Genomic DNA, 62,815 nt, shown 5'->3' on the forward strand with positions numbered 1-62,815 from the left:
ATCTTATGGTTGACACCTTGTAAAAACTGATGTCTTTGAATTTATACCTATTTGCTTTATTTAAACTCAGTCAGATATCAAAATATATACAATAAAGGCTCTAGCAATCAAGACAATAAAATCTAAAAACGGAAGTTTGATCAATATTATTTCTGCTTAGGACAGTTTTTTAATTTTTGCTGTAGAAAAAAAATCCATTGGATCAACGTTTGAAATGTCGCTCTAGACATAAAAAAACCCCAAAAAACAATACAATGCTTTCAGAGACTGTCCATCCATCTAGTAACTGGGCAATTTTATATGGGTGACACAGAGTAAATTTTATTCCATCCATTTTTTTGGTCCAATGGAAAGTTAAACTCATTTTGATGTCAGAAAGAACATGGATTTTTCTGTATCAAAAGTGGATGACTCATATTTTATGTGCAAAATTTAAATATACAAAACATTTATTTCTCTTTATTCTATTTGGAAGTTTCCAGTGCTTTCTATGCAATTCATTTATTCATTTCATCAATAGATATATTGTAAGCTAACAAAACACGTGTTTATGATCTCTAATAAATGAACCCATTACTTGGGTTTTCTATGGTATGAATTGGGCAAGTTTTAAGCATATTTACGTTGAAATTGAGCTCATTAGCAAGTTAAAGTCACATAATTTAGGGCATATTATGGTTTTGTAAAAAAAATAAATAAAAAGTACAGCTAAAAGCCATTCTTTCAAACTTATGGACACTGGCCACTGCGTAAAAAAATAAACTGAGGTATACATTTCTATATATTGTTTACGTATCACCAGCCCCGTGCAGGTCCTGGTGTCAAAAGAATAGGACTACAGCAGCGCTAAGGTTGTCGTAAAAGGCGACTAAATAGTGCTCAGAAACCTAGCCGGGGGCTAGGCGCTCTGCCCACAGATCAACTGGGATGTGTGCCCCAGGTGATGGAATGGGGTACCCCTGGCGTGTTACATGCTGGGGTTGTCAGGCTATAATACGGAAAACCTGACCGTAAACCATAGTGGTGCACCGTGTTGGTAAAGATGCCACGTTCCTCGCACGTTAAAGAACCCTGCTGTGGTATTCGATAGGAGTAGAAACATAGGATAGGAGTTGCGCTCCGCCACAGGAGGCTGAATTGCCCGACCCTACCCATCCCCCTTTTTCTAGTGGCAACCAAAATTTGTCGACCCTATTGTCCTTGTGTCCTATCCTTTGTTTCATCATCATCCATTTCATGTTCACCGTCTGAATATAGCTGAAATATTGCTGCTCGGGCTTTAAACCCCAACAATCAATCAATCAATCAATCAATCAAACGGACCAATCCAAATCCAATATACTCGCACTCTGTTGGAAAGGGGATATAAATAGACAGAATTTTTTTATGGAATTTATATCACTTAACGTCAATAAAAAGCATAATAGGGGTTGCATGAAATATAACAAGATTCTGTAAAATACTACAGAATATAATCAATAAAGTTGAGTAGTTTACGAATGTTATGTCACAATGATAGAGATAATTCAATTTACTATCATTTACAAAAGCTATCACTATCAATATTAATTGAGATACAAAGTGACAAGAATTTGTTAGAGAAACAACCCTTTATATACTCTTTTTAGTATTGCTCATATTCTCAATTTAGAAAAGTTGACGGTAATGAGAAACTATAAAAATAAATGTTTAAAAAAACACAAGACCTTAAAAACTGTTTAATTGTTTGAATATAAAGCAGTTACCCATCACTTAGCTTTTCAACATCTACTGTTGTTGTCACTATTTATTCCCTTTCTATTCCACATCACTCTGTGTTAAGTATTACATAATTATTATTGTTTCTATTTTAATAAAATGTTTGGTAAGGTAGATGAAAACAATTGTTTTAACTCATTTTTACAAGTCACAAAGTCGCATTTACAAATATGAAGATTTTTTTTAAAAAAAGCTTGATTATGCCTTTATGCATTTTTTCTAACCCAACAATGCGAATGCAAAATCTATTTTTAATGCTCCGTGACGAATATGCTAATATTATAAACTTAGTAGATAGTAGAACATTGAAATATATAGACTTATATGCATGAACGGTATCAACAAATTAGTAACAATAATTTTGATAGAGCAGTTTACTTTTAAAATTGTAGTGTAAAAATATGCTTGTGTTTTGATCTTCAGTGAGAACCTCCGACTTTTAATAAATACTGCAAGAATGGTTGTCACAGTTGTGTAAATATCTATAGAAGATCATTTCATACTAACAGATCATACTAAATAATGTTTTACATTTCGTAAACATGTTCAATGTCATCATATCAAAATATACAGTGTGATGTTTTAGTATTTTATAACAGTTTGCACATGGCTACGTGTAATGTGCTCAGTTTAAGCATGTATTACTATTTGACAATTAACTTTGCAACCCAACAAATGAACTGAGCTCTATAACTAAGGATGTCACAATTATCGGTCCCGTGTCTGTTTTAATGTCATATTAATCAAAGAATCAATTGTTTGGCTTATAAAAATTCAAGAAACAATATAAATGGCTAATAACGGCCACAGCTCACTGCAAGAGAGGAATTGACAAGATAGGGAAACAGAATGCCCAACGCAGGGGTATACGGACAACTCTGTGCACCATTGGTAAACAATGGATGCTCACATTCCTCAAGGTACCTTGAGAGAACGAGGGACACGATTTTCCAGTACGCCAGCCCATACCATTTGTCACCCCATGGTAGCAACCACTTTTTTCATTTAATATTTATAAAAACATGGGAGTGAGTTTATTATTTATTTTGATTATTTATTTGTATTTAGAATACCCTGGCCAAATTCAATCTGGTGATCAGAAAAGAACCGACCACTCATGGAGGCATGAGATGGTCTAGACCAACTTCCAACGGTAAAGCGTAGGAAAGTTTTATTGATATGACCCGACGTACAATTAAGGAAAGGATAGTGTCCCCTTATCTTGCCAGATTCCGCCAAATGGGCGTGTCTATACACGTTCAAATATCTACCACCCCACCCCCCCCCCGCGGCCCTACCGCTTCAAATAATAAATCATTTATATTCCTTTCAACATTTGATAACATATATTAACGAATGTGACAATCCTAAGGGAATGAACGAACATCGGGTGAGGATAAAAAGGTTTCCAAAGCACCTTCAAAGTTGTTTAGAAGTACGTCATTTCCGAGATCGGTCAAGTGAACCCCATCAAACCGGTAGAGGTCGATCTCAGATGCTCTAATATTCGGGTGTCTTATCTCGGCAAGGCCCTCAGTTAAATAGAAATTTTTATTGCAGTGTTTATGCGTTTTCGGACCTTCTCTAAGCGAGTGCCACTTTTTGTTGCGCTATGCCAGTACCGTCTCATCAGAAGTTCACTCCAAATGACTCTGGTATTAGGAAATAATCATTTAAATCTAAGGGTGTCTGTTTTGATATCATCTATTATATCAGAACAAGGCCGTAAACCAATATCATTAGACCCAAGGTGTATTACGATCATAGCGGGAAGTGGATATTTCTCTCTAGCACGCGAGACTGTGGCCGACAACTCACTCCATTTCATTCCTCTTTCCCCGAACCATCTAACAACATATCCTAGCCTTTGCAGTCCAAGGTGGATCCCCCCAGTGCGAGAGTCAGCTCGTCTACGGGCCCAATAAACAATCGATGAGCCAAAAATCCAAACAGATTTTGAACCTAAAAATTAGGAAATTGTAATAAAAATGAATCAGTCAGAAGTACATGTAAACTCGCAAAACAGATCGAATTTAAAGACGAATATATCTCTCAAAACAACTAGATTTCCAGCGACCCAATTTTTTAATTGCCTCGTCGTCTATGCCCTCTTTAGCTAGATCGGACGCACGGCCTATTCTGAAAGAATGTGAGCGAATGTGTAATGGTATCTCGCAAAACTTTAGAGATTTCTCCAGCATAGCACAAAACTGATATTTTGTCAAAGGCTTGCCGTTAAAATGAACAAAAAGTTTTTCAGAACCATTTTGACCCGAGAAACGGATAGACAAATAACGATGTAACAGAAAAATTGGACAAACTGATACATTTTCTTGCTTTGTTAATATAAGCTTAATTGAGGATCGCTTTTGATCTGTTTTAGAACTGCGAATATTGACATGCAAAACTGTATTTTTATCTAAAAAAGAGATATCTCGAAGATCGAGAGCGTGTCCACTTTCATTGTCAGTTGTTGTTACGGCAAATTCTCCTACCCTTAATAAGGCAAAGTAGGCTAGAGAAAAGGTGGAGGCAAACATGTATGATTCGTAATCGGAGTGACAGATCCATTGTAACGAGGAAATAAGTTTTTTTAGTAGATCAAAAGTAATCGGAATTCTTATGTCGGGTTTTGTTGGATTTTTCCTGCGAAAACCTTGTAACAACTTTGTAACGAGAAAAGATTTAGGGTTGTCAATAACATTATTTAATTTGTGAGCGTAACTCAGAGCTGAAAGGTAAGTAGAGACAGTTGAAAAAGATTTACCCTCACAAGAAAGAAATGCAATGTAATGGGACAATAACTCTACGGGGATTGGCCAAATAACATCAAAATTATAAAGTGAGCAGAAATTTTGAAAAGAAACGACTGCTGTTCTATAAGTCTTCCAGGAACTCGAAGCCATGGAACTATCGAATAAAGAATTCGTTTCGACTTTTAAATTTTCCAAAGATGGGATGGAATGGCGCATGGACGTGGTTCGGCAGTCGGACAAAGAGTCTGGAACTTCTGAAAATCACAACGAGAAAGAGCATCACATACTTTATTCATAACTCCGGGGATGTGTTCACATTTTATTAGTATGTTATATTTTAAACAGTCCAAAACAAGTTTCCTGACTAATGACATAACTCGTGGAGAACGGGATGATTTTTTGTTGACAATTGCAACAACTGCTTGATTGTCGACGTGAAATAAAATTCGTTTATTCCTTAACAATTCTCCCCAGATGTTCAGAGCTACTACAACAGGAATAATTCCAGAAAGGTAATGTCGGTTAAAATGTCAGAGTTAACCCAAGAACTAGGCCAACAGGCCTGAGCCCATCTGTTATCAAAGAAAATACCAAATCCCTTTTCTTTACCTCCTGCACTGTCCGAAAAAAGATTCAAATCAGAATTGGAAGACCAAAATTTATCTAGAATTACTGTAGTCCCATTGTATTCCGACAAGAATTGTAACCAAACCTCTAAATCGTCTTTCATAGCCTTGGTGACTCTTATTCTATAGTAACTTTTTTGTACGTTACAAGTTGCATCAATGAGCCTACGACAAAATGCTCTACCAGGAACAACAACTTGGCAAGCGAAGTTTAGGGACCCTAATAAGGATTGTAATTCTTTTAACGTAATTTTTGAACAACCAAGACAGTACAGAATGTTTTCCCGAAGTTCAGTTATTTTCTCCAAAGGGAGTCTCATAATCATCTTGATAGTGTCAAACTCTACTCCTAAGAAAATTAATATTTCTGTAGGTTCAACTGTCTTTTCATCCGCTAAAGGAACGCCCCACAACTTACAGCAGTCCTGGAAGCAAATTAAAACCTCTTTACATTCTGGAACTGACACTCCCCCAAATAGAAAATCATCTAAATAGTGAAGAATATTCTCAGAGTTTGATTCTTTTTTTACATACCAATGAAGGGCAGTGGAGAAAGATTCGAATAGGGCACAACTTATAGAGGCCCCCATAGGTAAACACTTATCAAAGTAATACAAATTTTCGAACTTAAAACCAAACAAATCAAAATCCTTTGGCGAAATTCTGAGCAGTCGGAAAGCCGATTTTATATCACATTTGGCAAGAAAGGAATTTGGGCCAAGCTTCTGAATCATGTCCACCGCATCGTCGATCGAAGAGTAGGATACGGAACAGAATTCTCTCTCAATAAAATCGTTTACTGAGTTCTGGGAAGGGAATGACAAATTATGTATTAAACGAAATTCTGAACTTGATTTTTTTGGAATTACAGAGATTGGTGAAGTTCGAAATGTAGGGAAAGGGGGGTTAATAAATGGACCGGCTATTCTACCCATTGAAATTTCTTTCTGAATTTTTTGTCTGGCTGCGAGTAAACGTTCCCCAAAAATTTCTTTGCCATTAGCTTCAAAGGGTCTCCGGGGACCTGAGTATTTCATATCAAAGCCATATTGTAATCCATTAATTAAAGCATATGCTTTTTCTTGACATGGGTACTTTTTCAGAGCTTTTTTAACTTCGCTCACTCTGATAGGAGAATTACCTAGTGTATATAAACGGGTCAATCCTGAAATGAAAAAGTTCGATTTATAAATTTGTAATCACAACGTATTTACAATATTACATAATATGACATTGTCATTAATGTCAGACTTGAAATCAAATCGATTTATTGATTCTGTGGACATTTTGTTATTGGGTGATATTTTTTACATTGATGGGTAAAATACATTTTGACCCGAACTTGCAATAACCCTTATTAAACATTCTACATGGGCCTGTTGTTTGACCAGCGCTAGTCTTGTTTTGCCCCCAACTGACCACAGAAACAGACGAAGTTGGTGAGGAATGTCCAGTTCTATGATTTGAAGGGTCTTGAACCGACCCATGACCTACTGACTGAGAAGGGGGTGTATAAGGGGTTGAAACACACATCATCCAAAGTTCCATATCAACTATTCCCCAAGAAGAAGTTGGGGACGCCGCTTTACGCAACCTGTATTGTTCATCATAGTGAACCCAACCTCGAAAATAGCCCCTGGAGGCTGCAAGTCGAATTGTTTGCATATATTTGAAAAGTTCTAACCCTTTTTGGGGCCATTTCTCTAAAATAATGCTTGCATATATCATGAATGCATTAGTCCAAGTTTCAATGTTTTTAAACTGTGTTTTTTGTTGTTTTACAACGGCAAGGGTACCCCCTTTTATAGTGAGCTCTCCATCTAACTCACAGTTATCTGCTAAATCTCGAGCTGATTTGAGATGCAAGTTTAGATCTACAAATTCACCTGCCCATACTTTCTCTTTTATTTTACTTGGGACGTGAGATGATATAGGAGTAAAGACACTAGACACAGAAACGGGCGATTGATTGATGTACGACATATCGCCACACCTTTGTGTATCAGGATCGGAAAGGGGGGGAACAGGAGACCCAGAGTAAAATGGACGTGCTAAGGTTTGTGAAGTATTGATAAACCTACCAAGTCCACTCGAGCTTTGCTGGGGTGGACCTCTTGTGCGGTAATAGGAACAGGCATACGAGACTCATCAGGAATGGGAGGCAATGCTTCATCGGCTATGATATTGACGACCGGACCATGGCTCACAGATAAAGTTGACTTTCTGGTCGAGGGACCTTGAGTAGGGGCATCAGTGGCATCAATTTCGCTGGACGACGTGGAAGCTGTCGAGGGTATTTTTCTGGATTGGCGTGGCGACGATGACGTCTGAGCAGTCTGCAAAGTCTTCTTCTTTTTCTGGTTTTTTGTAGCATCTCCGTCTTGTTGATTCCTTCTAGGGGCTGCTCGTTTTCTTTTGGCAGGTTTCATGCTGCGTTTTAAGGAGGATGGCTTGGATTGATTATCTGTTTTGATGTGGTGTTTCAAAAAATATGGCAGCGTTAGACGTAAATATAAAATCGGGATACATCCGGAACGGATTCCGGTTTAACGTTGTGAAAGAACAGATTAATTTCTCTTTTATTAAATTGGTTTATCTTTTACTTAGATAAACCCGAATATATTACCTTGGTGATGAAGATATGGTTCACCATTTCATTTACTGGGTTCCAAAACTTCACAATTGTCCGAACAAACAGAGGTACATTACTTGATCTGTCAAGTGCGCAACTAAACCGCCTTATATTATTTCTAAAAGTGATGTGAATTAAATGTGAATGCGCAAAATTAAAAAAAGTCGGGTAACCATACTGTTTGTTATAGAACAAATACGTCTGGTTTGTCGTGACTATTACAGAAGAAAAAGAGGAGGCGATTAGCTTAGTCTTTCATATCTAGATTCCGGTGAAATAATGATGCATTGTCCCTGGATAATCCTAATTTCAAGCATATAACGTGCATCTAATCTAGCCAATGAACTTGAAGAAACACTTGATACATCTTCACATGCTTCTTATTGGTTAAGCGTAACCTATGAATAGATTGGACATGACATTTGAACACTTATCTAGTATATAACTGATTTGATTATATCTTGACTTTACAATAGTAAGTTTCCCCTTTCTATGTAGCAATATATTACCGTTACTGTCGTGCATGACATTTTGCATTGTCTTAAAAGAGCAAAAATACTCTTAAATAAACTTCTAAGGGTGTGTATAATGTTTTTGGTCATTAATGGCCTGATTTGAAATTCTCTTTCTCACAAATGATCGAGACAAACTATTTCATTTTTAGTTTTATATTATGTCTTACCGGTTTGACAACCCACCGAACTTGAAAACTGATCGGGGATTCTTAAGTCGCTTGCAAAATAATGGGTTCCGTTTGTGGAGCAGAACATACATACCTTTCTGGATGACCTAATATCTCTCACGGTCTTTTGTGGAAATTCATATTGCATTTTTGAAAATTTTTGTTGTCTTGTTTTTCATATCTTCGGTATTTGTACGTGTATAGTCTTTTTTCACTGTTTTCTTATTTTGTCATATCAGCGGATTTTGATGATCCTCGATTTTTGTTCTGTTTATATATATTTTCCGATATTGGAAACAAACATGAATGTATCAAGCTTACATTTTCCTATCTATGTGGCTTCATTTATTAAAGAAATCTTAATTTTGTTTTTGCAGCATATGCGGATCCCGGGCCCGGGTACGAACTCTTCCGTTATCAGACAAAACAACAGATGAAGTGAAGGACAAATCAAATCCCTGAGGCTGACGGTGTGTGCCCTTCTGTTCTTGTTAACAATAACGGGTAATATTTTTAATATATATTTTCTCTTGTGTTCATATTTTCTTTTTACACCAAGCCCTTCTTATTCCCAACGTATTTCTTAAGGCGTTGTAAAAAATACCAAAACACAAGGCATGATTTCCGGTGTATTAGGATTTTTTTTCATAGATGGTGTTGAAACGTTATTAACGCTTACTTAATTCGAGTCTTTGTGTGGGTAATACACGCGCTAGTTCCTTTCTTCAGTTTTATTAGATTCAAAACGTCTTATAATGGGCTTATTTGTGAATGTAAGATATATAGTAGTGACTTACATGTATATGAATGAAGGTTGAAGATTGCGTCGTCTTGATTGAGAGTAATTGTTCTTGTGATGACACACACACACAAACATACACACACACACGAAACAAAAAAATCAAACAAATAAATATTGCTTCACAAAGACAAATGTACCCAAAATATCTTGACGACCTCTTCATGACATATTTCAAACTGGTTAAATAGTTTTGCTTTCGGTATTTCAATATAAAATGTCATGATGTTTCGAGAAGCTATCTTATTATGATATATTTATCATTTTAACGCGTAACAATTAACAAGGTCATTTGAAAAGACACGGGCCACAGGACTTGCCATGTTGAAAGAGTAATCAAGGGAACCAAGATTATAGCGGTAATCAAAAGAATGTAATCCAGGGACAAAGACCAGACATGGAAAACAGACATACATATAAAGTAACAAAAGTAAATGAGCAACTCGGACTCCACTAAAAACTGGGAGCATGGACCAGATGCACCGGTAGGGTAAGCGTCCTCTGCTTTTCTAGAAACACCCGCCGAGTTGCTCATAAAAAGTCAAGTCCGGGGTAGACAAACGAGGAAAGGAAAACTATGACCCGTTGAATAAATCAGTTTTCATTGTGCTGATGGATACACCATATTTGTCCATAACGATCCACGAGTTCATGATGACGACTATAATGAAAGTGACGCTATAATGAAACAACTACAATTGTGATCATTCGGTACATCTTGTTTGTGGGTACATGCCTATCGGTGAGTCAATTAAATATTATACTAGAATGAACTATTAATGCTTCTTTGTTTTTTATTGTTACGTCTAGTCCCTTTGCATTAAGAAAAAAGCATTACTGGAAATTGTCTCAAGAAATTCGTTCAAAAAAATAATAAAGCTATTAACTGCAGCTAGGAAATTGACATCCAATGTTCCTAAGGGTTGTGTAAAATGTGGTCGAATCTACAGCAACTCATTTTATGGCTGTTTATATTGGAATCGTCAGTTTATAAAGAATTTCGCCGGAAGTATAAAACCGTACATTTCTATCGTTTTGGCTGTAAGAATTAATAAGAACATCGCAGACATTTAAGCATTTCAAGGTTAGGCTTTAATGTTTTATTTGAATTGTGCGGGAAAACTTTCGCGGTAAAGTATGTATAGCCATAAGCTGCATTTTATTTTATATACATATATATCATTATACAACCGTAACAAAAAGATAATCATTTTTTCTTCATTTTAAGAGGAAAATTTCCGCCTTTATTAATTCAACATTTGTAAGTTGCCCATGTCAAGCAAGATATGCCAATCAGGAAGAATTTAACAATATAACCAAGAAGATTGTCACTTCATTATTTTAGAATTATTCGTTAGAAAAAGATACATTAGCATATCAAATTGTGCTTTATAGATAGAAGAAAAATCATTCTGAAACATACACAAAAAGAAAAAAAAACACTAGTATGCAAATCGTTAAATTATACACACAATGTTTAAATGTGCAACCAACTATAAAGTTAATCTAGAAATATATCTGATGCTTTCCGAGCTGTGAATGAGTTATAACTTTTCCCTATTAAACGAATATTATATACGAAACAAGTGAGTGTTTCTTGTGCAAAGGGTTTATAGGTTCAGGTACTGTCGATAGTTGGTCTCCTTCAAAACATCAGCCCGAATTAGTAGTTGACCATGACTGCATGTCATTAAATTTTTAAAATATCTTTATTTTTGGAACAAAAATGCGTCTTGCATACAAAGCTATAAACCAATGTGTAGCTAATTTTTGAATGAACACACATAAGCGAAACCCATTGATTGATCCTAAAGCCGGCCATGGACAAATGAAAGAAATATTAACGACTAAACTTTGACTAAGAGAAAATTGATATTGAATTATTTATGAGATTCCGTACAGACGCTACTGATACAATCAAGAAAATGCAACTGTTAACTTGTCAGTATGGGAATATAAAGTGGATTTAATTTGAGCCTCGTTGTTTTATTAAAATAGTTTTTAACTGACGAGCGTTTAACTTTTAGATTGTATCACTATTAGTTTGGTTTTTGGCATTGTAAATTTAATTTAGCATGAAGTTGGCATAACAGTAAAGTATTTGGTGACAAAACGATTTTCCTTTAAGTGACATGCTAATGATGCTGCACATACGTAAATCAGTGAATTGCAGACTTAAATATTCAATTAAGGGTAGCACTATTTAACAAAACAGAAACTTGTCAAAAGGGACCACCAGGAAGATACCATTTATTATCCTGACTGAAACTCCAGAAATCTAATTAGAATTTCTGTTTTCTAATTTAAAAACGTCATGTTCCATTTTTGTATTTTACTTTCATTATTTATTGCCTGTAATGCCGTTTGAGTGAAAGGCGGGAACTAAGGATTGCTTTTTTGCAATTTTCTATTGTGTTTTTTTTTTTTTTCTGAATTATCTTTTTTACCTTTTTTCTTTCGACTTTCTTATTCAATTTTTACTCTGAGTCTGAGGCATACATGCAGTTTTGTACTGTAACACTATAGTCACCGTATATAGTCTACTACCCATAATTCCTTGTTTGGTCGAAATAGAAAACTGATTTTGGGACCTTTAATCTATTCTTTGTTCTGTTGAAAACTACCATTTGATACAACTGTACCTTTGTGGACTTTGTACTATCACTATCCAAAACCCAATTTAAAATCTGACCCTTTTGTAACTTTTATCTTTAACTGACATATAGGACCGCTCAAAAGTCACATTCTAGCGTGGACCGTGTGTGAATTCCGTGAATCACGCATTAAACATCACAGTCATCTTAAGCCTCATTTGACAAATATAATTTCGCTTTCCCATTCATCCCTTTATAATTAGAAGTTAACACGATTATCGTATTGCATTTGACATACCATACTTGTACTATTACATGCAAACAAATAAAGATTTCGACACAGGAAAAAAATGTATGCACACTTAGTGTCAATACCTCTATCGTTATCGATAAAGATGATTGCATGTTTGGTTTTATGAAATAACGGAAGACATTTATCAAAAATAAAAGGAAACTATATTGTCTCTGGTTAACTCCAAAATTTACCAGGTTCAGGTTTTTACCGTAAAAGTTTCTTTATTGTGGAATACAACAGTTACTATGAAAAATCACTCGATCTCTATTAACCAATAATTACAGAACACTTCCTGTTCATACATCAAATACTCTCTAGACACATAAATCATGGGAACCTTTGAAGTGCAGAGTTATTTTACTCAAATTTCAAAAATGCTGTGCAACAGCGCAATTGATGTAAAATCATCGAATTTTCAGTAATTACGGTCAATTTACTATAACGAATTGTCACTAAAGTGCGGAAAGCACTAAAAGGACATAATTTTCTGAATGAAATATTTAATTGATTGGTGATTGATAAGATGAAGTCGAGCGAAAATCAGCAATGTTATCTTTTATTGATTGTACCTCAAGCTGCAAATAATAGGGATTATTTAATCTATATTTAATAACAGTTGGTTTACTTTTCTCATTAAACCAATACTACAGGCGACATTCAACGAAGAAGGAAAAAGATATACCGAGTCATTTGAATTTCCTGTAATTACTGGTCACTGCAGTCCAAGCTTGAAAGAAATGTTGTCGTCTCTTAAAATTCACTTTATTGGCTCGAAGGGATAAGATTTTCTCGTTAACTTATTTCAATAAGTATTGTGAAAATTCTGATAGAGTTGACATCTTCTTTCATAATGTATGATAACATTGGCCATTCAGTTCGAACTAGATTTGTTCTCTGAGCTGTGTTTTGTACTGTTTAAAGCATTCTTCTCGTATTTGAATTTGATAGAATTACATCCTGAGCTATACTGTGATAAACAGACGCGATTCCGTCGAACAAAGCGCTCTAATCAATAAAATAAACATCAAAGAGAAAAAGATTAAATGTGATGTGCATTATTTGTGATTTTTATCAAGTACTTGTAAACTAACAACTCTTTTTGAAACAACAAATATTTCTATTTATGGACATTTATTCTACTATTGCTTTTTACCAATGTTTGAGGATTTAATTCTAAATTATTGAAAAAAAGAGATTTTATATTGGTCATTAGCTTTCATTTGCATTACACGATAAATCAGAATGAATGAGATCAGGTGTTTGACGACAGTGGCCTTGGTTAGTCATTGTCAATCATTCTCACATTTAATACTATGTTTCATTTTGTTAAGAAAATCTACAGATTTAGAATTTAAGAATTTTACAGACGGTTTTGCGTAGCTTGCATGTACAGAAAGTAAGTCTTTATTACAAAAGGAAAAATAATCTTTTATTGTTATTTAAATATGAATGAAATTGTACACAAGTTTTCGATATATGTATACATGCTATTCTGCACATCACATTTCAGTTCTTGACCTATAATGCAATTATTTTGATAAATGAAATAAGTACCTGTGTGATTTTTTGTGTTTATCTTTTTGTCCATGTTTTTATACGGTGACGATCCTTAATAGAAACAAGGACTTCGGGTTCCACAAACTCTTTTGCTGTTATGATTTGGCACACTAAGTATAAGTTAGTATTTGTTGCACATGTTTTACTCATGGTCGACCTTAAACTTATAAAAGGTCATATGTTCCAAACATTTGGGTCACCACGGGAAATTGATATGTCCTGTACAAAACTTTTTTCCGTCGAGAATATGTTAATAAATTGCTGAGATCACTAAAGAATACATGACAAGTTCAATCCCAATAGAAATGATAGCGACCTAATCCCGTTATACTGTATTGTTTTCTTTTTAATGAAATAAATTTTTAATAATCATTCTGCATTGATGATGAACACTAGTGATATTTATATATTCCCAGATGGAACGAATTCACAAATTGAAAGGAGTTCGTAATAATGAAATTAACAAGTCTGTATGATTCTGCGTATTATATGAGTACCCATGGGAACGGCATCATACTGAAAGAGAATTCTTTTTCTAAGAGAAAATGGTGGATTCTTTTTTTGAACAGATAATTAGACTAGTTCATCGGGCTTTATTATTAATTCAGACTGTCAATGTCCATGTCTCTGTTTCCTTTATCAAATCTAATATACCGGTACCGTAACAGCTTCCTGTTACTGTTTCGTCCAGATTGTGATGGCTAAAAAATAATTCGAAATAGTGTGGAGACAAGATGTCAAAGTGTGCACGATTATAAATGTCAAAAATGGAGTGAAGTATTTATCATTTAATACAATACCAGTTTTGGATTTACAATATTTATATACTGGTTTGTTATGTAAACAAAATATTTAAAACGTTTCGGTCAATACTAAAATATCATACCATCGCTGCATTATGGCTTGCTAACAGTGCCTTAATATACTAATTTCTAACTTCTCATTTGATAGATGATTAAAGTTAGTGTAATCAAGGAACACAAACAAACACTGTTTCAACGATGAAGTTAAAAATACCAGTTTAGATTACCAGATACATGTACATGCAATCTTGTACAGTATATGTAAGCTTCTAACTATCCAATTTTAACCCCCCCCCCAAGTTCTCTCTCTCTCTCTCTCTTTCTGTGTGTGTATGTGAGATAATTTTTTTTTATCTTTAATAGCGTGTAAATAATCGTAATATTTCAAAACGTTATAAAATGCGCATGCTCAATATGCGTAATAAACTTTCTGTGGAAATCAAGAGTGGTGGAACCCATAATCGGTCAAAACAATACAACCTTCTAAATTAACCAAGTGTTATCAGTTCTCTCATGCATACTGCAGTTGTATCTGCGCACCTTTTTAAGAAACATTTTCAAGCTTCATATTAAGAATTGTTTCAATCGAAGCATACAGTATAAATTTCGAATAAAACAATGGTTGATTGGAAGAAGTGTATCGTATCTGTATGCTGTAGGAAGATTGACTTACTATTACGGGGTAATGTTAGTACTGTTTGACGACGCTGAAATAACAAGACTTTTACAAAACCCTTTCGGTGGTGTTATGTAAGAGAAATCCTACGTGTTTTCAAACTGCGTGGCTTTTACTGTTAAACGCACATTTTAAGAAACTATTTTGCTAGTTCTATACGGATAATTTGGAAATGAAACTGAATGCGATGAGCGTTATAAAGCTTATCGAAATATATGTAAACATTGTGCAATACTTATATCCATTTATGTAGCAGTTTTAAAGTTTATAAAAATCTGACAGGATCGGGATGATTCATGCATGTCAAAAACCCGGCAAATTCAGTTTTATTTCTTATTCAGAAACCGTTATAAATCACATAACCAGTCGTAGTTTTTCATTTGGGGTTGTGCTTTTGAGATAAAATTTGTATAGATTGAACATAAAATTAGCACTTTACAAGTGTTATTGTTCTAGATTTGGATTGATTTTAATAGGAGATTAAAGTGTAGTTTCTCAAAAGTATATATCTACATAAAAATATGGCATATATAGACCAAAAAGCACTCTCTGATCCATGGGTTTTTCTACACCATGAATCACCTAATCATAGACAGCGTCAGAATTTTGTATGGACTGGTACTTAAATTATACGCAAGCTAGCAGAATCAACATGTGTTGAAAAAAATATGTGAAAAATATGTTTTACTTCATTGTGTAGCATTACATTAGATTATTCATCAGTTGTGCTATAATTAAAGCGTACACAAAATGTACTAAAGATAGTATTTTTAAATATTAAGTAAAAAAATACAGGTCAACAGTAACAATATTTATTTGAAATAAATATGCAACATAACAACAAAAACAATACATCAGATGAATAATCAAACTAACGTAAAAAAGCCCAGAAAGTTTCCAAGGGGCGACGAAAGCCCAGAAAGTTTCCAAGGGGCGACAAAAGAAGGTAAAAAATCGAAACAATCTGAGAAGCACTTTAAATGTTTATACATCTTGTACGTGATACCTGCATCTTTGTTTTAATTTTGTTATTTGTTTTGCCTCACAAAACAGTTATTAAAACTTTTGTTTAAAGAAGCCTTCTGTTATTCATTTGTTAACATGTTCATCTGCAACATTGTGGCAACTTTATAGTTTCAAATATTGACCCCTTTATTTTGCTTTCTGGTTTTGAATTTTTAGCTGAACATGTCAGTCGGTGTGGTTATAATGCATTACCATTATCAAAACTATTATAGACAGTTTATAATCACCCATTTTAGGTTACAAATATAAGTAGACTGATCATTTTTACACTAATTACTTTATTTGATGGTAAAAATTACAACGGTCAATTAATCTGTAATATACACAACTGTACAATTCAGTTCCGATATGAACTAAACACTTAAGTACCGGATACTTAGAACCAGAATTAACTTTCTTCCGGTTATTTCTGATGGCAACAACAAAAAAAAAACATACACAAAAAATACTCAATAAACAAACCCAGCATTTCGTATTTGATTTGTTAAACTACATGTATTATACAAAATCATCTATTGATCAAATCCCTATGGGTCTGCATGTGAACAATAACTTAATGCTTTTTTTCAGGAAAAAAATGACTTCACCTGTTTTTCTCTTGAAGTACGCGAGAATGTATCACCCTTGATCAAGGTAAAAAAGGCACAATTTCAACCAAAAGAACAGCACAGATATATGATAAGAGTGTATAGTAACGTCGTGTTTTTCACAGTATAAATCTCAGACGAGTTTGGCTGAGCTTCAATCTTCTCCACAGCATCTGTAAAAGTAAAGGCATTTCTGTGAAGCTGAAATAAATTCTAAAATTTTGTTTGATGTACGAAAAAAAACTAATGCGCTTACGAAAGTTGCTATTTATTTATTACTTCAATTGTGTAATTAACAAAAAATAGTTCACACAATGCCACTTACTAGTATTAAAGATTCAGATGAGAAAGAATTGACAAGGAAAGATCGCAAGTATCAATCGTGACAATTTTCTTTAAACTGAAAGTGAATGAAACTTTTCACCCAACTTTGCAGCAATCATACACATATTCCAATTTCACTTGTAGGAAATCAAGGGAACCAGGATTCGAACGGAAATCAAAACAATATAATCCGAGTATAACTTTACTAGACAAAGAGAGCAGACACACACAACAAAGAAAATAAAATAACCAAAATAACGTACAAAGAAACAGAAGTAAATGAGCAACTTGGACTCCACTAAACACTGGGAGCATGGACCATGTGCACCGATAGGGTAGGCGTTCTCTGCTTTTCTTTAAACACCCGCTAAGTTGCTCATAAAATTTCAATCGGAGAAAAAATGGACAGCCTAATTATAAGGTCAAAGAATTGTCACTTCCTGCAAAGTTTGCATTAAACAAACTCTTGATACGTTTTAATATGTCAAATGGAGGTATCACTTAGTTCACAAACTAACAATATAACAATTGCAAAATAGAAAATCGATAACTGTCATATTAGTTTCTACTCTTAAATGTCGACAGTGACGCAATTCGTGAAAATCAGTGATTGTCATACACAGAGCGAATGCTTTATAAATTTTACATCCGAAGACAAAAGTATAAGCAGAAAGGGATACGAAATAACACATCTATAGCTAATAATAATTTTCCAAGTTCGAAAACAAAGTCTAATATCATATTAACTTGGAATATGTAAAAGCAGACCAAGATGTCCGATACTGCAGACTGCAGACTAAGTAGACCTACGCACATGATTTAATACTCATAGAGAGAATAAAATGCCATCTTTAGGATGGTCTCGATTCTGCGTTAACGATCATTTCTAAGGTAAATAAAGAACGTTGATCAATATGATGAAAAAATGCTCTCACTGATTTTTTTCCTAAAGAACGATGAACGATAGCGAAAAAAACAGCGGAAAAATAATAATAATAAAACAATTATTGTACTCACTAGTTCTTGGAGGTCGATTTGGTGGATCATTATCTGAAAATAAACGACAGATGGTGTTATGTTTTACATGTTTTGCTAAAAATAAGACAGAGAAACTGAAAATACAGTCGAAAAGATACAACAAACGCAATTGGACTTGAGTTCCTTATATTGAATAAAGGGGACTAACATACATAAATATTGTATACATCTGGATTAGATCTGCAAACTGCCTTGAGCAAGTTTTCGCTATTTGCTACCAGAATCGTCGAAGTCAAAATTATGTAAAAGTTTTTTAAAGAGTAATCAAGGGAACCAAGGTTATAGGGGTAATCGAAAGAATGTAATCCAGGGACAAAGACCAGACATGGAAAACAGACATACACAATAAACTCGGACTCCACCAAAAACTGGGAGCACGGACCAGATGCACCGGTAGGGTAAGCGTTCTCTGCTTTTCTAGAAACACCCGCCGAGTTGCTCATAAAAAGTCCGGGGTAGACAAACGAGGAAAGGAAAACTATGACCCGTGGAATAAATCAGTTTTAAAAAATAGGAAGGGAGTGTTAGCGACATCATGTACATATGTAGATCCTCTGTCAAAACATGAGTAAATATCTTACTATCAGAAGTGACGTATGCGGTTAGGATGTGATTTTTGAACGCAGGCGCACATCATGTGTTCTAAGAAGTCTCGCAGATTCCCCCGTTGGTCGAGACATCAGCGACATAACAACAAATAGGTGCATCATCAATCAAAATAATTGATATTTGAGTAAAAATAGATCCACACAAAGCCTAAAATCATATACGTTGCGTATACTGGTATTTTGAAGATAATGTAATATCAAAACTAACTGTCGTGTTTTTATTTTGTAGGAAAATATGTGATACTGATTTAGAACCTAAGTTCTTCAGCATTTATTTAAACACGTGATCATTACAACAGAAAATGTCTATCTGAGTTCAAAGATAAACCTTACTTTGTTTACCTTCTAAAACATGTACACCAATGCTGTCGAATTCTCTATCTGAACTCCTACATATGTATGCACCACTATCTTCTAATCTACTTTTAAAAATTATGAGATGACTTATTAGAGATCGTCTTGTAACTTCCATAAATATTTGAATTCTAGCACGCCATCTGCCTTCATGTGGTCTGATTATTATTCCTTCATGAAACCAGTCTACAGCATCTGGAGCCCTGTGTGCTCCTCTTGCTTTACAGGTTAAGTTAATTGTTTCGTGACTATCGAGTAAAGTCGTTCCATGAATTGTCACTTCTGCAATAGAAATATAATAGATCTGCACAATCACGTTTGAGCTGGTAAGCTTTTGTTTTGTCCTCACTTAACTTAAAATTGTAAATAATGGTTGGCGTTACAATACAATGTGAACATTACAATGAATTGTAAACTAGACATGAAAAAGATGGAAAAAATATTCATGTAAATCTTTAATTCTAATTTTAATTTTCAGTGCAACCATAATTTAACATCATTCGGATAAAACACAAAGGTAACTAGTGACCTATGACCATACCAATAAATAATTGTGCAGAACACTTTGTAGACATCATTTGTATTAATTTTTTGGTCGTTGGCATTTAACAGGCATTGCATAATGTACCAATGAAATATGACTCCTGACATGCGCTTACGTCAGTTGTAGAACAAGTTTAGCTTTACTATTAACAATATTTAATTTATTTTAATTCAATTAAAATGTACCTCTAAATCATTTAATTCTTATTATTTTCACTTACTAGGAGATAGCTTTCTAACTGTAGCTGAAAATGAAAATATATTATATCATTAGCCAGTCGACCACTAAAACACGTACATTGTGTATTCATGCTAACTTTACGTACCCTACCTGCAACGGCAAGAAGTGTCATTAAACTGATAGCAAAAAAATATGGTAAGCTTTTAAGAAGTTTGGGCAAGGATGGAGCAGAGTGCATAAATTTAACTGCCAAAACATGCGCACATATATAATTACCTTTATTTTACTTAGCCCGCATTTGGTAGAGTGGTAAATTAAAAAAAATGAAAATGCTAAGCCAAAAAATACTGGTATATGTAGACTGGTACCTCGTATGTTTTCCTTTAAAAATCTATGTTTCTTGCCTGTCTGCTTTCTTTCAAGTTTCCATCTTGTTTACTAAACTTTGTACTTTGACCAGTTGAGTTTTTTGTCATTCTATTTTAGTTTCGGTTAAATTCATTCATTGCTATGGTTACTGTATTTTTCAGAGACGAACATGCAGTTGAGGGCTATATTTTATAATACAATTTACTAAAATTCAAAATTCAAGCTTGCTCTTAAAATGTAGCTACGATCAAAAGAAAATCTAAAGATGACGACACTAGAATGTTGTATGGTGTGTAGTCTTAATTAAACTGTTCTACTTGGTTTCATGGACTTTCAATTGACGTTGATGGCACCATGCACTCGTTTTGCTTCATCTTTTTCTAAACTATTTTGTGATTATTGTTTATATATCGCAACGCTTAATTTCAAACTTGCACGAATTTAGAGAGACGTATGAATGATGAGGAATTTAAATACATGTACCCGAGTTGCATTTTTAACACGCGAAGTTATTAAGTCAGTATATTGTCTTAGTTATCAAAACTATAAATTCGCCTCATATTACAGAATTCCGGTTACGGTCAACACCTGGTTTACTTTTTAATTGCTAAAGAAACAACTTTTGCAATATAAAACACATTTAAATGAAAATTTAAATGACCCACAATAACAAACTTGGTAAAAGTGTGAAAGATCAGCCTATGTGAAGGAGAAAAGTTGACGATATTCTGTTAAGAACACGTAATACAAAGCAATCACGCGATACCTAATATGACTTAATTTTGTAAAATTGCAATGCATTCGATTAAAATATTTCTAAAATAACGCTGAAAATGTTTTTTTTTACTCCAGGGCTACACAAAGTTGGATTTGAAGTTAGGTACTAGCATATTGAACCCCGCAATAAAACATAAATGTTTGACTTATTCGAACAAGTCCTTAATAATGTCCCTTTAATGATTGGACTTGGAAGTATTACACCGCCAACCTCTTAATTTAGTTATTATTAAATACTTCGCTGGCATATTGCTCTAGACTACATGGAATAAAAAAAACACGAGAGTTAAATACTGGAAGAGCTATTCTGAAAAAAGCCCCAGTGAGGGTGCAGTATTTTGTTTAATACCTAAGTACAAGTCTATGTAAGAATGAGGCATAATATGAAAAATCTGAGACATACATATTAAAAAACCACTGACCTGAAAATCTACTTTCAAGGATATCTCCTCTACTTGAAATGACTACAATTAGATCTCTGAGTCACTGGAGATGTTTGGACAAAATCAGGAATATTTTTTCGGTCTTTGAAGAAGTAACCTCAATCACGTGGTGCTTACTAAATAAACTGCGCAGCGCCTTATTTTCAAATGTGCACTACAGTCATTAAGGTCATTTCTTCAAAGACAGTCATTCCTTACAATTTAACTTTAGCATCAAAATTCAACGAGTAAATCATTAAAAGGTTGACGCCATAGTCACATTACAAAATTCGGTCTATGAGATGATGGACAATTGTTTTATCCGATCAGGAAATGTGTTACTTTTGAAATTGAAATTATGCACCATTAGAATGAGAGAAAATTTAGGTGTTTGTTTATAGTTTGCTTTTGCCCTTCTTAACACATGTATACCACTTACGTAATACTGTAAGGTGAACTTTTCTCAAATGGGTGACGATAGATGAGATCTGGCATTCATATATATTGCTATGTCTTGGCTGAGCGTTTTCTATGACTAAGTCCCAGCTTTCTAAACTTTCATTATGCTTTTTATATTTAACACTGAATTGTTTATCTGATGTCCATGTTGAATTGTTGATTGCAAGAGGGTGACTAGAATTGGTTAAGCTCCATTGAACCTGCAATATAATAGCCTTACGATGTTTTCAGGGCTTAACTATGCACTAGGGATGCGTTTAAATTTTAATGCATTCATTTGTATTATTACATTGTTTAGTAACGTTAGACTTTATAGTATTACTATACTTTTAATATCGATAGTAACTATTTTCAATCTTCATTTTATGTTATAGTTTAATGAGTATTATTTGTGAGTAATTATGTCTATGTGGTATTTTCTTCTATCTGTGCAACAGAATCTTAAATTTTCCTAGTTAGATCAATTTTCACCAAGCGAACAATTACCTTACATCATTTTTAAATAAACAACCTTTAATTCATAGGTTGTGACAGTCACGACAGACTAATACTAATATTTCATATAAAAATTAGAAAATCTTGTATATCATACAAATATACATAAATTATACACCTGTCAAACAGTATTTGCTCCGTGAAAACATGTCAGGTCTGAACATCAGAACAAATATTTGAAAATTGAATATTCAAATACAAATGTGAAACAACCTACATTTTTGGTTCCTCTGTGGTTGACAGTGCACTTCATTATTGCCCTATCGTGCCGATGGACGGTTACATTTTGATCATCTGGTAAAATTACCGGTGGTTGCCTTCCTATCAATTGACGTTTGTAAGCAAACCTTCCTACAACAAAAAGATGCAAGTTTTCAATAGCAATATAAATACTGGTAGAGACGATTGTCTTAACAGTTCGTGATCGTTGCGGGTACAATTTATTTAGATTTAGTATTATATAATTTTCACTGATTCGCCATGCATATACCAATATATTCAATATTATGAAAATGATCTGATGTTATAAATAGGCCAAAAAGGCCATACAAATTCGCATATTTGATGGTGAATAAAAAAAACACAATTAACTGCTGTACTTTTTTTAATATATGTTTTGACTACGACTTAAAAAAAACTAAAAGATACTGAATTAGTTGACAACTTCTACTTTCTATGTGCGTGCTGTACTACATCTTAATATTACTATGGCTAGAAGATCTATATTACAGGATTTATTTTTGTTGGGAATTTCTATTTTTACCTTCAAAGTCAACAATATGTATTCGTTATAGCATGTCGAAACATGTAAATGCATACAACATTCATACAAAATGCATTTGAGGATCTGTCTCAAAGGACCAGTTTTAAAGATTGTTGCTTATATTGAAAACGTTTTCAATAAATCAGAGAATCGTTATCGCTACGATAAGTTCAACATTAAGTAGCATGTAAGCTCATTTACAGTGACGGCCTTACTTCTCATCTTGGGTAGTGGTATAAATAATTCCGATTGAGATTATTCTACCACTGTAATTTCGATAAATGTTATTTTCACAGGATGCTACAATACAAAATCAGATAACCAATTAATTTTAATGCATGTTTAACGAGGCCACAGACATACAAAGTAGAAATTAATCCGCCAAATCTTTTACCGTATTACTTTCAAGATGGATTTGGTTCCTTCAATCTACAATTGAGTGCTTGTTATCCGAGCCGGATTGTAACGATAAACTGATCAATAGGAGTCAAATTTGAGAAATGAGAAAATCATTAGAAATAGCAATGACGTATATTTCACATACATGTATATTTAACTTACTATTGCAGTTGTACATTTTTATCTTGTGTTTCATACAATCAGCTCGTGCCTTAACTGTATAAGCGATATATATATGTAACCAACGGTAGCGTGAAGTATGCTTGGCATGGGACCCGTAATGCTATTATGTGCTATATGTTGTATTATAAAAATCATTAGGGTTAAAATTCTGATAAATGTATTCACCAGAGAAACAACTAAATACGATTTGTTGAAAAAAGTATAAAAACCACTCTTACGCTACTTTTTTGGCTTTGAATGACGTTTGGACATTCTTCATATCTTGAGAATCCAATTGAATATACATTCATAGTCTTGTGATAAAACGCTGAGTGTCTCTGATCGATTCAACATAAAAACCTTCTAAAACATATTTTAGGATATTTCTTATCATAGAATTTATATTAAATTTTAACCCCTTCAACCCTGATTTCTGATAGTTCCTGATAAAAATCTACACAAAAAGTATAGTATTAAAATCAAATTCACTAATTCAATTTCATATATATTTTATAACAGCACTATTTGATAAAAATGAACAAATATTCAAGAATCAGTCTCTGTATAAAGATAAAATGTCGTTCCTTTTAAGAGTACAACATAATTTTTAAGTATCCAGACACAAAATAATTGATTAAACACAACTTTGAAAAACTATGGTCGTTTTTAACCGCAGAAGCCTTATTGTAAGAAGTCTAGCGCGATACAAAAAGTTTGCATAGTTACGGCAAGCGCTGGCATAACGTATGAGTTATGATATGATAACTCTGTACACAGGTGCCGAAGGGAAGTATTCATGGCGCAGATGGATCCAGCAGTGATGACGACCATAAAACTTCTGTAGTGACGACTTCAATCTTGTAGCAACAAAACCCTGTCCCAGAAACCTACTTGCAAGAAGTCTAGCGCGATACAAAAAGTCTGCGTAGTTACGGCAAGCTCTTTCATAAAGTATAAGTTGTAATATGAACACTCTTACACAGGTGCTGAAGAGGATGTTGCCACAGATGAAAGGAAAGTTGACAATTCTGAATGAAAAGTCATCACGTTTGTCGTAAAGTTTTGTCAATAGTTTTTCTTTACCATCGATCTCTAAGTGTATGTCAAGATATGAGGCAGACTTCATAGTGTTTGTAGTATCCTTAACTCTAGTTCTTTGGGGGTAGATGCGATGTATCAAATCCCTGAAACTACGATTGTTTAACACATGCATATAAGCGTAATTGGTACGTAGTATGTTATTAGTGATGACTTTATTACGAAACGGTTAGTTATTCCGAAGTACTTGATGGAGTTCAACTTAGGTTTAGTGGGATTTGTAATGATCTTTTTTGTCCAGCCCCGTGCAGGTCCGGGTGTTAAAAGAAAAGGCCTGCAGCAGCGCTAAGCTTGTCGTATAAGGCGACTAAATAGTGCTCAGAAACCTAGCCGGGGGCTAGGCGCTCTGCCCACAGAGCAACTGAGATGTGTGCCCCAGGTGGTGGAATGGGGTACCCCTGGCGTGTTGCATGCTGGGGTTGTCAGGCTATAATACGGAAAACCTGACCGCAAACCATAGTGGTGCACCGTGTTGGGAAATATGCCACGTTTCTCGCACGTTAAAGAACCCTGCTGTGGTATTCGATAGGAGTAGGAACCTTTGCGCTCCGCCACAGGAGGCTAAATTGCCCGACCTTACCCATCCCCCCTTTTTCCAGTGGCAATCAAAATTTGTCCACCCTATTATCGTTGTGACCCATCCTTTTTTTTCATTTCATGTTCATTGTCTGAATATAGCTGAAATATTGCTGCTCGGACGTTAAACCCCAACAAACAAACAAACAAATCTTTTTTGTCCGTTTAATATTGAGGTTTTCTTTTATTGTGTATGACTTTTATCATAAATGGCTAAGCAAACCCCTATATTTTTCGACGAGCCAATTAAATTGACTATCTGATCTGAACTCATACAACCTGTATCTGCATATATTTTGTCCTTCCCTATCAAATCCATTTGAAATCCTTGTATATGAAGTATAAAGTAAGTTTATGGACTTCCACAAGCTGAGATAGGTCTAATTGTTTGGAAAAAAAATTGTGAACTAAGAATAATTTCTTTAAATGATCTAGCAAATCCCATGCGACTTAGGCTTTAAAAGATACTATTTGTAGACAATATAAATTTATAACGCTATAGTTGATATATGATACTGGTGTCACAACCGTTGTACGTAAACTTTAAGGTTTTGTTTTTGTAATATCAAAAACCCTTTTAATATGCATGTAACCAAACACGACTGATGGTTTCATTCTCACTATAAGTTGCCCTTACGAATGATTAAAATGTACGAGAAGGTTTTACATGCATTAGCTTGAATAGGATAAGGTTTTCCTTTTGTTCGTTAATGTGTCACATATAGATGTAACTGCACCTATCTTAAGACATGAACTTAATTATTGGAAGCGTTTTCTTCTAAGTGTGGTGTCTTAGTAACAGGATACGCTTGTAATCTGACAAGTGCACCCTCACAAATTTGTTCTTCGGTCTACAGTGTAGAAGACATGTGAGCATGCCATTCATGTTTAGGTAGGAATTAAGTAAACGCCGTTGTCTTGTGCATTCTCCTTACAAAAATTCATATAAAACATATTATTATATCTAACTCTAATATGTTAAATTTGGTAACACATAAGGTTGTTGTCATTCTATAGTTACTATTGTTTACATAACGTAGATGTATAAGCATGCATTCCCTTTACGAAACTAGTAAGGTATTTACTTTTTGAAAAATACATTGAACATTTTCAAGTAAGTATTATGTAACTCACCATTAAAGGTTTTAGCTATCAATTAAGTAAACATTAAATCGACTCTTTTTTTCGATTCACAAAGTTAGACAACCCGTAAGTCTGTATTTCACAAACAGATTAATAGATTCTTTCATGACCACTGTGAATTATAGTAGTGCAACCGAATATAAGTAAATAAATCATTAAATCTCAGTTACTTGGTGGACGTAAATCAAATTAAAATGTTTACATAAATAGTTCACTGGTTTATGCTTCATATGTTTATTTATTTTTTAAATTCGCAATGAAATTTCTATTACTTTGGTCAATTGGAAGAAGACTTATTACGCAATAAAACAATATAGTATCGTCAATAGTGTATCTAATTCTTATAATAAAGATAGTCATGACTGCATCTGTTACTGAAATAATTGAATGCAATTTAAAATGAAGTACTGGTAAAATAATAATTACAAATGAAATTATATGTACCAGTTTAGTGCTTTCAATCAGCTAGTGTTGTCATGACGAGTTAAAACAGACAATTCATCAGTTAGCAATACGTAAATTGCTTTGTATATATTTCAGAATAAAAAAATACATGCAACTTGTGATATGATTATTAATGGATAATATGCAGTTGTAGTGAGACCATGCTGGCCTCTCTAAACATATGCAAATCTTCGTTATCTTTTTTTTCAGCTGATGTCTTACAATGATATTATCAGCAGTCACTGTACTTAGTTTCATCAAGACAGAAAGTTAACTATCATTTAATGGAGATGGTAATTATATATTTATTACAAAGACAAAAACGATATAGTTGGTTAGTTGAAGGGATCAGATTACACATTTTAAAGACTTAAATGCGTATATGATAGGTAGACAGAAGATATCTCAACTCTAAGCCCTTTTTCTGCTTTCGGCAGCACGGATAAATAACATAGTGTGTTCACTTTCCAAAGGATTATTACGATATCACCAGTATTATCAGCAGTTGTAAGTTTCGATCTTAATTTGTTCAATATAGTTTTTGGTACGATTTTTAATGTGGAAAGCACGGGCCCTTCATTGTACCACCACTTATTTTTGTATGGTGTTAATTCGCTTTGTATAAAGTTATTTGATTCCTTCCCTTATACACAGGCAAGATAATTATCTAGAAACTAATTGTTGCTTGTGTCTAAGACACTTCCTTTTTATAACAATATTAGACGGTTGACATTACAAATACTATTGAGAAAATCTTTAAGATCTTTTAAATACTTGTAAAGTTTTTTTTGTGTCAAACTTTTCAGTACATAGAAGATGATATAATTTCCAAGTCATAATTTAATAAGGGATGCACCGAAAAAAAAGCTGAGCTAATTTCCTCCCAACATTTTCACAATAAGGCGATTTCGAAATCCCTTTAGTAACACACATATTTAAAAATCCTCATCCCCCCATTCATTATCCCAATTCACATTTTCCAATATACCATAGAATTGGAAGTTTTCCCAATACAAGTACTATAGTATCATAATGCTGGAGATCCCAAATCGGTCCTATACGTATTTTTGACATATTTGCAAGACATAGTTTTTCATTAATTCGTTTTGAGTTTTCTATGAATTTATCACTTAGAAAGTTTAAGAACCAAACCAAATTAAGGGATCAGTGTTTCATTTGTATCATATACTAGTGAAATTAACAGTACCCATGTAAATATGTGTATATACTATGTATAATATGAAATGAACGATTGATGAAAACATTTTGACCATTTGACTTGTAATTTGCCAAAGTGTTCGAAAATTGGAAGTATTGGAAGGTTATATAACAGAAATTTTGGTTAAGTGGGTTTATCTTGCCAGTAAAAGGAGCTTGAACCAAAGCGTAAGATTGATCACGCCAATTACACCAGCCATCTTGATTCTGTCAAATCCGCTTATGTAAATTGTAGAACTTTCATAAATCGAATTTTCTACTTGCTTCCAGAAACCTAAAGCAGTAAAGAATGATTGTATGACCTTTCCCTTTTGTTCATGAAGGTTTTAACCACACTGCGCGAAAAACATCAAAATAAAATTTTACGACAAGTATTTTTTGCTTTAAAGTCAATGCTTAGCATAAAAGATCGGAAAAAATGACCGGCTTCATGTATACCTAAAACTAGTTCAATAAATAAGACCAAATGGAAAATATAAATTCAATATAGCATTATGCAACTTACACATATATCGTAAAATCTATCCTTGGCATGATATTAATTGCTGATTTTTTTGGTGTTTTTTTTAAGTTATATATTACAAATATTTACAATAAGGATATGTTTGGAAATGTTGCAGATCCGTACATGTAAGCTACATTTCGTGTTGGTCGTTATAATCGGAAGAGATATCCTGTCCACTGATCCTATCACATTTTTACCCATTATATAAGAGAAAAAGAACAAGATCAACACTTTCTAAATACCAACGTCTCAGAATGTCACGACTATATATACATAGATTTTCGAGTCCCGCGGAGGGAACGACCAATACTTTGCTTTGCAAATTTGACAGTTATAACATCGTTGGGAATTTTTCAGACCCCTCTATGCTTACATTATCTTCCGTGTATCAATTTAATCCGATGGAGTAGCGTAGCGAATAGATTCGTCACATTCTGCGTCGCTTATATATATACATATGCAGGCGGCGTTGCCATAGATGTCACAGCGGTTCGAGTCCCGCGGAGGGGACGACCAAAACTTTGCTTTTCAAATATATGTATTAATGTTTTGCGCGTCTTCACCTGTTGAAATTGATGGAACCTTTTGAGAGTTGAAATTCTGCGACCGAATGGTCGTTTTCATTTTTTTTAAACACATAAGCATAAAACAAGAAAGTGCAATGCTTTCTGATAAAACATGTACTATTGACTTGTTCACTGATCTAATTAATCAGTTCAATGTTTAATTCCCACATCGTCATTTATTGAATTGCCTGAAAAGGTAATATAAGGAGGTCAAAAGTTTACCAAGAAACCATTATTTACAACCTTTTGACAGTTGAATCAAGCATACTTGCCAATACAAGCTAATATCTGTCAATTAGCTCTCCAGTGCCTCTGTAATACAAGATTCGGACAATAAAGTCGAGGACAGTGAGAATCTTCTATTTATTTGTTAAGGCATTTAAATAACGGCCACAACTGCAAGTTTTCCTTTTTATGCTGCGTAACAACATCACAACACATGCAAATGACTATTCGTCCCCACACCCAACTTTAAAAAGATTGATCGCTTGGTTTTAGGCTGTTGCTCAGGACTATTACAATTTATTTTTAGTGGCAGCTAAATATTCGGGATATGTAGGTATGTCGTCTTTTCTTAGTAGGTACTCAAAAAAGCTACACCACTGTCTGTTTTAAACACATTTTGGTAAAAATGGTAAACATTAAAATGTAGTGATTCATTGTTTAATTTTTTATATATGAACTGTGTAATGACTGGAATAAGTGGAATAATAATTATTATTATTGAGACTAGTAGGTATTAAAACTGCCACATAAGAATGCTTTTACTAACGTTTCAATTTTCTCCAAAAGATGAAACAGAAGTTACCCTTACTTATTAGATAAGTATTGCATATGGAATTGAAGGCACTTTCAAAATAACTTAACAATGATTTAACAAGATTGGTTTGCAAGGTGTTTCGAGTTAATAGTTGTCATTTTTTTTCTTGACCTGTATTTGACTAAAACTGTAGTCAACTAATACATGATTAAATTAATAAGTTTATTATTATTATATTAAACTATTACCAAAGCTCATTGTGTGATAATACCGCTTCCCTTCCAGAGACCACGTAGGAAACCTTTCAAGTCATATGAAAAATATAATAGGAGGTCACATTGGCATCATGTGATAAAAAATGTGTAAAAATTCAATCGAAATGCACCCAGCGGTTATTAAGGATTTTCCGGATTGACCATATTGGTCGACAAATCCCCAAAGTCCATGTTTTGCATTAGATAACTATTGAAGTCATTCAGCTTAAAATATCAACAAAATAATGATGCACAGCTGCATCATGTAATAAAGATTTAAAAAAAATCATCTAATTCCATTCAGTGATTTTAAAGGACTTGTGAATAAAAAAATATTATTTATGGTCTCCCAATAGTTGACAAATACGAAGTCCATGTTTTGCAGCAGCAACGTGCAATAACAATAGATGGTGCACAATAATATCATGTGAAAACAAAATATGTATATATTTCACCAAATTTTATTCAGTGGTTTCAAAGGGTTGTGGATTAGGAAAATAGACCCTATTGGTTAACAAATCCTTAAGTCCATGCTTTGCATAAAAAAACCCAAAAAGTCATTCAGATTAAAGAAAAAAGCAAATAAGAGATGCACAATACCATAATAAATATGTGACAATTTCATTAAAATTATTCCGTGGTTGTAGAGGAGTTTGTGAATTACGATATGGCCCCCTTTTAGTTGACCAATGACTCTCCTGATGTTTTTTGCATAAGAAATCCCCAAAAGTCAATCAGATGAGAAAAAAAAAACATGCGGTGCATAATGATATGTGATAAATAAACTTCCCAAAGTTTCATCAAATTATCAGGATGCAAGAAACGGGTGAACACAGGAAAAGATATATTACATATATGTATAATACACTTCCTCCGCAATGTGTGTGGTATATATATACATGTATATACAATGTATAAACACCCCCACATTACGGAGAAGGTGTATAATAAGCTCTTTTCAATAGGTTTGTTTGACAAGATGTATTATTTAAAACTGCACTACATGCGTGTCGGTGGAGTTTAATTCCCCATAATACACTAAATATAAAGTAACTCAACACAATACCATTTTAAAAGTAGGACTGGCTTTTTTAACAAAAAGAACTGTGATAATGGATTATATCTTTTGTGTCGATTAGTTCAGTTCTCAATCAAGTCTTTCGTGAATTAAAATTGAAAACGTCTTCCGACAGATGACTATCGCAGGCGAATATTGTTAGTTTTACCTTAACATTTTAACAGTAATTTGTTGTATTAGTATCAACATTAGTCAATGAGGTTCATTGATCAAAAACTTTAAATACTTTATAAGAATGATATAATATGTCTATACTTTAGAATTATACTAGATAGGTGCACATTTATTGCATGCAATTCAATATATTTGAGGTATTGTACAATTGTATTGATAAGTGTATAGTCTTATGTCAATCATTAATCACTTGAAAACAGACAGAAGAATGTGCTACCTGTACATGTAGGTGTTGAAACATCAATGTGTCACATCTGTCTTTATAATTGTATGGTTCTAAAATACTTCATTTTTTGCATTTTACTGATATCTCAACATGACATAAAATATAAAAGTATTACACTGAAGACATAAAACTGTTCAATGTTGATGCAAAATCTAATTGATTACACACAATTAGTAGGACTAGAAAACTACAAGAAATACACCAACAAAAAATAACAGTTAATTTGTATTTGACAATAATGTGTACCGTAAAGAGGGAATAGGATACATAAATTTTAGAAAAAAAAACATACATAGGACTTGGATTTACATAAATATCGAGCTGTTCATTATTAAGCAAGTCATTTTTAAAGCAACAAATTACTTAATAAATGAACATCATTTGTATCTAATTATAAATCGGTTATAATGAATTGGGTATTGTATAATGTGCTAGGTTTGGCTTCTACTAAACAGACTCAAGTTACTGGTCAGTAAATAACCTTACCAACCGGTTCAGGTTTCGTTCTTTGTACTTTTGTCTATGAAGACTTTTGTTTTCATGGAAGAGTCTCTGAAAGCTTAACCCGATCTTCAAATACTACATATTCTGAGTGTACGTTATCTAAATTATTTGTTTTAATGGTAAAACATTTATGTTGAAAATTAAAACAGAAACATAAAACTTACCCTCTGCTAAAACGAGAAAATTAATCAGTAACTGAACGGTCCATAAGGATCGCTGGACTAGTAAATAATAAAGTTCCATGTTGGTTTAACGACATCAACACACACAGTGAACAATCATCTTTTACTTGCAGTTAAAACAATTCCTTATTAAGTTAATAGTACTCTAGAGTGCATTGAAAATTGATGGTTGTACGTGGTCTCCCATAATTCAAATAAAATAGTCGGACAGACCAATGACGAATATCACCACTAATGCTATTTAGCAGAAGTATTCCAGTCAAATATCTGACGCTCGAGTCCATGAAGTTTAATTTAAAGGAATACTAATATTGACTCTCAAATAAGACACTTGCGCTGATGTAGATAGTCGTGGACATTACATACTTTGTAACTGATCGATTCAGTTTTTCGCTTCCTATTTCTGATATTATGATTTCGTTAACACGTCCCTTATAACCATTTATCGTTAATTCAACTACAATTTTATCGTTGCACTGATAATTAAGTTGATGGGTCAACGATTGCTTTGGGTTTAAATGAACAGAATCCAATCATTAAAACTAACCCAATTTTAAAGAGGTTTTCACTTTGACTTAATCCACTCTCTACGTTGTTATAATACAAATATAATATGACACCCTGTTTGAATCATCTGTTGGTGTTTTCTGCAAGATTAATGAGAAAAATAAATTGATTCTAGACTCAAGCTCTTATTTGCTAACCGTGTGCTTCGTGTCAAAACCTTCTAGTATTTGCCAACTTAATTAGTGTGACTGAATACTTAACTGTTTGTTTGATCGGTATTTAAACCGTTTGAATCATGTGAATACAGAAAATATTTACAGGTGAAATTTAATTTAATCCTCGCGGTTAAACAACCAATTTTTCAATTTCATGGAAATAGTCCATTTTGAGATGTAATGGAAAAATTAATAAAATATAATGAGCATTGATAAATTAAAATGCGCACCAGTCTGGGATATGACACACAATAAATATATATGATAAAAGCAAGGAACAATGTATCCATTAGGTGTGACATATAATTATTTTCTACTAAAATGCTCCTCAATTATGAAGAACAAAATTTAATTATGATTTATTTATAAACGATGAAACTAAAGTTTACTATTATACTTCATGCACGATGTTGATTTTTTAATGAAGTTATTGGTATTATATGCATTTTGTTTAAAATCTAGATAATGATATTAGAAATTGTGGAGAGACTTCAGTGCTCAACAATGATCATTTAATTTTGCATTCCTGAAAAATCGATCCTTACATTTTCATACCGTGTCAAGTCAGAATGTCTTTACAATATCTCAGAAGCAATGCGTTTTTCATGTGAAAAGTAAGATGCTTGCATATTTTAAACGTGCATCTATTGTTGAATGCTTTTATATTACGGGAACGGGGTGGACAAAATATTCATAAATGTACTTCGCCGATAGGTTTAGTAATTTGGCAAATGTAATAATGACAAAACAATATGTAACTTGTGCTTTCTATTATCAAATGAAAATTTACACTATGTAAATATTCAAATAATTGAAATAGTAGAAATAAATCTAGGAATCGAGTCACAAGCTATTTATAAATTCAGGATATTCTCTGTAAAATTAATGAAATACAAATAGAATACCAGAAGTTAAAGTAAAAATCGCACTTTTTGTTTTGTTTTGAGGAGTGCCTTCTTTCGCAACTTAAGTCTTGCACAAATACTAAAAGAAGACTGCATCTAGCGGTTTAATATGTAACTACACGCATTTTTTTAATTTGCTTGTTTTCATCAGAGTTTTAAAAGCTGATATTTTATAAACATGAAAGAACTTCTTTAATAAGACTGAAGAAAAAGGACATTTTCACACACTTCAAGAAATACAATTACAAGTCTTGAGAATTAAATGGGACAGCTACTGGAGACGCATTGTTTACCCATGAAATATTTACTTACACACTGATACCAAAAATGGAACGTTAATACCTATTTGGATAATACCTTATATTGTATAGTAGCTTTACCTATAAATGTCAGACGCTTAAAGAGGATATAGGATTCGGAATTCAATTTTAAATACATTATCAAATAAATCCCATATTTCCTTGTCCAGAGGCCTAGAGTCGACGAACTGATCTTTATTTTTTAAATAGGATTAAATCTTTCGTTTTTGCAAAGGCGTTTTTTTTTAAACCAATTAACAAAATGTAGTGAACTAACGTTCGGCAGTTTATAAGATTATAGACGACTTAAGTATACAGTCTGTATACCCGATGATATGCGGCAGCGCAAGGATTAGTCTGCATGATTATATTTTTTTGACCATAAATTTAAATCATTGACAGACTGGACCTAATATTCTGAAAAAAAACCCAACATATTTTGGTTTGTGTCTTTAATTGTCATAGTGATTCATATTTACACTCATTACAGCATACCTTCCAAGGTTTCTTTTAGTTCATCCAGTAAAGCCCCGCTAGACCAAAGCCTTATTTGATTTTTATTTTTGTTTTTGCCTTAAAAAATAATGTAATGATCATTTTGTTTTTATTCAGGATCTATATCCAATAGAAAAGAAAACTTGATATCTAGTAAATCACACAAGAATTGTTTATTGTCATCAATCAAACAACAACAATGTCGCTCCATGGAAAACGTTTCTATCCGTCCGTAACATCCCTTATAACGTTTCTATCCGTCCAAAATTCCGTAACATTCCTTATAATTCTCTGAAATCAACATTCGTCATTGTATTTAGGTGACATGTTGTCATTATTAAGATAGAACCCTTCAAATTTTCAAGGTCATAAATATTTTACTCCGTATCCTCCACGTGAATACTAAAAAAACATCATATTGTATGAGTGGTGCTATATTGCAATCATCTGTCCGTCAGTCCGTCCATTAAATTTTTTTCGAAACAGATTTCTAAGTTTCTGTTGGAGAGAATGCTTAGAAATTTGGCACATTGCTTTCTCATTATGACTTGTACCGTACATACCGCTCATCAGTTTCTTCTTTACCATTCGACTTTTTTAGGTGATGCATAGTGGGAATTTTCATTACAGGTTTCTCAGTCTCTATGTAAGGAAATGTTTAGATGTTTGGTATATAGCTTACTCATGCTGACTTATACCAAGTCTCTACTTTCCAGATTCGACGGAAATGGTTGAGTGTGTGTGTCTGTTGAGAGACGGGGGTATTCTTAGCACGACGTAGAGTTGAAATCTATTTATACTTATTTAATATACAAACAAAGTTCAGTCATATATTACAGGATCAACTTTGGACTCGTTGGGGGTATATGCAATATACAAAGCTAGGTTGATATGCCTTAGAAAAAAATCGTTTATGGAATCGTTGCAACCATTAAAATGGTCGGTATTAAGATTACTCAACCTGAAGCAATAACATAATACTGATAGGTTGGTAATTACTTCAAGAGTACAGTTGATTCGTTCGGTCTGATCACTATAAAATAAAATTTTCAAGTGTGAATACAACTTTCAGGAACATCGCAAGATATCAATAATCACTTTGAAATGCAGCTGTGTATTGACATATGCAGGGAAAGGGAGTTTCAACTAAGATTGAAAGTACTGTGAAACTGGAACTCAATAAGTTAATGAGTTCACAAAATTTGTGATAGATATCTCACGAAAGTGAAGAGAAACGCTTACAATGAGAACTTGCAATCATTCTTCGATTTCCTTTGATTACAAACTCTGATAGAGTTATCAGCTATAAGAATTTCGATACATATTCAAGTTCAAAATTAACGGTAAGACTCTTGAGGATAAATTAAGTTTCACTTAATCATCTCAAGGGATTTTCCTAATTCGATTCTTTAACCAAGATATCTTCTTGTATGTAAGAGTAAATTTGATTAAAGGTTATGGATACGTATTACTTTCTTGCGACCACCATCGTCTAATTTATTGTTTTATATTTATTAAGTTCATAAGCAATCTCAGACAGCAAAATATCGTCATTTGTCTTCAATGTCAATCCTTAGGGATGGTTCCTGTCGATCCGAGAAAGTATTAGTGTTTCGAATTTAAAAAGAAGAATGGACATAGATTCACATTGCAAGATATAAACATTTAAACATTTATGTATTTTATCATCATTACCAGGCTAGGTGTATAGAAGAGAATCAAAATTAGTTAACCCCTTAAATTATAAATTTGGAGTCAACCAAAAACTGTATTCCCATACAACTGTATCCAAACTAAACAAAGCTGCTGATAATATAGATTATATACTAAAATTTGCGAAAAAAAATGAAAAGGCTTCAAGTTGTTTCTTCAAACGATTCAAAACATGTTAACGGGCGCAGTGTGAAGTAGAACTAATGAGGATTCAAATAGTATTAATGGGCGAAACTAAGTTGGAAACACAGGCAAAAGACACAGAATAAGTCAAACAATACAAAAAATTAAAATTTATGCAGAGAACCTGACAACACGAAGCTGACGAATATCCAGGGTCAATTTTAGGAGCAAGCCCTGAACCTTGTAAGACACCCCCTCCCCGTGGATTCCATAGAGGAAGAACCTCTATGACAGATGGATGGCGTTTTTTTATAATGAAAACAAACTCCATATCGGTCTATCTGGCATGCTGAACCCCGTAGTATAAACAAAACAGCATTTCCTTGTCCTAGTAGCTGTTGTGTAAGCCAGTGAGCTCAATCTAGAAATCGCTGTGATAGTAATCGCAATTCTGTCAAAGTGTAAGAGTTGAGAAAATGGAATCAACATACGCTTGAGCAACAGAACTGTAAATATATAGGAATTTGAATAAACATGTACAAAATGCATATAATTGAATAGAGACGGAAGCTTTGTTTAATCTAATGTGGGTATGAACTTTTGCTTTCTATTTTTATTCCCAAACTCAAATATAAATTGTAAACTACATGTATATATATTCATAATTTAACAATGAAATATAAGTCAGTATTAAAAATACTCAATTAAAGTATCGCACGGGTATCTCGTTTCAGGATCGATGATAAAACGAAGATCATGAGAAATTGGCTAAAATACTTTTAATTTTCGACAAACAGATATTTAAGATTTTAACTATTCAGACATAGATTGAAATGTATGCCGTTTACATTTTAGACAAACAATGTCGTCTGTGCGTAAGAATTATTATGTACCGGAAATAGTAACGATGCCTGTTGACCTTAAACCTTAAACAAACCTCGTAAAGAGATAGATATAAAACCTTACAACGGAATTACGGTTTATCGAAATATCAATCTCTTTTTTCACATTCACAGAAACATTTCCTTTGGTTTTAGTTAAATAATGCTCATTAAACAATATATCTAGTAACTCCAAAAGGTAATAATTTTAAGTACTTCTCTGTTTAAGAATCCGGCAAAATATATATAAAAAAAGTGTGGCATATGAAGAAAACACGCAGATATTTTATGGCATTATCCAAGTCTTCATACCTCATAACCTCCAGAAATAACCATCAAAGTGTTTATAACGTTTAAAATATTGATACGTATTGGTCAAATTTAGTTGAAATGAAGTTTTTAATATACAAGCAGTCAATAATATCTATGGCGTAGATATTTCATGATAAATTTAAATAGTTTTTCAGTTGTTTTCTAGATGTATCGAATGTATTTGAGACATTAAAGACCAAATTAAAAAAAATGATGTGCCACCTATTGCCTGATTCTTACACAGTGTTACTTAAATGACAAAAAAACATCTACAAGACACTATACTGGTTTCCGTGCAGTTTTGTTAAAAATCATTTCCTGTTAAAAACTTATAATTCTCTTACAATTGGTTAACATAAAATGATTGAAAACAAGTTGTACTCAAAATAAAAATATTCGCCAAAAATAAAATTATCCACCACCAATATTGCAAATATCTGATTACACCAGAAGAAAATTGGTCAGACAATAATACCTACGATGCATTCATTTTCTCAATTCATGTCATTCAGAAAAAAATGTACTATTACGAGTAATTAAGCATCTACATGTAATTCATTATATTACATTATATAATTGCATGTTTTTGATTACAGCAAATCTTAAGAGGTATTACGTGTGTATATAAAAAAGATTGTTTTAATGCCAGATAATCCATTAAAAGATAAGCAGCTAATAGTTCAATTGTATACATATCATTAATGACCACTCTAAACCGTAAGTTTATCATTTAAACCATATGGCATTTATTCACAAGCTATTTGAGCACCAAATATCATTTTCTGTTTACGTGTAAGTTCCGGGAAAATATTAACACCTAATTTCACTATTTATAACTCATGCAACCCTTGTTTGTGTATATACAACATGTACTTAGTTCCGATATGGATTAGTTCATGCTTCTGAATCTTCTATTCGAGCTGTATTATACATGAATGAATAATGATACTGTCATTAAGTTTTTTTTTCGCATTAACAGTAGAATGGGTTTACAACTGGTTGATAAGTGTGTGGATAACAATGTGTTACTAATATTGACAACAATGTTAATGGTAATTATTCAAAGATCAAAGAATAACAAACGTATAATGGTATAAACTTTACTCGTAAATCAATAAATATAAACAGGAGTCGACAATGTACACATTTTAAAATATGAAATATGAAAAAATGAAACTCGTGCATATAAGATGCTCTATTGTCTAATAGCATATGATCGTATTAAACAAGTTTAAGAATGTATACATTGTCTATTCGTTTAGATATAAATTGACATCACTTAAACCCTTGTTGTGTTAAAATAAAGCATCGGAAGAAACAGTCAGATTAACTGAATGAACGCTTACAATATACTATCATCTACGAAATAATCTTTACGCAGGTTTAGAATTTTCCTATTTAAATGGATATCTTGTGCAGTTGTCAGTTAGAATAATGAACGTAGTTGACTCTTTTTAATAACAAACACTACAGATCAAAATGTAAAATAAAAGGTGCACATGTTTATTCATAAATAAACTGTTCCGTTGGAGATTATGAAAGATTAATCAAGGGAAATAACTTTATAGCTGTAATCAAAATAATGTAATCCAGGGACAAAGACCAGACGTTGAAAACAGACATACACAACAAAGAACATAAAGTAACTAAACTGGGAGCATGGACCAGGTGCACCGGTAGGGTAAGCGTTCTCTGCTTTTCTAGAAACACCCGCCCAGTTTCTCATAAAAAGTCAAGTCCGGGGTAGACGAACGAGGAAAGGAAAACTATGACCCGTTGAATAAATCAGTTGTCATGTTGCTGATGGATACATCATAATGATCCACGAGTTCATGATGACGACCATAAAACTTCTGTTGTGGTGACTTCAATCTTGTAGCAACATAACCCTGTTCCAGAAGCCTATTTGTTAGAGTTCTAGCGCGATACAAAAATTCTGCGTAGTTTCGGCAAGCTCTGGCATAATGTATGAGTTGTGATTTGAACACTCCATACGCAGGAGCCGAAGGGATGTTGCCACAGATGAAAGGAAAGTTGACAATTCTGAATGAAAAGTCATCACTTTTGTCGTAAAGTTTGGTCAATAGTTTTCCTTTACCATCGATTTCTAAGTGTAGGTCAAGATATGAGGCTGACTTCACAGTGTCTGTAGTATCCTTTATCTCAAGTTCTTTTTGGGTAGATGCGATGTATCAAATCACGGAAATTAGGATTGTTTAAAGATAATACGTCATCTATATAGCGGAAAATGAGATTAAAGGATCTAGCCAAACGATATTCCTTCTTTCTGATCAGATCAGCTATGAAGTCAGCCTCATAAGAGAGAAGAGAGAAGGAATAGGTCAGCAAGTAAAGGAGCACAATTTGTTCCCATTGGAATGCCGACCAATTATCAATTATCAAACATGATTACAAGATTAAAACATACCATTTTTCTCTAGACGCAGAAAATCTTTGTTTGTATTTAATTACAACATTATATAAATTTAGATATATATAATGCTGTCAATACAAAACAAATACCATAATAACCACCAAATATTCCTGTCTTTGTCCGGCAGTCAAACATGTGATAAAAGCTGGCTCAGAACAACAAGTTTTAAAAAAATCATTAATTCAATTCAATTGTGATCGCCTTTAGAGGTGAATATTGGAAAAAGCCCAATAGTTAATTACAAAGTTTATTTATCGAATACGTTTGAAGCAAGTTGGTACTCTAATATTTTTAAAGACACATTTTATACTCATGATTGACTGCAGTGTGACACATTTGGCCGCTTAAATGTTAAAGAAAAAAAAACCGCGCAATGTTTAATGTTTCCGTGCGCTTAAACCGTTCTCCACCTAGCAACAACTTTATTTTAGTCTTTCTTAGTGCAATATAGCTTGTTTTAGACAGATAACTAGGCAAATAAAGCCCCTTAGGCAATAAAACAACAATATTACGAATGTGTCAGCAAGAAATAGTAGTAAAATTCCTACATATACAAAATGGTACCTTTCCAGGGTCTTCCTATAAAAATAATTTTAAGTAAGTTTGAACGACCATTATTTTTTCTAATTAAATAAGTTTCAGCAATTCAGTACAACATTCAATGTCTGCTTAAACATCCAAATATCGTTTAAAATAATAGTTTATTTTTATTCTTTAAACAAATATCGTTGATCCACTAGTTAGCACCTAATGTTCGATATTATTATTAGGAATCGACAAATTATATAACATTTATTTCTACTTAACATACATTCCAACCTTTGAATTTTATTTTATATCAAGACAAAGAGAACAAATTAACTGTATAACGAACACTGTGTGTCACATGAAAACAGTGTTTTATAAATTTTTGAAATATTATCATTGGATCTTTTGTTTCTTTAATGAATGGGGAAAATATAAAACAGAACACCTGAATGAACGTTATGACTAACAACAGGTAACATTGATGACATTGTTACGTAACCCTGATAATTGATTAGATATTCCTTTGCTTCAGAACATGGCTTTGTAGACAGGTGTTCCGATCAGTATCAACTTAGATTAAACAAGTAACGTATACATTACTATCTTATCAGTTACTTTACATGACGTCTGTGAGAAACAAAGTCGAATCTGATACTCTGTAAAGCGTATACTAAAGCATGTTTGTAAAGCGTTGAAATCTATGTTGAAAAATGGTCTTTTTATTGCCACTATGGAATTGCAACCATGGAAGCAGGATGTTTGGGTAGCCATAACACTAGTGTTAACACACTTTTTCAATTCAAACCTAGGCATGGTCAAAGACAACGGACGCATAGGGAAAAAAATGCACCCGACCCCTAATTCATATTCACTTTTCAGATATATTCATAATAACCTTTTGTCTCGTTACAACATGAAGGTGTTCATTACCTTAGAATTTTTTTCAACTACCAGTCTATCTTAGAGATTTCGCACTCGACGAAGGAGGTGTCGAATGTTTTCGAGGAAATACAGATTGTCTAGCATAATATCTGACGTGGCTCTGTTATACATATTCCCTTTTTAATAGATGCTATTAAAATCAGCAATATTCTTCATCATAAATAGGTAGTTTCCGAAATTCAAACGTATTTCAAACATCAATCTGTACCTATTGCTATTGAAGATTATGCCAGATCATGAATAAAGACAGAAAAGGACAAAGGGCCAGAAGTCGAGTCCTTGTCAGATTGGATACGTACCATCCGATCATATTGACAATCTCAAGAAGTGTGTCAATAAACGAGTCAATCCGTATTCAAAGATTATAAGGCGGCTCTTTAATGCTTATTCTCGTTACATGACAAATATGTTATCGTCCCTACGGACAAACTTCAACAACATTGTATTTGTTTGTAAAGCCCATTACCTCAATTGCCTTATCAAAGCATTTGGTATGGAAAGTAACACCAAATGTACAACTTTTGACAAAGATGAAATCCTTAAAACCATTAGTTCATGTTTTTTTTTTTAAAATTATAATAGTTTCAATTATAAAAGGCTATTGCAGAACCTCGAGATTGAGGACTTCAAGGCTAAACCAACTGACTGTTCTTGCAAAGAGTGATCCAGGGAATCAAGGTTATAGCGGTAATCAAAAGAATGTAATCCAGGGACAGAGACCAGACGTGGAAAACAGACATACACAACAAAGAACATAAAATAACTAAAATAATAAATACAAAGTAACAAAAACAAATGAGCAACTCGGACTCAGGTGCACCGGTAGGGTAAGCGTCTTCTGCTTTTCTAGAAACACCCACCAAGTTCCTCATAAAAAGTCAAGTCCGGGGTAGACAAACGAGGAAAGGAAAACTATGACCCGTTGAATAAATCAGTTTGCATGGTGCAGATAGATACACCATAACGATTCACTAGTTCATGATGACGACCATAAAACTTCTGTTGTGATGACTTCAATCTTGTAGCAATATAACCCTGTTCCAGAAGCCTATTTGTTAGAGTTCTAGTGCAATACAAAAAGTCTGCTGGTAGTTTCGGCAAGCTCTGGCATAACGTGTGAGTTGTGATATGAACACTCCATACGCAGGTGCGGAAGGGATGTTGCCACAGATGAAAGGAAAGTTGACAATTCTGAATGAAAAGTCATCACTTTTGTCGTAAAGTTTGGTCAATAGTTTTCCTTTACCATCGATTTCTAAGTGTAGGTCAAGATATGAGGCTGACTTCACAGTGTCTGTAGTATCCTTTATCTCAAGTTCTTTTTGGTAGATGCGATGTATTAAATCCCCGAAATTAGGATTGTAGAAAGATATATAGCTGGATCTTCATCTTGCTCCATGATTAACCTTACAAACATGTTGTCTGCAATGAAAGATGGACAACAGGCTAGTTGCAATACCCCCTACTATCGAAGTGGCATTAATAATGTTGTTACTTAAAAATTCTAAAGGTTTACTTGATAACCTAACATCCCCCAATATTTGAAAATTTGTTCTCTTCAAACTTTTGACTACTCAACTCTTTACACTACGTTGCCACATGATAATTTGAAATCTCGTTTAAAATGACTAAATCTTTTGCTGGTCGAGAAATTATGTTATTACAATTGTTGTAACAATTCCGAATACTTATCTCAGATGGGCAAAGTGTCCTACACAGAAAAGCAAGTTTGTAACATGCTTGGTTTCCTGAATGATGACATATTTGTCACATTTGGAGAACCTGTTTTTAGAAACAAGCTGGCGTTCCTATTGGCGCTGATTTTGTATTTGTACGAGACTGAATTTCTTCAGAATCCCAAAAAGATTCAAAAATATAAAAGATGCTAAATCTTTAATTTCCCATACAGACATAGATTGATGATGCATTTTCCATTAACTACCCTTCTTTTAGTAAATGGTTTCTGTTAATATATCCACCAAACCTCCAATCTACAGAAACATCTTGCTCAACATCTTTTCCGACCTAAATCTCGAATTTGACAACAGTGGTCATCTCAGTACTAACATGCATGATAAAAGAGCCGACTTTAGTTTTAAAATTAAAAATTTCTTTAACTGTACAGCAATATACACCGTTCTAGTGGATTTCGAGGGTTTAGTGAACCCCGAAATTCGGTCCCCAACAAAAAGAAAATGGAAGCGTCCGTTTAAACATACGATAGAAGCGTTTATTTAATTTTGTACTTCCTTGGTTATTTCCTTGATTCAACTGTTATTTTATTATTAATTTATATATTTTCATTAATTCCATTTTCTACTTTTTCTTTCGTCATTATTTGGTAATATTATTTTTCATCGTTCGTCCATCGTGCGTTTAAATGTGTCTCAAAAGATTTTTTACCAGAAGGTTTTTTTCAGATATCAGTCCGTGGTTCAAAAAATTTTTTATACAATGCGTAATGATTGCTTTTTGTAAATTATTCTTTGTACTGACATTATCACTGATTTACCGATTATAACACTAACGCATGCAGATGCTACTGATTCATCACCTGTAAATATATATTACCAAATGTATTCAATAAACATTTACAAAATCATTAGGCAACTTTTTATGTGATATCTTTACGATATATTTTATAATTAAAAGGTTTTATGAAAGTCGTTGGTACATAGTTAGAAAAATTTTTAAAATGAAAACACCAAACGAGCTTAATATTGCAAAATTAATGAAAACGTTTACTGTACCTGCAGTATAGTTTAAGGCTTTCGTTACTTCGCATTTATCAGTCGCCCCATGCAGGTCCGAGTTTCAAAAGAATAGGCCTGCAGCAGCGCTTAGCTTGTCGTAAAAGGCGACTAAATAGTGCTCAGAAACCTAGCCGGGGGCTAGGCTCTCTGCCCACAGAGCAACAGGGATGTGTGCCCCAGGTGGTGGAATGGGGTACCCCTGGCATGATACATGCTGGAGTTGTCAGGCTATAATACAGAAAACCTGACCGCAAACCATAGTGGTGCACCGTGTTGGGTAAGATGCCACGTTCCTCGCACGTTAAAGAACCCTGCCGTGATATTCGATAGGAGTAGGAATCTTTGCGCTCCACCACATGATGCTAAATTGCCCAACTCTACCCATCCCTCCCTTTTTCTAGTGGCAATCTAAATTTGTCGACCATGTTGCCCTTGTGTCCCATCCCTTTTTTATTTTATCATCATTTCATGTTCATCGTATGAATATAGCTGAAATATTGCTGCTCGGACGTTAAACCCCAACAATTAATCAATCAATCAATCAATCATATTTATCAGTCCAAGCGCAATCATTAGTGGTGGACTTTATATATTCAGAGGGAAAATAAGTTATTGCCCGTCAAACAAATTCATAATAACTTGTGAGCTGTTTTCTTTATTTGTTTTAAGTTTAAGTGAAATGTTCCGCTTTACTTATATCAAAAACTAAACTGTTTTTGATAATAACCTTTCATATCGGTTCTTTGAGAGACAATTGATGAACCCAGTTGGTGCATTCGCACTTTCATGGACATGGCTTTGCAAAACTTTGACATTTTGACAATGGTATATAAGTAAGATAATAAATGCCACAAGCTGTTTAATAATTTTAATGACTGACATATCATGTGTATTAAAAAAACCAACTCCCCTGTCGAACATCGAGGTTTTTGATCGTTTCAATCACATTTTCCAAAGCTGCAAAGCTGTCAATCAGTTGATTAAATCATTCAGAAAACCACGTCCCTTATGATTTCCTACATCTGCTAATGAGTACATAGTTCAAACAGAAATCATTTGGAGTGTTGTAACATATGTTTTAGTCAAAGAGAAAATCCTAGTTTCGTTCAAATTAAAAGTGGGATGAAGTTCTAGTAATTAAAATTTTCCACTAGAGAATAAAGTGGTTTTGCAATTTCCGAACAAGTTTTATTGCATCTTTATTTCTTTAGTTATTTTGCATAATCCCCGCATGACATGCTTTGAGTAAACTAACGGAAGAATAATGGCCGACATGACAAGTTGACGATAATTCTAACACCAGTTTAGACCTTTACATCAATAATATCGAGTGTTTAATTTATCTGCAAGTTGGTGGGTGATAGAAACATTGGAATATCAATCAAATATTAATAGGTATCAAAACAAAAACAATTCAAAGTTCGTTATATAATCTAATTAGGTTTCGTCTTGGGAATGTGTTGTGCTCAAAACCAAATTAGAATACAAATTATTCCGCCAGTTCATAATTTATTACATATTTTAATGAACAGGACAAATAAACTTCCCGTAAGTCTTCTTTGCAAATTATAAATTAATGTCTGTGTTTTTATTTCTCATGGTTAGATCATACTCTTATTTATTCTAACATATATACTAAAACGAAACAAATGAAAATCAACGAAGATATTTTTTACTACCACAATACTAATCTAAAAAGCAGTGACCATACCAATACCAAAGACGAAAACCTAAGCTTACATTCGAGGGCTTGGGCCAAAGAGGTAACGCATTCTGATGTTATCCTTGCAGGTTTTTTTTTCTCCTGGTCTCCATTTTAAATGCGTATTATACTAAAAACTGTTCAAAACAACAAACATTTTCAACCCAGCTCTTGTTCTTTTATAATTACACATTCAATGAAAAAGTGTTCAAAAGTGTTGACTGCAAACTTCAAGTTCCATATGTCAATAATCGCCAGTAGAGGGCTAATAAAGGTTACCTTTAGAACATGTGTTCAACAGTTAACACTTATATTTTATTGTAAAGTTACTAGTGATGCTCTAAATCGTATTCTGATTAAATATTGGTTGACATACCTATAGCTGTGCCTTGCATGTACATTCTAAAATAAGTAATTGCAAAGAAAAAAAAACTGCACTGTGATATATGTCCACTTCGAGAAAGGTACTTTCCTTTGCATTGATCTAGGAAATTATACACTTACCACTCAGTACGTTGCCGATGTTGCCAAATTAAAATTCCTTAGAAGAATATACAAACCTATTAATTACTAAACATATACTTAATACACGAAACTTTTAATCACGTTTTAATGATGTTTATTTATTTAAAAATTTAGCACACACTTACAAGTTTGTTAGATATGTAGAAGAATCATACATCAATACATGTTTGTTTTTGCAATTAGAAACTCATGAACTAAATTTCATGTTATATTTTGTACATTATTAATGCCACACCAACTTATTAATAAAAATGCATGTCATTTCTGAACATGCATGAATTTAAAAAATATATATCTTCGTGCCCATCTCTAAAGGAAAAGAGTAAAATGAGAAGTTTCAATCCATTAATATGTATTTGTGTATATCAGTACTGACACTTCTATTAATGTTAATTTGGTTCAATAGAAATTTGTTTTATGATTTGAAATGTTCCTTTTTAAATTATAATCAAATATCAAATATTTCTATCTTTTAATAAAAAGCAAAGTTTATAAGTTTATTTTTAACTGAACACGTGTCCTTTTAATATCATATTGTCATCAAAACTGTTTTAAACTTTGATACTGGATTTCACTTCTATGTTTTAGGAACGTCATTGTTTTGTTTCTTCCGGCAGGACACCTTTATAGCACCCCGTGTTTTAGCTTTTCTTCTCTTTACATGCACAGATTCTTATGTATTCATGATTCTAAGAGGTTATCATATTTGCCGCAGTAAAAAAGCAGTCAGAAGAAGATGCTGACTGTTGTGGTCTGATTGTTAGCTGGGATTATAAGTATGCAATTAACTCGCCTTCTGGTTATTATTGAAGCGTAGGAGAACTCACAGGCCCAACAAATAAATATGGCTTCTTCTTTGCCCCTAGTGCTGCAACTTCCTGTTATAGAAAATAAAGGAAGGAATTAAACAACAGAATGAGACATTTCTAAAAAAATATGTGTATTTTATAAACTAACCACTTCGTAGAATTTCTTTATTCCTAAAAATAAGCCAGTATTATATTACATGTTTGTTGGGGTTTAACGTCCGAGCAGCAATATTTCAGCTATATTCAGACAATGAACATGAAATGGGTGATAAAATGAACATGAAATGAAAAAAAAAAAGGGTGGGTCACAAGGATAATAAGGTCGACAAATTTTGATTGCCACTGGAAAAAGGGGGGATGGGTAAGGTCGGGCAATTTAGCCTCCTTTGACGGAGCGCAAAGGTTCCTACTCCTATCGAATACCACAGCAGGGTTCTTTAACGTGCGAGGAACGTGGCATCTTTCCCAACACGGGGCACCACTATGGTTTACGGTCAGGTTTTCCGTATTATAGCCCGACAACCCCAGCATGTAACACGCCAGGGGTACCCCATTCCACCACCTGGGGCACACATCCCAGTTGCTCTGTGGGCAGAGCGCCCTAGCCCCCGGCTAGGTTTCTGAGCACTATTTAGTCGCCTTATACTGCAAGCGTAGCGCTGCTGCAGGCCTATTCTTTTAACACCCGGACCTGCACGGGGCAGTATTATATTACACAGACAGTTTCAAATACTAAGGTATAGTGGTGCCGTGTTCATGTCAGATTTTTCAAATCAAATTTAATATGAAAATAAACCACATTATAAAATTGGTGACTATATCCAAAGCCCTTTTTTTCAGACGAAACATATTAATTAGTTTATTCGATTTTTTATTGTGTGTCTCACAAGGGAAAAATATTATTCTTAAATAATTAATTAATATAGGAAAATTAAAGATTTTATTTTCAAATTAAATTTACAAGATGCAATGAACAAAATCACACACCAGTGACCCCAAAAGAACCAACAAATTGAAAATAAATTTATGGGAAAAAGTATTATGTATCATAGCATCACGCTATAATTGGCTAGTACTTCTTCAAAAAACCTATATTTTTGATTCTCATCGTCATGCATGGGGCCAGAAAGGTTTCTAAACCACTTAATAGAGACAGTCTGGGAAGGTTCAGAATGTTATGAGTGCATGTAGGATTTGCAAACTTTTAAAACCAGGAAACGGTTATGAATACTATTGTTGTTTGCTTATAGGAATTTGTAGAACTCATTGTGAGATGCATGCATACACATTTTATTAAGATTCACATAACTATTACAAGGTGCGACCAACATGCCTAAATTTAACCGTATGAAAAACACTAATAAAACAAACTTTTACAGTGTCAAATGTCACCCTATGGTCAGGTCCACCATCAATAAAAACAAATAAAAAGACTTTTCCTGACTAAAATCATCGCTAGATTACTGTCTTAAGATATTGATAAGTCCAGAAGAGTGACGCATTGCAGATAAGGGTTAGAATATCTTGTCTATCACTGTTATATGGACCGGTCCATTAAAATGAATCGTTACAACAGTTGATATTACTAACTAATCATGAAAACCACTAGACATGTCAGAAAACACTGGATCTAAAACTCTAGTGTCACCAATTACTCCTGTGAAATTTCAACACCAGGTTCACCAATTGGGACTATGGCTGCTTCATCCATACAGCACGTAGAGTCTTTCTTTATATTCCAATCATTTCAGTATTGATATTGGATGTAAACTTATTTTGAATCAAATTGATTAACATGTTTAGTCTTGTTTGCACTTTAAATTGTATATCAAACCTACTCAAGTGTTTAGGGGCAGTATTTGGGTAGGGAAAAGAAGAATAGAACTGTAATTAGAGTAGCTTGGCAGAAGGCATATGGATCCTTCAACAATCATTCACTGGTTTAGTTTTTCTTTAAAGTGTTTCTTACACTCGTCATAGAATACTGAACATTTTGTTTCACCAGACCATTCAGTACTCTGTGGTCAATTAACAACTATGATGTTTTTGAGGTACAAAGGCAAAGAAAGTCTATTTACTTACCGGTGGAAATACCCTTTTTCAAATGTTGTGTATGCTTCTCAATATGTTTTCCTAGTGTTACTGCTGGAATATTTTGGTACGTCAGCTTTAATTTGCCCAATTTTCTTGACACACTATGTCTCACATTCTGGAGAAGAAGCATTAGGGATAGAATACAGAAATGTCAAGTAGTTTCCATAAGCCATTGTGTACAACATGACTGTGGCTAAGAAATATATTAATGTCTTTATCATATTTGTGGAATTCGACTGTCAAATAACCAGATCTATCAGAGTATAATGCCCTTGGTATTGAACAAATTTGCCCTATTTTTTTTAATCTTTACTCCTTATGTCACTACTACAGTCTCTTTCTGGAAGTCTTGACTTCCTTGATAAATAGTTCGGTACCTTACACAACCTTTGCCTTTTTTGCAGTATTTCTCAAACATCCAAGTAGTTCAAATCATTACATAATTCCCTGAGTCTTTGGAATTTTAAAGTGGGTTAAAGAAGGTGTATCCACAACCATTGTAATTTGCTCAATTGGTCAGGAAGCTGGTAAATCTGTTGTGATGACATTGTTGTATACTGCCGTACGTGCCGTAAACTTTAATAGTACTGGTGTCAATATTTGATATTTTCCACTTCATGAAATACATTATGTCATTATACATCGTCAGTTAAAATTCTATCAGGAAGCCGATGAGTTTGTGTATAAATCATCAAAGACATTTTTCTTGTTTGAATTAGGGGTCACAGAGCAAGAAGTTGATTTGAGTCAAGAATTAGAGGGGTAAATTAACAAATTTAAGACTGATCTCTACACAATTATAAAGAGCGTGTCATCGCTGCAAACAACCACAGGAGCCTAAAATTTTATCAATATATGCATTAAATAACTCTAAACCAAGGATATCATATCACATGGAGCTTCCCTTATAGCGAGAAGCGTCTTATGATATGATATTGTGCACGTTATAATAGTACTTGAGGCATTTATTAATCAGATTTCAGGCTCCTGTACAACAACTTTCTCAAAAACACTCAGCAAATGCTTTGTAGTTTTCGATTTGTATTTGATATATTGGGATGAAATAGTGTTCACGAATATATGAAACATTACATTTCGATCAGAACTTTGCGAGTAGTGGGAAGAACTGACACAAGCGTGGGGTAAACGATAGTCATTGTCTGGTGCTTAAATGAAACTAGCATCACTAGTATTTCAGCTAGTCATATAGGTTAATGGAATTGTCCGTGCATACTCTTGATACTTTAATCTGTACGCGTTATATTTGCTATGTGCTGATAAACAATGATGAGAACTGGCTTCCTGTAACAGCGCATTGTTTATTTTATCCGTTGGTGTTTTAAGATACCAAAGAAACATTCATTTGCATTCTTTATAGCCCCGTGCAGGTCCGGGTGTTAAAAGAATAGGCCTGCGGCAGCGCTAAGCTTGTCGTAAAAGGCGACTAAATAGTGCTCAGAAACCTAGCCGGGGGCTAGGCGCTCTGCCCACAGAGCAACTGGGATGTGTGCCCCAGGTGGTGGAATGGGGTACCCCTGGCGTGTTACATGCTGGGGTTGTCAGGCTATAATGCGGAAAACCTGACCGCAAACCATAGTGGTGCACCGTGTTGGGAAAGATGCCACGTTCCTCGCACGTTAAAGAACCCTGCTGTGGTATTCGACAGGAGTAGGAACCTTTGCGCTCCGCCACAGGAGGCTAAATTGCCCGACCTTACCCATCCCCCCCTTTTTCCAGTGGCAATCAAAATTTGTCGACCCTACTGTCCTTGTGTCCCATCCTTTTTTTTTTCATTTCATGTTCATTTTATCATCCATTTCATGTTCATCGTCTGAATATAGCTGAAATATTGCTGCTCGGACGTTAAACCTCGACAAACAAACAAACAAACATTCTTTATAACTGTTTATGAATGCAGACTTTGCTCCCAAATGCCAAGAGATTTGTACTTTATGTCTTGGTTTGTTTTGTTTCCATGGCATTGCCTTCACTTTTTATTTTAAGTCTGCATATCAGTTTGTTATCAAGGGTTCTAGGGAGATATCTAGAAAGAATGCTTCTTTTAATCAGATTCCATATATAGCATTGACCTTTTCATATGAGTACTACTTGCAGGTGGTTAGAAAACAAATATGCAATACTTTAAGCTTATACATGTACCCCTGTTATTTGCACAGATTCGAACAAAACTTGTCTTTTGACCAACTCCGATTTAAAGGGTAACATGTGCTATACAACAGATATGTTTTTATTTGTACATCAGTTAATGTCTGTAAATAAATTCTATTCAAAAACGTTTCCACCGGAGATCGCCGTCATAATTAATTATTATAAACATTGCTTGTATAAATGTCGTCATATGGTAATTAACCCTGGACGGAAGTGTTAGAGTTTCTTTTCTTGAGGTATATTTTGAAATTAATGGTCCAGTCCAATAATACAATGAAAAAAATAAAATCGAATTTCATTCAACTGTATCCTAAGCAGGATTTTTGTTGACTTGCGTTAGATCTGTATAAGGTTTCGGGTGGGGGCGGTGGGGGGGGGAAGGCTGGTATTTTACTCATATAGTTTTTTTTATTCATGTCTGATTTATTATACTCTAGGTTTTTTTCAAATTTAAACGATACTTTTACTGCTGTTCCGCACCATCAAAATATTTTCACGACACAAATCCGAATAACACATTTAACGGTTTAAATTAGTTATGTACACAGGCAAAATCATCTCACATGATTTTTACACGAATTTCACATGATTTGAACTGGAATCGAACAAATACATATTTTCATTTTCAACGTGTTCATGTGAAATTCAAGTGAATTGTTCACATGAAGTTTGTTTTAAGTAAATTTCTTTGAAAATCACGTTAATTTGATATGAAGTGCGCGTGAATTTCGTGTAAAGAACAATTAACATGAATTTCACATGAAAAATATTTGCCTGTGTAATGTATGTCATGCATTTTAGTTCTCGATGAAGAAAGATGGCCTTTAAGAGATTAATCAACAATATTTTTTGTTATATCTAAATACACGCGGCCCGTGCAGGTCCGGGTGTCAAAAGAATTGACCTCCAGCAGCGCCAAGCTTGTCGTAAAAGGCGACTAAATAGTGCTCAGAACCCTAGCCGGGGGCTAGGGCGCTCTGCCCACAGAGCAACTGAGTTGTGTGCCCCAGCTGGTGGAATGGGGTACCCCTGGCGTGTTACATGCTGGGGTTGTCAGGCTATAATACGGAAAACCTGACCGCAAACCATAGTGGTGCACCGTGTTGGGAAAGACGCCACGTTACTTGCACGATACAAAAACCCTACTGTGGTATTCTCCCGGAGTAGGAACCATAGGGCTCTGCCACAGGAGGCTAAATTGACCAACCCTACCCACCTCTCCCTATTTCCAATGGCAAACAAAATTTGTCCTTGTGTCCTATCCCATTTTTTTTATCATCCACTTCATGTTCATCGTCTAAATATAGCTGAAATATTGCTGTTTGGGCGTTAAACCCCAACAAACAAACAAACAAAATCTAAATACACGCACATAAATACAGAAAACAAAACAGCATTATACATTTGTTTAATCCCCCCACAAAAAAATATTCAAGCACATTTGTTTTATTTTGTCAAGACCAGAGTGACAAGAATATGTGAACAAAACAATTGAACTTTAAACAACAATATGACAAATTAGGTTGATGCAATATCACACTAACAAACGTACAAGATTATAGGCATTTCCAGTAGTAAAAATAAAAAAGGCCAAAAAACCAAAAACAAACAGAACTAAAGCAGACTATACGGTGTTAGTATCGAGTTGAAAATAAATAGAAAACTTTGTTCCAAAATGACTCATCAGACATTTCTGTTTGTATCGATGGTATATATGCTCTATGATGACATTCATGATCTTTAAAATCGTCAATTTCTGAAGAAAAAAAAACAAAAATACGATTTTTTAACGACCTACCAAAAAACTTATGGCCAATTCTACACATTTGAAAAAAATGAAATCTCGGTCTCCATTATACGTGTTTTCATAATATATACAAAATATTTGGCGCTATAACGCGTAAGTTTCGCGTTATTACGCGAAAGTATCGCCTTTTGACGCGTATGCTTGGCGTTGTTAAGAAAATTGTTTAGTCTACGAAATGATATCAATGGGGTTTCGTATATTTAATATATATATGACAGGAAAACTAGTGTTGGATGCAATGAAATAAAGATTTTCCGATTTTAAGGGGTTGGAAATAGCGTCATGTCTAACTGAACTCGAAATATTTTTACCAATGAGATGTCCGCTTTTATAACGTGACATGCGTGCGCAGAAGCAAAACATGATTCAGAAGAAACTCATGTCATGGTAGATTTTGAGTTCTTCATTTCGTGTAAAGATTCACATTGCTCTTTCTCCTGTGCAATATAAATGCATTTGAAATATGGATGTACTTGTAATCCAACATTCCTACCTATTTGACATATTTTAATTATAACAAAACAAGAGCCGTTTCAAATAATAACATACGCATATAAACTTGGATTTTCATGTCTGAAGAAAAACTACCCATGTATTTCGACTTCTGTTTCTTCAAATGTTAAACAAAATCCGCTCGTAAAAAAAAACAAACAAACGGAAAGCAATTTGCTTGGTATTTACAAAAGTCGAAATCACGACAAAACCGACATACATTTCCTCGGTTCTGTAATTGAGTAATGCAATAAATAAAAAAAATAAATGATAACATTTATCAGGTCTTACAAAACCCGAACCGAAGCCTGTCTGCCCTTGTTGCCATTAAACTGAAAAAAAAAAACATGAAGTTCAGTGTTTTTTTTATTATCTTCCAAAATCTAAAGTGAAATATTTTGTTGGAAGACAGAAAATAGACAAAACTGGGGATCACTGTTGTAATTCTTTCACACTATAGTTAAAGGAATTTAGGGACTAATTCTTATAAGAAATTATATACGTATTATGGAATATTACAGTGGGTACCTATCAGTTCAACTTTTATACAACTCTAAAACAATTTAAAGGATTTAGTCTAAGGTGGTCATCTTTCTGTCTTTATTGCTTTCTTATTTTTTTCTCAGTGTTGTTATAAAAAATTTACACCATACAGTTTTGGTGTATCTCTTGGATATTTAAATTGTTTCTAGTTTTGTAACATAAATGTATGTGAACATCTTTTATCAGAAAAAAAAAACAAACAAACAAACAAAAAAACTACACTGTTCACAATTCTTAGACAAGGATGCCCTCCTATTCATTAGTATAGAGTCTCTCCATGGCTAGTTCGTAAAAATAGAAATCATGAACATATTTAAAGACATTCAGAGTACCGGAAATCTTCACCCTGCAATTGCCAGAAAAAGAATTGATTTTAAGAATGCACAATATAAATATTGAATGATTTATTGAACTTTTACTAATTCATTATGTAAAGAAAATACATTGAAAGGATAGTTTGAAACCCACAAGGGTGGTTTATAGTTACACGTTCATAAAATAAGTTTCGATTTCTTTATACATATTACATGATTTCCATGCATCTGGAAGACTAATAAGAATGAAGATATGAATAAAACAGGATATATATTTTTTAGTGTTTGTGAATGAATTATGTATATTTTGAGAGAGTAATTAGTTCCAATTCATGTTAGTTTAAATTATTAATAGAGTGTACATTTAATTCTATGGCTAAGTATTGCATAGTCAAACTTAAAGAAGTAACAAGAAAATAGTTTTGATCGTGCCATCAAAAAGTTATGTTCTCAAAAGAATGTACTAATATTATTCAAATTCTTAAATACTATGTACAGGTAAATTTGTACAAGTCTGTGAGAATGCAAAATAACTGTTTGTACGTGTTCATAAGGAATGATATTTTCTATATTTCCTAAATGAAATCAAAAGCAGAAATGCTTTTTATCCATCGAATTCAAACTTTAAGAATAAGTTAACATGTCTTCTTTGGACACCTCAAATCAATACCTCGTAGGTCGTATGTGATGCGGATAAGAAAAAGGTACAATAGAATCGTAATATCGATTCAAAATTCAGTTTTTATTTAAATGTGTTCCTACAAAAGTTGTAAAAACATGCACATGACAGTAAAAAGCACGATAGCACACGGAGGGAAATCGAAGCAACCAAGATTAGAACGCTAATAAAAAATAATTCGGTGACAACGACTAGACAAAGAAACAAGACGCAAGACCAAAGTAGATGAACAACTAGGATTCATGAGTATAGGGTAAGCGTCCTCTGCTTTTTTTTTAAAAAATATCCACAGAGTTGGTCATTGAAATGTGACATCTGTGGTTCACAAAAAAGGAAAACTATGATATGGTAAAAAATTTAATAATATAGAGATATACACCATACAAATTTAATAATATAGAGATATACACCATACTGATTTACGCGTTCATGGTGACAACCTTAAAACCTTTGTTGAAATGACTTTAATCTTGTAGCAACAAACATATTCCAGCAGGTTAATTGTAAGAAGTATGGCAAGCTACAAAATACTTGTATAGTTTTGACAAGCTTTGGCATAGTGTACAAGTTGTGATATAAAAAAAACTCCATGCGTGGGTACTGAAAGGACTTTTGAACAGATGAAAGGAAAGTTGATCATATGAAGCGAGAAGTCATCGAGTCAGTCGTATATATCTTTTATTCATGAGTTTCGCTTTCCATCGATCACTTAGAGAAGGTCGAATTATAAAATAGACATCTTACCATTTTTTTTTAAATAATAAATAATGATAATAAAACACAAACAAGATCAAGACAAATCAAAACGACGAATTCAAACAAGCTTTCACGTTCATTCAAAGTCAAAATATGGAACAAAAACGTTATCTCAATATTGTCAATATTTTATTGAATAATCATGGATGCAACACTTTGGAAATGCTAGTATACAATTTTTCAATACACTTCTCTTTACTCAAAATATATGAAAATATGGTTTAGGAAGTACATTCTTTTATATTTGAGATTTTTTTTCAAGATATGCTCATGCAAGGCAAATGCATATCACTCGGTAAAATAGATGCAATATTTCTTTCATGACATCTTGTTGAGATTTCGCAAATGTTAGATTGATGAAGATACTGCATAAATTGAAAATATTTAGATTTTCTATATATCAATTGGGTCGAGTACATGCACTACCAGCATAAAATGGAAAAAAGAATAATCAAGGGAACCACGATTCTATAAGATATGAAAAGAATGTAAGCCAGGTACAAAGACCAGACATGGAAAACAGACAAACACAACAAAGTACATAACATAGCCAAAATAATACTTACAAGGTAACCAAAGTAAATGAACAACTCGGACTCCGTGTCATTAATTTCATTAATTTCCCTTTGAATGTGTTTCCTTATATCCCGTGGCTTGAGAAAACCTGAAAATGATATAAATGAACAAAAAAAAGAAAATGGATATGGCGAAATACATCAACTGCAATAGCGTATAGTTCTATTAAACAATTTCATGAAAAGATCCCCAAAAAGTTTTCAAAAATTGATACACACATTGAAGTAAGCTTTACAAGGTCCTGACAACAAAAATAATAAAATCTATGGTTTATAAAATCTATAAAGAACGATGACAATTTTTCACAATCAAACTAAAAGGTAAAAATACGACAATAAGAAACATTAATGACCAGCATCTCCCCTTATTGTGAGCCGGTGTATGAAATCTGTGGAAGGGCAAAAGTAGTTTTATAAGGCCTTAACCACCCCTTTAAATTAGCTCAACAATGAACTGAACCACACACAAGCACACCATAAAATTCACTGAATTAAACATACAATTCTCTCCATGAAATATTTCAACATACATCAAAAGAACAAAATGAGATATTTACCTTAACAAATGCTCGCGGTTACCGAAAATATTTAGGAATGACAGTACAATCAATAATACCAGCATAAAAAAAAATTGGACCAATGCACTAGATTTGAAGTAGTAACGTCAAGTACTAAAAACCCAACATTCAATCGAGTGCAATACTAAAAAACGACTAAGTTTTTACATTGGTTTGTTTGTTTGTTGGGGTTTAACGTCCGAGCAGCAATATTTCAGCTATATTCAGACAATGAACATGAAATGGATGATAAAATGAACATGAAATGAAAAAAAAAGGATGGGTCACAAGGATAATAGGGTCGACAAATTTTGATTGCCACTGGAAAAAGGGGGATGGGTAAGGTCGGGCAATTTAGCCTCCTGTGGCGGAGCGCAAAGGTTCCTACTCCTATCGAATACCACAGCAGGGTTCTTTAACGTGCGAGGAACGTGGCATTTTTCCCAACACGGTGCACCACTATGGTTTGCGGTCAGGTTTTCCGTATTATAGCCTGACAACCCCAGCATGTAACATGCCAGGGGTACCCCATTCCACCACCTGGGGCACACATCCCAGTTGCTCTGTGGGCAGAGCGCCTAGCCGCCGGCTAGGTTTCTGAGCACTATTTAGTCGCCTTTTACGACAAGCTAAGCGCTGCTGCAGGCCTATTCTTTTAACACCCGGACCTGCACAGGGCTTTACGTTGGGTGTAATATAATAAATGGTCAAATAGTTATATATACGAAAACAAAGCTCAAAGAATAGACAATAATTTGAAAATCGTATCATTGTCAAATAAATCTAAAAAGTCATCAGATTATTTTGGGAATAATTTGCTTTAAAGACTAATATTTCCGTAAAAAAAATTGTACCATTTTTAATATAAAAAATACCTGTAAATGCTATTATATTTTTGTATCGAAATTACATAACGGTGAAAATATTTTTAGACGTTTGTGATATCGATATCCGTGGGCAAAAGGTTTTGTGAGGAATCTGTTACCTTCATTAAAATATGACATTTCAGTACAAATACGGGCAAAACGAACCAGTAGTGCAAAAAGTAAAATAATAGAATCGTACGATGTTTTGTTTTTTTTTTTTTGAAAATTAACAATTGCAAAATCAAAATTATCTCTTTTGTCATCTTGAAATATTAATGGATTATTAACGGCACAAATATCTAAAGGTATAATTGAATTCCTACAGCAGTTCAGGTTTAGAAGGTTCTTGCCATATAAATAACTGAAAATGAAAATATACTCCTTATTTAATCAAACATATAGCGGTATACAATATTTTTTCATATGTGAAGAACTCAATAACTTATAAAATTCTCAATTATAAATAAAGTAACAACAAAATTATCGAACACTTATCCGATTCATAATCAAGCTAACTCCAAAATAATCTTGAAAAATAGATATTACACCACCGGAGAATCTGGCACCTCAATAGTCCTGACTTGGTATAGACATTTCAAACGAAATGGTGGGTTAAATCAAGGTTTTATTGCGCGCTAAAAATCCCTCTCACATTGCGACCTGAATATACCTGTGGTGATTAAAAAAGCTTTTGCATGCTGTTGTCTTAATCGGTAAATCAGTGGTCACATCAGCACAAAGAACAATTGACAAAAAACAATCACTACTCATTATTTAAGAAGAAGAAATTGAGCATTTTTCAACCAAGAACTGATATCTTAAAAAAAAAGAATTTAGTAAAAGACCTTTTAAGACGCATTTCCTCATACCTCTGATTCTGGAGTCTGTTACCCAGATATTTATGGCGTTCGAGGAAATCAAACTAGTAACTACTTGGTCTAGCGTACACACACGATATGCAGGAGATGATTAGATATTGCTGCAGAGGTAAGGAGCCCCGTGCAGGTCCGGGTCTTAAAAGAATAGGCCTGCAGCAGCGCTAAGCTTGTCGTAAAAGGCGACTAAATAGTGCTCAGAAACCTAGCCGGGGGCTAGGCGCTCTGCCCACAGAGCAACTGGGATGTGTGCCCCAGGTGGTGGAATGGGGTACCCCTGGCGTGTTACATGCTGGGGTTGTCAGGCTATAATACGGAAAACCTGACCGCAAACCATAGTGGTGCACCGTGTTGGGAAAGATGCCACGTTCCTCGCACGTTAAAGAACCCTGCTGTGATATTCGATAGGAGTAGGAACCTTTGCGCTCCGCCACAGGAGGCTAAATTGCCCGACCTTACCCATCCCCCTTTTTCCAGTGGCAATCAAAATTTGTTGACCCTATTATCCCTGTGACCCCACTTTTTTTTTCTTCATTTCATGTTCATTTTATCATCCATTTCATGTTCATTGTCTGAATATAGCTGAAATATTGCTGCTCGGACGTTAAACCCCAACAAACAAACAAACAAACAAACAGAGGTAAGGAAAATGTATGACATTGAAATTAAAGTCAACTCTTTTATCATAAATCTTAGTGCTGAGATGACGGTCCAAAAAGATGCAGGACAAGCTGTTTCTTTAGTCTCCTTTATCTCGAGCTCTAGTGTATATATTGACGGTAAATATTTGCCAGAAGAACAGATGTACAATACATCAATATATCTGTATGTAAAGTTAAAGGATTTAGCATCTTTTTAATTTGTATTCTTTACGAGATCGATTCTGAAAAAAATCAGTCTCGTATAAATATAAAAACAAATCGGCTAGAAGAAGAGCACAGTTAGTGCCCATTGGAATCGCCAACTTGTTGAAAAATAGCTCCTTCAAATATGACAAATATGTTATCAATGAAGAAATCAAGCATATCACAAACCTATTTTTTCAGTGTAGAACACTTTGTCATTCTGTGTTGTTTTAATTTGTTTGTCTGTTTGTTTGTAGGGGTTTAACGTCCGAGCAGCAATATTTCAGCTATATTCAGACGATGAACATGAAATTGATGATAAAATGAACATGAAATGATGATGAAATGAAAAAGGGATGGGACACAAGGACAATGGGGTCAATCATTTTCGATTGTCACTGGAAATAGGGAGAGGTGGGTAGGGTAGGGCAATTTAGCCTCCTGTGGCGCAGCCCTATGGTTCCTACTCCTACCACAGTAGAGTTCTTTAACGTGCGAGGAACGTGGCATCTTTCCCAACGAGGTGCACCACTATGGTTTGCGGTCAGGTTTTCCGTATTATAGCCTGACAATCTCAGCATGTAACACGCCAGGGGTACCCCATTCCACCACCTGGGGCACACATCCCAGTTGCTCTGTGGGCAGAGCGCCCTAGCCCCCGGCTAGGGTTCTGAGCACTGTTTAGTCGCCTTTTACGACAAGCTTAGCCCTGCTGCAGGCCTATTCTTTTAACACCCGGACCTGCACGGGTCTGTTGTTTTAGAAAAATGTGTGCATTTTTTGAAACAGCAAAAGATTTACGAATAAGTCCTTTCAAACGAGATATCAATTTATCATGTAGTAATGTAGTGTTATTTCCGAAAAGCTGCGGCATTTAAGGTTTTGAAGTAATGTTTTTGAAATTTTAAGTATCCACATGATTAATACCACTACGAGAGTAGGTGGTATTGCAACAAGCTTGCTGTCCATCTGCGGAAAAAATGAATTGAGATCTCCTTCGTGGAGCAAGATGAAGATCCTGTTATGTACCTTTCTTTATATGGATTCTTTTTAAGTTTGAAAATCCAATACAAGTAAGTTTAGTCCTCACATTTTATTCCGATGTTGAGAGAAGATACGAATGTTTTATGGTTGTTGAAGATTTCATCTTTGTCAAAAGTAGTACGTTTGTATGTGGCATAACCTGGGATGTTACTATCAATGTCAAATTCCCAATGGCAATTGCGGTAATGCGCTTTACAAACAAATACAATGTCGTTTGAAGCTTTGTCCGCAGGGACGATAACATATTTCTCATGTAGTGAGGAAAGGCATTCAAGTGCCTTATGATCTTTGAATAAACACTTAGTGTCTTTTATTAACACATTTCTTAAGATTGTCAATACTCTTCCGTACCAACGATGGGGTGGTATGTATCCAATCTGACAAGGACTCGATTTCTGGTTCTCCTTTATTTCTCTCTCTTTATCCATGATCTGGCATAATCTTCAACAGCATCCATTATGGTATTGAGAAATTAAGTTTCAAATTGAGTCGCTGTGGTTCTCTGAATTTTTAACCACGAGAAACAACCTTACGTTTGGGTTCATTTTAATGATATTCAAATCTCCAGTGATGACATGATCAGAAGGACTGTAAAAGCAGAGCTTATATTCTATTTTCAAAATCTTTGTTAATCTTAACTTTTTATTATTTTATGTTCGGGAATCAAAGAATAAACTTTCAACAATTCTTAACAGCGAAAGTGCAAGTTCAGTATGGGCAAATGTCAAAATACATGTTACTGTGCTGTTGGGGCTTAAATATGACAAGACCATTATGGTAAATTCATAATAATTTAACAGTTGAAACCACGTCAAAAATTTACACAGCACTGATTGTTTATTGAGAGAGCAACCAGACATGGGAAACAGACAAACACAACAAAGAACATAAAGTAACTAAAACAACACACACAACGCAACAAAAGTAAATGAGGTAAATGAGCAACTCGGACTCCACTAAACTGGACCAGGTGTACCGGTAGAGGTTTGTTTGTTTGTTGGGGTTTAACGTCCGAGCAGCAATATTTCAGCTATATTCAGACAATGAACATGAAATGGATGATAAAATGAACATGAAATGAAAAAAAAGGATGGGTCACAAGGATAATAGGGTCGACAAATTTTGATTGCCACTGGAAAAAGGGGGATGGGTAAGGTCGGGCAATTTAGCCTCCTGTGGCGGAGCGCAAAGGTTCCTAATCCTATCGAATACCACAGCAGGGTTCTTTAACGTGCGAGGAACGTGGCATCTTTCTCAACACGGTGCACCACTATGGTTTGCGGTCAGGTTTTCCGTATTATAGCCTGACAACCCCAGCATGTAACACGCCAGGGGTACCCCATTCCACCGCCTGGGACACACATCCCAGTTGCTCTGTGGACAGAGCGCCTAGCCCCCGGCTAGGTTTCTGAGCACTATTTAGTCGCCTTTTACGACAAGCTTAGCGCTGCTGCAGGCCTATTCTTTTAACACCCGGACCTGCACGGGGCACCGGTAGAGTAAGCGTCCTCTGCTTTTCTAGAAACAGTATGTGTGTGTTGGGGGGGGATGGGGATGCTCGTTCATGTTTAAAGGATGTGATATGGCAAATGTGTATAATTGTCATAATATTTCCCCCCTAAAAAGGCATAAAATAAAGTATG

General features: G+C 34.0%; 2 protein-coding genes across 3 annotated transcripts; both read right to left on the reverse strand.

Moving 5' to 3' along the window:
- Window positions 1-3,449: 3,449 nt before the first annotated feature.
- LOC148622194 (uncharacterized) lies at window positions 3,450-4,664 on the reverse strand. Its single transcript, XM_088574110.1, has one exon. The coding sequence runs from the start codon at window positions 4,662-4,664 to the stop codon at window positions 3,792-3,794; it is 873 nt and encodes a 290-aa protein (XP_088430236.1). The 3' UTR covers window positions 3,450-3,791.
- Window positions 4,665-15,976: 11,312 nt separating this feature from the next.
- On the reverse strand, window positions 15,977-33,173 carry LOC148622195 (uncharacterized). Of its 2 annotated transcripts, none has more exons than XM_088571837.1 (7): window positions 32,396-33,173; window positions 22,579-22,712; window positions 21,847-22,066; window positions 19,880-19,903; window positions 19,095-19,397; window positions 18,133-18,165; window positions 15,977-16,964 (listed from the first exon to the last, which is right to left on the reverse strand). In XM_088571837.1, the coding sequence occupies exons 1-7, from the start codon at window positions 32,472-32,474 to the stop codon at window positions 16,855-16,857; spliced, it is 903 nt and encodes a 300-aa protein (XP_088427963.1). In that variant the 5' UTR covers window positions 32,475-33,173; the 3' UTR covers window positions 15,977-16,854. The 2 variants fall into 2 exon arrangements, with proteins under 2 accessions (XP_088427963.1, XP_088427964.1); XM_088571838.1 differs by having other exon boundaries at window positions 19,104-19,397; window positions 32,396-33,171.
- Between the last annotated feature and the right edge of the window lie 29,642 nt (window positions 33,174-62,815).

The sequence above is a fragment of the Perna viridis genome, chromosome 3, assembly GCF_037379345.1.
Source record: "Perna viridis isolate PV_CMFRI_1.1 ecotype Kerala chromosome 3, ASM3737934v1, whole genome shotgun sequence".
NCBI lineage: Eukaryota > Metazoa > Mollusca > Bivalvia > Mytilida > Mytilidae > Perna > Perna viridis.

What these genes read in the sequence shown, in the direction of transcription:
- LOC148622194 (XM_088574110.1), bottom strand. Translation starts at nt 4,664, where the DNA reads ATGGCTTCGAGTTCCTGGAAGACTTATAGAACAGCAGTCGTTTCTTTT.
- LOC148622195 (XM_088571837.1), bottom strand. Translation starts at nt 32,474, where the DNA reads ATGGAACTTTATTATTTACTAGTCCAGCGATCCTTATGGACCGTTCAG. An exon ending in AGTTCACCTTACAGTATTAC is followed by an intron (nt 19,904 to 21,846) that starts GTAAGTGGTATA and finishes TTTCATTTTCAG; the next exon opens with CTACAGTTAGAAAGCTATCT. An exon ending in AAATCGACCTCCAAGAACTA is followed by an intron (nt 16,965 to 18,132) that starts GTGAGTACAATA and finishes TTACTTTTACAG; the next exon opens with ATGCTGTGGAGAAGATTGAA.